The 72,089-nt window shown below is 43.5% G+C and overlaps 1 pseudogene; it reads right to left on the bottom strand.

Moving 5' to 3' along the window:
• Positions 1-9,888: 9,888 nt before the first annotated feature.
• On the bottom strand, positions 9,889-60,390 carry LOC146348187 (NFATC2-interacting protein-like; annotated as a pseudogene).
• Positions 60,391-72,089: the final 11,699 nt, after the last annotated feature.

The raw sequence follows: 72,089 nt of genomic DNA on the forward strand, positions 1-72,089 counted from the left end.
TATGCAATAAGCTCAATTTCTGGTATCAGTGGTCTAGCCAGCCAGGCAGAAAATCATGTCAAGGCGAACTCCAACACCCTAGCAACTTTGGTTTTGAACTTACATTATAAAAGAGTTGGGTAGTTCCAGCTAGCTGCAGTATTATGAAAGAGAGATTAACTCTGGATGTTTATTCCGAAACAAAAGACAGGAAATATGCTTACTAAAGGCTTCACAGTGGGGTTCAAAAAAAGCCAGACCTTCTGGCACTGTCAAGCTACCTCAGAATATAGGGGTTTGACACACCTACTTATATCAATGAGTTCAGTAATGTGATGGGAGTTCCAGAAAAGTATGTAATTCATTTTCACCATCGGACTCAATACTTGGCATAGGGCAGGGACAGTAATCAAATAATAAAGCTGAAGTATGCAAGTGTTTGAATAGACTGAGAGCCTTCTGTAATTTAAAAGCCTGTATGCTCTTTCTCCAGATTCACTATGAAGAGTTCTATGCCTGTTCACAACGTTCCATGATCTTTCATCCATATCATTTGATTCAAATAAAGGAATTATCATACCGATTTTGTCTCACGCATTTTTCAGAACCAACACAACAACCCTCCAGCTCAGAAATTTGGGCCTTCTGCTTTAGAACTCAAGTGAGATCTCATTATGAAATAATTAAAGGAATACACAGACACAAGGGGGTAAACTGATACCTTTTATTGGGCTAGCATCTGTCGGTGAGGGAATGTGCAAGCTTTTAAGTGCTATTCTTCATGCAGAGTTCACTGAGGTGAAAAGCTTGAACTCTCTCACTAACAGATGTTAGACTTATAAAAGCTATTTTCTTACCTTTTTGGTGTCTCTCATTCTCTGGGGTCAACATTTCAACAACATTCTATTTGAAGCTGTTAAGGAATTGCTCATATGGCCTAAAACAAAGTATTAGATTTTGAAAGTGTGCCTTTTCTTGCAACATAAATAAGAAGTCTGAATGTCAAGCTGGCTTCTGTGGAAGTAGATCCTATGCATAACTACTTGGAAGTAAGTCCCACTGAGTTCAATTGGATTTAGGACCAAATTACATATAACACTACATCTTTTTAGGTCTTTATTTTAAAGGAGTCATGAAAGGTGATCCTTAACAGGACCATGGCAGGGTTAGAGGGGGTTAACCTTTCCCTATGTGCTACAATTTCAATGGATCCCACCCCCCAAAGCTGCTATTTGTCCTGGGAGAAAAGCTGCTATTCCTGCCAATAGCAACTTTCTTCCAGAGCAGCAGGGGCGATGATTTTCACTGGGACCATGGCACAGTGGGAAAGAGGTAACCCCTCCTTAATTTCTGTACAATCCTAATCCAAATCAGTGTTCCCTTTTCCGGTTGCTGCCACATTTAACATACCATGTACTTGGCCATCACTCTTAGGTTCATGTGCATAAGTGTGCATCACAGCACACATGGTGATTTTAAGATTTTAAGAAATCCACAGTCAGGATTTCACTTCTACTGGATTTTTCTTAGCAGTTTTCACAAGCGATGCTTAACAAGCTGTTTGGTCTGGAATGTGTCAGTTGTGAATTCTTTACCTATGAGGCAGAAAGTGTGAATGTGAGCTATTTTAACAACTAATATACATTATATTTACTGTGACTTTTTTCACTAAATTTGGACGAATGTGTCAAGGGAAAAAAAGATTTAGAATCACTTGTGAAAATGGCCTTAGTAGTTATCTTAAATGAATGACATATCATACATCTACTTTTTAAGTGAATAAACATACCATTCCTGTTAAGGTAGTTCCATCTAAGAAAAGAAAAATCCCATAAATTATTTTCACCAGTGCAAAATGTTTACAAGTGCCATCTGTTTAACCAGTGTTCTCAGCAATCATCTAAAACCGTGATGTGATGGTTTCCTCCTTGCCCCTTTGCTTTGTGTAGTGCCAATGAATACTCCAAAAATCAAGTAATATTGATAAAGAGTGACAACTGAGAAGTGCTACTCACAGTGTTAACAAGTACAAAGGAAGACAATAAGCAGTAGTTAGCTTGCTTTAATTTTGGTAAAGTCATATTTGATTAGTGACTCCACAATATCAAAGTAAGACATACATGTCAGCACTGGTGGCTGGTGTCCTTTGCGACTGGTAAGGTGGAGGTCAGGATGAACATGGGTAGGTGGAGTCAAAGCCAACAGTAGGTGGAACCAACTAATTCTGGTTTAATCCCCATCCTCCTCCCTTGCGGTGAACACTTAAACACTGCAGTGTAATTCCTTAAGAGTTAACTGAACTTAAGAATAGTCTCTTACTTTGGTTTAGTTGTCTTCCATGCTATCATACTTGATTCTCTGCTGGGCGGTGGGGGTGGGGAGCATGGCCTCTACCATCCCTATCCTCCAGTTAAGCCATCTATCCAGGGTGAGAAAGGGCAAGCTTAGAGATAGAGGGGAGACAGATCACACAGCAGCATGCTCCATCACCATCCTACACATGAGCACACACAGAGAGAAAGATAGCACTGAAGTCATCTTCTATAACTGGACATGATGGACCTGTTCTCATCTCAGTCTTCTGGCATACAGTCTGATAATTTCCCCTGTGCTGGGCTTTAAAACAGAGATAAAATGGGTGTGTGGATGGCAGGTTGCTGTGCTGATCTTCCTCTCATCTCTGCTTGGAGAAGGAGGAACGCTCAAACAGCCTAAGGGAAAGGCCCTTTGCCAATGGCTACAGGGTCTGGAGAGCCAGGACCTGCACTACTGTAGGGATGGGAGAATCAGTGAGGCTGGAGCTCAATGAATTTCTCCACCCTGAAGCTCAGTCCACCTTGTTCCCATTCTGAAATGCAAGCTTTTGTTGTTGCTGTTCAGATTCTGCTCCATCTGTGGAGTGGCAAGATACAGAGGGTCACTCACCTGATTGCATCTCAGTGCCCAGTCTGGCACTGCAGAACCTATTCTGCTTCCTGGTATACTTGGGAGCTATGGACAATGAAACAGGCTGGATATAGGGATTTACGAAAGTATTACCTGGCTCCGCACTGGGCAATCCGTGGTGGGGAGGAGGCGCTCCGTCCCTCCCCCCAGAATCCTCCCCAGCTGGATCCGCTCCGCAGCAACTCCATGGAGCTGCCAACCAGGGCTGCCTGCAGCCGGACATCCGGCCACTGGGCTGCACAGGGACGCAAATGGCGGCTGCCCTAGCCGCCGCCGTTTGCGTCCATGTCTTTAGCCATGATAGGCTATGTATATATTTACATAGCCTATCCCGTCAAAAGACAGGGGCACAAATGGTGGCTGCTACGCCATTTGCGCTCCTGTCTTTTGCCATGATAGGCTACATAAATATATACGTAGCCTATCATGGCTAAAGACACGGATGCAAATGGTGGCGGCTACGCCATTTGCGTCCCTGCCCTGGGCCGTGATAGGCTACGCAGATACTTACGTAGCCTATCACGGCTTGCCAGGGACGCAAATGGTGGCTGGCATAGCGGCCGCCATTTGCGGCCACAGCCCAGCAGCAGTTAGAGCCGCCGGAGCTGCCGCTGCTGCCGGAGCTGCCTCCACCACCACCAGATAGGCTCCGTTTTGCGGGACTTTCACGGGGTGGTGGGGTGGGTTGCTCCGTTCTGCCACGGATTCCGGGGGGCCAAATTCACTGGAATTCGGCCTCCCTGGGATCCGTGGTGGAATTCTCTAACATCCCTACCTGGATATTGGCTAGAGCACAAATGGTGTAAAACTTGAAGTAAAGTTGACCAAGCACGCTCTAGAGCATATTATTGTGCCTATAGTGCTGCAGTGCAGGCAGCAAAGAAGGCTTAGTCTTTGGGAGGGATCAAAAAAAGGATAAGGTGTTCAACAAAGGGATATGCAACTGGGATATGGAGATTTAAGAAATAGCCCGTCTCACCCAAGATCATGCCGCTTATAATAGAAATGGCCATCTTAAAATCTGAATGTGTTGTACTGACGCCCACCCTCTGGGGTGCTGTAGACAACAGCCCTTCTCATAGTGACGGCTCTTTCAATATCTGCTCATTGGTGTATCCCTGCAGATCTTTGCTTATGGTGAGTGGTTATTTCCCAAAAGCAGAACCTGGAATTTCTGACATCATCCCACATTGGGTGTAGTCTTGTGGTGGTGTTCAGAATTCAAGTTCAAAATTGATCGGGAACAGACAAAGTGTCTTCCATTCACCATGTGCAAAGAGCTACAGGGAGTTATCAGTCATGCCCTGGCAGGAGTAAAAAGAAATGGCTCCCCCCACCCTGCCCCCCAGCAGTGATATTTAGTAGACCTCACATACATCACCTTCCAACCCAGAAATTCTCATCCCCAGGCTCATGCTGAAAGTAAAGCTCCTAAAACTCCATCAGTGAGGAGGAGGAGGATGATCTTGCATTAATTTAATTCACATTTCTATATTTATGTCAAATGCAAGAGCATTAAAAAAAATTTCACTCAAGAGGCTTAAAGCAGTTGTGCCTCAACCTCATGTTAGTGCACACGTAAAACTGACATTGTCCAGCATGCTCATTTGCACTACAAACGCCACTCTCCTGCCTTTGGTAAGTCAGTCCAAACTGCAGATGCTAGGTTAGCAACTCGGATTGACCAAAGGGATCACATCTTGCCAGTTCTTAAGCAACTACACAGACTGCTAGTCCATTTCAGGGCACAATTCAAGGTCATGGTGCTTACCTTTAACACCCTGAATGGCTTGGGACATGAGGATTTAAAGAATGGCCTTTGCCCACATGAACTTGCCTGAATACTAATGTCATGGTCAAAAAGGTCCTTTTCCAAGTCTGAAGTGACTGCAGAGGGGGACTTTTCGGTCATAGCATCCCTGTGTGGAATGCCCTGCCTAGGGAGGCTTGCATGGAGCCAAGCCTGTTGTCTTTCTCCACCTAGAAAATAGCTTTTTATTTATCCTGGCTTTCCAGTGGGTGACCAGGAGTTGGGCCACACAACAACTATACTGCGGAGAACCTGACTTAAGGAAAAGAATCGGACTTAAACTAGTCTCAGGAAATCCAGTTTTTCCACAAAAAGCTTCAGGTTGGCTGCAGAATGGCCATGATGTCATGTGCCCCGGATGACCTTGAAATGCTGCCAGCTTGCAGCAAATCCACTGTGGAGACACCCCCCAGATATGCCCTGTGGACTCCTGTTCAAGGTCAGCACCAAACAGCAAATGCATGGTGATGCTGAGGCAAAACCAGCATCGTCAATGCCCCACATGAACCAAGTGTGATCCTTGGCAAAGTGCAGGGCTTTCTCAGCAGATGAGGTGACCTGGAAAGGGATCCCAGACAGCAGAAAGATATTCATTTCAAATACCCAGGGCACCTTAAACATGATGATTTGTGAATACACCTCCAGTGACCTCGAGAAAGAAGCTGTTTTCTGTAAGTAACAGGAGAGCAACACAGGAAATCTACCAATATGCACAGCAAGCACCGCAGGCTCTAAAAAGGGCAAGCTTGTGACTGTCACTTTATAGACTTTGCCCCTTTAGGATAATGTGATGTAGCAAAGAAGGTGTGAATGAGGGAACTCCGAGGCCCAGGTAATTCAGCTCACGTTTGAAAGGAGGTTTTGCTTGTTGATTAGGTAATCCTTCTCAAGGAAATGTGCGGCACCAACTGCTTTTCATGCTAGATTAGTGCTCCCGTGGTCAATTTGCTTTTACTAATGTCAGGGCCCTACGGTGCAGGTTCATCTGTCGCATAGCAACTGCCTCAGCAGCAGTGGAGGTAGCCATGCATAAAAGATTACACATGATGGCAGGGCACAAGTGTGAAGATTTTCAAAATTAGATACAATCTCAGCATGAATATGAACTGCCGAATTGACATGGAAGGATTTTTTTTTTTCAAGTCATCAAGTTTTCCATATTTATCAGGTAAAAGTCGTTTAACTGCAGTGCACGTAAAACTGAGAAAATTCAAAGGGCAGTCATTTAGGTGGAGAAAAAACCAATAATGGAATACAAATACATGTAAACAGAAAGGCCCTATGCCTCTCCTGCTTTTGACAGCAAGGCCTACTTCAGGTGCCTTGCATTACAGATGTCCTTGGCAGAATTGCTGTTTGAAAACATTTTCCATTTCCCTCCAGAGAAGGCTGATCTCTTCAGTTTTTCCAGTAACTAGCAAAAGGGTAATGCAGATGACTGCAGTTACAAGGGATACTTAACTAATACTGACATTTCTTCAATCACACATTGAATTAGAATCCTAGAGTTGAAGGGGGCCTTGTAGCCCCCATCTAGCCCAACTCCCTGATCAATGAAGAAAATCCAGAGTGAGAGCATCTACAACAGATGGCTGCCCAGTCTCTGCTTGAAGACGTTCTGCGAAGGACAGCTCACTTACCCCCCAAGTAATTGGTTCCATCATCAAACTGCTCGTATTGTCAAGCAGTTTCTCCTAATGTTCCACTGTTCATATTTTGTGAACTTCCCAGAAAGCTTTATAGAAATGTAATAAATAATTAACTGAAAACTGCTCTCCTCTAACTTAAGCCGATTTCTTCTATCTAGTCCTGTGGACCGGAACAGTAGAGAACAGGTCTTTGCCCTCTTCTGTGTGACAGCCAGGGTGCCCACCTGTTATTCAACAAACAAGAGGACATGCACCACACAAAAAAGGAGACAAAAGAAGACACTGATCTGCATAAAATTTGCATGATAAATTATAATCATACATGCAAATGTAGAAATTATCATTATAATTTAAATAGAAGTACAGTGCATCTTACCATAGTTTGGAAGACTGTGACCAGGTGACCTGTGTGCCTGCTTGTTCAGCTTGCTCTCCAGGTGCTGTTGATGGGTGATTTCAAGGCCCAGCTCTTTCTTCTCATAATTCTTTATCTTTGGACCAGACTGCCCTTCAAATTGAGGATGCCTTCAAACAGAGGACTGTCCTCTGTAACAGAGGAGACATGGCCACCTTAGGCCCTTCAGGTATTTGAAGAGTTCAATCATGTCTGTTTTCAGTGTTCTGGGCTAAGAATAGCCAGTTTCTTCAGCCTTGCCACATAGGCCTTGTTTTCCATAATGCTGACCCATCTTTGATGGCCTCCTCTGAAACTTACTGAGTCTATATATTGCCTATATCCTTTAAGAAATGCAGCAACCAGAACTGGATGATAGCTCAGAAGACATCTCTAAGTAGAGCAGTATAAAGTGGAGTTATTATTTCCCATTACTTAGACACTGTGGGCCAAAACAGATATTACTTTAAAGATGCAGCTACGTCTTTCTTTCTTTCTTTCTTTCTTTCTTTCTTTCTCTTTCTTTCTTCTTTCTCATAGAGTAAGTGCAGGGGCCCAAGTCCAGATCAGGACCCTAGCAATATCCCTGCAATTTTCATCCAATTCTGCCAAGAAATATAAAAGGTATCAGCAGTTCCCTTAAAAAAATTCAAAATAAAGAAATGTGTAGCACAGAACCTCCTGCATCTATTTTTCTGACACTGGGCAGGTGTAATCCCAATTTAAGGGACTACTGTGCCTGCAACTTTCATCCAATTCTGACCAAGACGAAAAAAGTAAAAGCCATTGTTTTATTTCTCATGATAATCAATGGGAAGCATGACACCCTGGTTTTCTAAATCTCCACTTAGGTTTGGCACCAAGTTGAAGCGGACTGACTCCTATTTGGTACAAGCAGGGTCCAAGTCAAAGTGTGCATGTGGGGGGAAGGGGGGGTGCACACTTCTAGTTTGCATGCTCACTGTTGTCTTAGCAGGAATTGAGTATTACGTGGCATCACATCCAAGGTACAGAAGTGAGAGTCAGGATAAGCACAGGGTTCTTATGCTTTTTTTTTTTTTTTAACTTAGGACATGAAAAAATTAAAGATTATTGTAATACAGTTACGTCTATGAGTTTTGAGGTTTTGTGTTTCTATGGTAGCCTGCTCTGAGCCTTTGAGATAAAATGGATTTTAAAAAATCTAAATAATAACAAGGGGCTAAGTAGGGATGATGAACTATTTACTGTATGTCCTATCCTGGCAAACATGTCTGGTTTCTATATATTACCATATAATTTTCTCCATATTTTATGCAATTTGTTGTTCAGTCGTTCAGTCGTGTCCGACTCTTCGTGACCCCATGGACCATAGCACGCCAGGCCTTCCTGTCCTGCGCTCTCTCCCAGAGCGTGCTCAAGTTCATATTTTATGCAATAGATGTAGTTAAATTTTTGTTTCCTCAACAATGGTCTGTACCTCTCCCTATGTAATTATAGAAACCACATTTTAAGGGATACAGAAGTGAGGGTAGGTATCTGCTATTTTATGATAAAGCATGAGGTATTGAACTCCTGTGCTTTGGTTCTTTTCTACCCAATAGAAATGGGTTTTTAAATGAATGCCTCAGAATTCTAATAGAAATTGAATCTGAAAGATGTTTTCCCCTCATGCGTTGGACTCTTTTTTCCTCCAAAGTTGTGCTTTAATACTCTTATTTTTATTTTTGTGTTTTTGAGTTCCCAAAGACTGCACAAGCAAAAACAGTCCCTTACACTTTGATGGGGAGGACAAAAGACTCAGATAACTCTGCAGGGAGCTTGTGGCTGCTTCTCACACATGCAAGAGCAGCAGACTGCTGAAAAGAGGAACCTGGGAGGTAAATCAGACTAATGAAGCAGCTCAGGTGGTGCAACTTGCGTTACTTCATTGCCACAATTACTTGAAAGCCAAGTCGCATATGGCACTGAGAATTTGGAAGGCTAGAATATGTTGGGGGGAAGTCTAAGAGAAAGCTGTTCCATCAAGTCCTTTGAGCTTTTGTTTAACTAGTAGTAATTAACTCCCTTTCTCTTGAGTTAGGAAAGTAGCAGCCATTCCTGTCCCTGGACAAATGTGTATCCGGGCAAGAAATTATATTGTGACAGTTGCTGTCTTTTGATGCTAAAAAAGTACTTTTATTAGGACAATTAGAGCTTCTGTACTCTGGGGTAGCAGAGACACTGAGGCAATGATGCTTCCTCAAAGAAAGGACTTTGTTTAAAATGGCCTTTTGCTGCAAAGAGAGCAGGGCCTTCTAGATTAATCTTTGGATTTCAGAGATTTCCCAAGGATAAGAAGCTAAATTGTTCCCCATCTCAAAGGAGGACAAGACACAATCTGATTTGACTAATCTAAAACAACAGCTTCTCCTTGGAGGGCATCACCAATCCTCATGATTGGTGGATAAAATAATTGAAGTTCTCAGGGGTTACGTTTGAATACTAGAGACATTTCTCTTCCAGAACTGGTTGATTAAAGTGACAAAGTTACACTTCAGTGTAGGTCAGCTCAACCCTCTCACACAACTACAAACTTATAATGGGTTTGAGCATAGAGAGTTGTTTTTTGGGGAGGGCAGAATGAGGAATGTAAAAGCCACAATTCTAACAGCAGATAATAAAGAGAAATTGTATGAACTGATTTGAAGAAGAAAAAGAGGGAAGGCACTAATCCAGTGTCAAAAGGGAAGCAAACCTTAGATGCATAAAACCCTGCTTATTTGGCCCAGTGTGGGGGGAAAAAAAAATCTCCCTCAGGGGTACTGTAAAACACAAATGCTGTGCTCTGTACTTAACATTGTACCTGTGGGCTGTTGTTTTGGATTCACATTTCTTGGGATCACCTGCCCACCGTCAAACTGTCAGAGCTCTAAACCAATCACTTTTATTTTTTTCTCTGAGTGATCCACTGGCATCAACAGAGGCCTTTTTTCTTTTTGTTAAACCCCGCCCCCCCCCATGGAGAGGGGGAGTTCAGGAAGCAAAGGGTGTGTCTGTGTGTGGATGTGTGTGTGTGGGGGGGTAGGTTTAAGCATGGTGGCCCTGATCCAAACCAGGTGCTTACACTGGAGTAAATCAAAAGACAAGCCTCAGCTACATGACTGGTGAAACATGTAGTTCAGGTCTGAGTCATCACTCTCTCTGCTAGTTGCCTCCACTACATAACCAATTTTATCAGCCACCCCCAGGCCCAGCCCATCAGGAGTTCTAGATCCTGGAGCAGGAAAAGCATTCTGCTTGGGCATACCTTCTGCATCTGTCCATGTGTTAAACCACCCACTGAAGGTTGTTGTTTGTTCAAATTGGGACTCCCTAGAGGTCAATCCAAAATGGAATCTTTGGCACCAGCTCCTGGGTCTCAGAGGGCTCAGCTGCCACATCATCTCCATCAGCCTCTGTCCCTTCATCCTGCAAGCTGAGAGGGAGACGGTCAGATTCCTGGACCTCTGATCAAAGTTGTGGGTTCCATCGGGCTGCTTCCTTGGCTGTGGCAGCAGCGAAGACAATTGATTTCAACATCTTGTTCCTTGCCCCACTTGCTTTGTAGGAGCCTCTTCCACTTCCTCTGGCGCACTGAGGACCTGGGATGTGGAGGACAGCTCTGGGATTTGAACTGGCAGTTTCAGAGAGTCAGGGAAATGCTGGAAACTGCTCTGAACCTTCTTAAAGAAGATTGGGATTGCAGAGATGGCGCTGTCAGTGAAGAGGTGGCGGTGCTTAAAGGGGGACCTCTTGGGGGTTTCTCCCAGCTCTGAATTGCTGGTGGTGCAAACAGAGGTAAAGCATCATCCGGGCACCAAAATCCTCTTGCAAGACACTGTTTCTTGCCCCAAATCATTAATTTGGATTATAACATTTATAGCTGACCTTAACCACCTTTGCTTAGATGTAAGTCTTACATCTCACAGCATGCCCCAGCCAGTCCTGGTAGGGCATGCTGGCAGTTGTAGGACTTTTTTTTCTGTCTAAGCATGCATAGGGTTGTGCCCTTGGGATCTCAGGTGTAGCCTTATTGTCCATACCTTGCACATAACATTTAATTCTAACAATAACAACAAAGACTGTTAAGGGCTTGGCCTCCATGGTATCCTGCGGCAACAGGTCTTTGGGGTTTGTTATTATTTGAAAATGGCTTTCCTTGATCAATTTTGGATTTGACACATTTGATATGTTCTTTGAATGTGTTCTTATTCTTGTTTGAGACAAAATGAATAGATGTCCCTGATCTACTTTCTCCCCCAACCATTCACTAGTTAAGTTTGCTTTTCTTTCTTTTTTAAACCATATTGCCTCTTGTGAATTTTCTTCCTTAGAGTCACAGTCTGAATTCTTTCAGTCTTTCATTTTATGTATCATAATTGTGCTAATCATACCTGACTAATGTGAATGTGCAAAGTATATACAATATAGCAAAATATTTTTTTTAACTCAGAGAAAGTGCTGTATGGATGAAAATTATCCTCATTATTATTTACTTATCCTACTCTGTCAATTTCTTCCTTTAACATGTCCTTTCTTGACTGTCTTTTATCCTAAAGTAAAAATCCCTCAATACTTTAGCATTTCCTCCTAGAGAAGGTACTCCAACACCTAGACCATGTTGGTTACCCATTCTGCACTTTTTCCTAAATCTATTATATCTTTTTCAGGTTGGGGTGACCAAAACTGTGCACAATATTCCAAATATTGTCATGAAGTAGAGTTATGTAAGAACATTATGAAACTGGCTGCTTTCTTTTAAGTCATTTTCCTAATAATCTCTAACATGGAATTTGCCTTTCATCGTTGCTCCTGCTGAATGCCAAGCTGATGGTCTCATTGAGCTATCCACCACACCCTCATTATCTCTCTTTCCTGTAGAGTTACAGCTAGGAATGGGGGAAAAAGATGCATTTTCGAACAAATACCCATAGAACATAGAATAGCAGGGTTGGAAGGGTCAAATAAGATAATCAAGTCTACCCCCCTGCTCAATGTAGGAATTCAAGTCAAAGCATCCCTGACAGATGGCGGTGCAGCCCCATCTTGAACACCTCCAGTGTCAGAGAGCCCACCACCTCCCTAGGTCATTGGTTCCATTGTCGTATTGCTCTAACAGTCAGGAAGTTTTTCCTGATGTTCAGCCAGACTCTGGCTTCCTGTAACTTGAGCCCATTATTCCGTGTCCTGCACTCTGGGATGATTGAGAAGAGATCCTGGCCTTCTTCTCTGTGACAACCTTTCAAGTACTTGAAGAGCACTATCATATCTCCCCTCAGTCTTTTCTTCTCCAGGCTAAACATGCCCAGTTGTTTCAGTCTCTCCTCATAGGGCTTTGTTTCCAGTCCCCTGATCATCTTTGTTGCCCTCCTCTGAACCCTCTCCAGCTTGTCTGCATTCTACTTAAAGTGTGGTGCCAGAACTGGACACAGTACTCCAGATGAGGCCTAACCAGTGCTGAGTAGAGGAGAACTAGTACTTCCCGGGATTTGGAACTATACTTCTATTAATGCAGCCCAAAGGAGCATTTGCCTTTTTTGCAGCCACATCACATTGTTGGCTCATATTCAGCTTGTGATCGACAACAATTCCAAGATCCTTCTCACTTGTAGTATTGTTGAGCCAAGTATCCCCCATCTTGTAACTGGGCTTTTGGTTTCTTTTTCCTAGGTGCAGAACTTAGCATTTATCCCTATTCAATTTCATTCTGTTGTTTTCTGCCCAGCGCTCCAGCCTATCAAAATCACTTTGAATTTTGTTTCTGTCTTCCAGGATATTAGCTATCTGCCCAGTTGTGTGTCATCTGCAAATGTGATAAGCATTCCCTGCACCTCCTCCTTGAAGTCATTAATAAAAATGTTGAAGAGCACTGGGCCCAGGACTGAGCCCTGCGGTCATTACCTCGCCCCAGTTTGAGAAGATCCCATTGATAAGCACTCTTTGAGCCCAATTCTGTAGCCAACTGTGGATCCACCTGATAGTTGTTTCATCTAGCCCACTTTTAGCTAGTTTACTAATCAGAATATCATGGGGCACTTTGTTGTTCCAAAGTCAAGGTATATTCTGTCCACAGCATTCCCACAGTCCACAAGGGAGGTTACCTGATCAAAAAATGAGATCAGCTTCGTCTGGCAGGATTTGTTCTTGACAAATCCATGTTGGCTTCAAGTAAACATCGCACTGTTTTCAAGGTGCTTACAGATGGATTGCTTTATCATCTGCTCCAGGATTTTCCCAGGGACTGATGTCAGACTGACTGGTCTGTAGTTCCCAGGTTCCTCATTTTTGCCCTTTTTGAAGATAGGGACAACTTTAGCCCTCCCCCAGGCATCTGGCACTTCCCCCGTCCTCCATGATTTCTCAAAGAGAATAGACAGCGGTTCTGAGAGTTCTTCTGCCAGTTCCTTTATTACTCTAGGATGCAGTTCATCTGGCCCTGGGGATATGAACTCATTCAAAGTCATTAGGTATTTCTTGACCATATGCCTATCAATCTCAAGCTGCAATCCTGACCCTTCAGCCTGTACTTTGCCTTTGGCAAATTGAAACTCAATTATCCTTCAAAATTTGCACTTCTCCAAATCCTGCAGTGGAGTTCTCCAATCAAAAAATGGGTACAAAAATGCATATTTTAGGGGAAGGTGCACACACAAAAATGTGTGTACTAGTGAAAATAACATTTAAAATGCATTATAGAGAACCACTGTGGTATAGTAGTTAGAGTGTTGGACTGGGACTCGGGAGATCCAGTTCTAGTTCCCACTTGGTCATGAAGTTTACTGGGTGACTTTGGGCCAGTCACTGACTCTCAGCCTAACCTACCTTACAGGGTTGTTGTGAGGATAAATGGAGAGGAGGAGGGGGAGGACCATGTAAGCCACCTTGGGTTCCTTGAAAGAAGGGAAAAGGCAGGATATAAATGTAATAATGAATAAATATATTAGGAAAATTGCTTGCAAATGTGTGTATATGAGGCAAAATTACATATAAAAATCCAGGTATTAGGAGAAATTTAAACAATAAGCTATACAAATTGTCATGTGAAGTTTTTTAAAAGTCTGAAGTTTGGCACAAATTGGATTTAAGATTGGAAAAATGAGAAACCGAGACAAACAGAATTATTATTATTATTATTATTATTATTATTATTATTACATTTCTATACCGCCCCATAGCCAAAGCTCTCTGGGCAGTTTACAAAGATTAAAAACCATTAAAAGTACATTTTACAAAACGTAAAACCATTTAGATAAAAACATAAACAGACAGCACACACACAGGGAACATGTATCTAAAAACAATTTTAAACAATCAACCATAAGACAAATCCAGGACTTGATTAAAAACTCATCATATGCTATCAAATGCCTGAGAGAAAAGGAACGTCTTAATCTGGTGCCAAAAGATAACAATGTTGGCGCCAGGTGGGCCTCGTTGGAGAGAACACTGGGGGGCCACCACCAAGAAGGCCCTCTCTCTTGTTGCCGTCTTCTGAGCCTCCCTCAGAGGATGCAACCTGGAGGAGGGCCTTAGATGCTGAACATAAGTAGATTCATGTCAGGAGAGACGCTCCATCAGGTATTCTGGTCCCGAGCCATATTAGGCTTTATAGGTTAAAACCAGCACCTTGAATTGGGATCGGAAACTTACAGGCAGCCAGTGCAAGTGGGCCAGAGTTGGTCTTATATGTTCAGACCTTCTTGTCCCTGTAATCAATCTGACCACCGTGTTTTGCACAAGCTGCAGCTTCTGAAATTGACAGATTTGTCCATCCTTAGTCACAGCCAGTTCAGATCCAATTAGCATGTAGGTAAAATTGGATCATGCACTCCAGTGTGCATCATCTTACACTTACTCCAGTGATGTGTTGTGGAAAGATTCACCATACAATACACAAAGAAAATTATTAACCTGCATAATTGGGGGGCTGTGATTCTTATCAAAGTCTCTACATCTCTGCAAAGTTGCAGCTTACATGTGGGATTCAGCTCATAGCTAGCAGGATTTCATTATGGTTAGAGGGTTTTGTTTTTGGAGTGGAATTAATTTTAATTAAGTCCTCTGTGTCTTTTCCATCTTTTTACTGCATTTTTCATAACAAATAATATATTCTAGTCATGTAATAAGCAACAGTGGCATTGCAACTGTGATACTTCAAATCTAATGGTATGATTAGTGAATGCCAGTTACACAATTGAAACCAGCGCGTGTGCCTTTTAGGTAGTGAGATGGATGCTACAAATGTGTCCGACAGGTTTGTGCTGTGGCAGCTAAAGCTTGTGCCCTATGTCCCACTTACCATTACAAATTCCTTTGACTGATGAACAGAAAGATGCAATCTGGCTTCTGACTGGTGCTGCATACAGGCAATTATTATCCTACCTGCTTTCTGTCCTCCACCAAATTATGGCAGAGGGGCAGAACATAAATCCCTAACATACAAAAGCTGTGCCAGACAACATTCAGATGGAACACTGAAGCTAGCCTAAGTGTGAGGAACCAGCCACACTCTCTTGCTAGTAGCAGGATCCTTACTCAATAGGCCCATCAGAGCAGTTAGGCCAGCCTTCCCCAACCTGGTATCCTCCAGACATTTTGGACTTCAACTCCCATCAGCCCCAGCCAGCATGGACATTATGGGGATAGGGTTCAGCACCTTGGATAGTTCCTTTAGAGTTCTGGCTGGTTCCGACTAAGACTATGGAATCACAGCCCCACTGAAATCGGAGCCACCAGCCTCCACTGCACCGTGGTTTCCCACCAGGTTATTGCAAGGCTCAGACACTGTTCTGATGTGCTTGGGTAACTGCAGAAAGAGTGGAATACCCTCTTTCACTGGTGAGACCATAGAAGAGATTACATTCCTTTTACAAAAGTTAGAATTGGAATTCCTCCTTGGTAGCATGGGAACTTTTACTTCCTCTTTCTTCTGTTATTTGTGCTTCTTCTTTCACTTCCATCCTGTAGAATTTATCCATTCACAGTAAATTTTCCCTGGACCTCACTGAATTTCTTGATTCCACCCAGCCAAATTGTCCAAATTGTAATATATTTCTCTTTGAACTCATATGCAAACACAGTAGATGAAACAAGGGTGTAGTGCATATGCCTGGCATAGAATAGAAAGAAAAATAGCCTTCATTTATTTTTGTCAGGTAATAGCATTTTGCTGCTTGAAGGAACAATCATGCTTCCCATTTTATCACATTTTGTGTTTTTCTCTATTATACCTTTTCAGCATAATAGTATTTTGCTATCTTCTTTTTCCACATGATACTTTGTTCTTTTGCACTGAATGTTCCATTGTGCAATTAGCATTTGCTAATTAAAAACAATATAATATTTCAGTATTAATAGTTACTATATCTTCTTTTCTCAGCACTGATGCACCTAATTTCTCATTAACTATTTCCCTCTACATCAGTACAGATTCCATAGCCTCCATCCATCAGTTGTGAGAATTCTTCTTATTCTGCTCTCGTTCATGGAAAAAAAAACCCAAAATATATCCAGCTGTAATCTCTGACTGCTACTATAATAACAATAGTGTGCAATCTCATTTATCCAAATGGCCAGAACATCCCAAACATGAATGTAACATTTTAGATAGCAGTGCTTCGACAAGGACATCTAAGGATATATGGGTAATGTATAGAAGACCCAATCCTGCTTTAGATACACACAACAAAAGGGCCCTGAATAGGAATGTGCATCCCCTCCAGATGAACAGATGAGTCAATCAAGTTCAGATGAGCGTTGCAATATGGATTTACATTTGTATCAGCTGTGTATGGAAAAGAGACTTCTGAATCCCTCTCTGCTCAAATTGTAAGTGAATCTGCAATTCTGAGTTACATCTGTGAACATTAAAAATATATCATTTTTTTTCAAGAGTTCTAAATTGGCTTACAATTATTGCGCATGTATAATTCATTGCCAGGGTATATGCGCACTGCTGCTTGGGAATGATAGTGTGAAGGACAGGGGAAGGCAGTGTGTTGCCTAGGCAACTCTTTCTTTGCATGTATGTTGTGCACACTATTATTGCTGTACATATCTTGCACCATGATTCGTTGCTGTTACATTCTCTGTGTTTACAAACATGCGGTCCCATGTGGAGGAGCACCTCTGACAACAGGGGTGGCTGGGGCATCGGCAGCAGCAATAACTGCTGCACGTTCTGCCCTGCATTTTAGCTAGATGGGTGATTTTGCCAGTCTAGCGGAGGCTTCAGGAAGGGGAGGGAAGGAGGCAGAGGGTGGCTAGGGATAGCTTGTATCCCCATGGTCCCGGTCTCCTGCCCTCCCTGCCCACCAGCATGCCCCCTTTCACCCTTCTACGAGCTTGTGTTTGCGAGCTTGTAGGAATAGCCGGTGCGGGTCTTTCCACAGCAGCTGCAAGGGGGTGGGGCAGGGGAGGGGAGTGTGGTTTTCTGGCTCTGAGGGCAGAGCCCTGTCTTCAGCCTCAGAGCCAGGAAACCAAACCATCTTCTGTCCCCCAAACACTGTCAAGGGGCCATAGGATTCCTCTCTAACTATCTGTAGATGAGCCACTTGTTTTAATGCTGAGCTCTGACTAGTAATTTGACCCAAACAGAGACAGATGAGGAACAAGGGATAAGGGACAAGAAGTAGCTTTTGCTTTAAGCTCCCAGGTCCATAGCAGAGGAGAGCAGACTGCTCTCTGGACTAAGTGATTCCTCTTCAGTAGCATCAACATCTTTGCACTGAGCACTGGGGTTGGAAAAACATCAGTTTTAGTTAACGTGGTCAGCCAGACAAAACAAAGAGTCCAGTCCTTCATTCATAAAGCTAAAGCCAAAGACAGATGGCAGATTTGCATTACAAACTTACACATTGGTTTTCTACCACTTCAACTGTCATGATTTCCCCCCAGTGTGTTCTAGGTTTTGTATTTTGGTGAGGGTGCAGAGAATTCTTGGTTAGAGATCCCTAGCTTCCCTCGCAGAACTACAGTTCCCCGTGGAGACAAAATGGCTATAAAGGCTACAATCCTGAACACGCCGACTACAGAGTAATCCTCATTGAACACAGTGGGAATTGTTACCAAGTAAACATGCAATAGGAGTGTGTCCTGCACATCAGTTTAACTCTGTGGTGTAGATAGATGTGTCCTGAGTATACACATAAATGATGTATGATCCTTTTATTCATTTTGTCGACAGAATTGAGATGGGAGTTGTTTTCGTAGATCATTTTTCAAAATAGTATTTTAAGATTTGTGTTTTGAATGTATGAGCCATGAGGCACCTTAGAGACTAACTTCTTGTATTATAAGGGGGGGGGGAGCTTTCATGGAACATAAGTGCACAAGAACAGCTCTGCTGCATCAAAGCAAAGGCCCATCTAGTAAAGCATTCTGTTTCCCACTGTGACCAACCAGATGCTGATGGGAAGCCCACAAGTAGGCTGCAGCCTACATCATCCATTTACCGAAAATTGAGTGAATATTCTAAAAACAGCCTTGCTGCTAAAACTCCATGTTCTGACATCCAATGAACTAAACTGACATATATAAAATCTTACTGTCTTATAATACAACATTCTCTAAGGACCTACACAAGCAATACATTAAAAAATATATATACAAGCACTAACATGGCTTAATATGAATGTTTTGATTGTGTTCTTAATATTAACTGTCCTGAGCCTTCAGCGATAAGGCAGAACAAAATTTCATAAATACATACTACATTTTTATCTTCTTACAGTTCAATGATCATTGCTCTTTTTAAAGGAAAGGGTAAATACATGTTAAAATCAAGCTCTGTCCAATAGTAATTTCCCAATTATTGTCATTGGATCTGAAGGGATGCAGTTAAAAATTCCAATTAGAGTTCTTGGATATCTGTAATTAAAACAACAATATTTGTTGTTTAAACAATCCATTGAGTTGGTTTAGGGCAGACCTTCAAACTTTGTGAAATTGCACTGGGGGTTTCATGTAAAATATGAACAAGTACCCAGCTGTTTTTTCTCCTTTTCCAGAAAGTTAAAGGTAGCTCTTCACACTGTGAGATTGTACGGATAAATGTAGGTGCAGTGACCTCTACTGCGTTACAATAATTTTTAAGTCAAAAGACTGGCCCTTTTAAAACCTTATGCCCACTTATCCAAATTTAAATGCACTACATCAGCAAAGGACAAAAACACCATTTGAAATATAAATTAAGCCAAGCTAATGTTTCTATTGGATTTCTTTCTTGATGGGCCTGGTAAAGGCCAAGAAATGTGAAGTTTCACACAAGTGGGTTACGGTGGTCACAGCAAAATAACTCCAATTAGAGGTTTTGGCGATGGATTCCTCCTCACTGATTTGTGGGAGGAGTCCTTCAGGGATATACTAGAGACTAGAAAGGGTCATAGAATCATAGGATAGTAGGGTTTGAAGGGGCCTACAAGGCCATCAAGTCCAATCCCCTGCTCAATGCAGGAACCCAAGTCAGAGCATCCCTGACAGATGGCTGTCCAGCGTCATCGTGAATGACTCCAGTGTGGGAGAGCCCACTACCTCCCTCGGTAATTGGTTCCATTGTCGTATTGCTCTAACAGTCAGGAAGTTTTTCCTGATGTTCAGCCGGAATCTGGCTTCCTGTAACTTGAGCCCATTATTCCGTGTCCTGCATTCTGGGATGATGGAGAAGAGATCCTGGCCTTCCTCCCTGTGACAACCTTTCAAGTACTTGAAGAGTGCTATCATATCTCCTCTCAGTCTTCTCTTCTCAAGGCCAAACATGCCCAGTTCTTTCAGTCTCTCTTCATAGGGCTTTGTTTCCAGTCCCCTGATCATCCTCGTTGCCCTTCTCTGAACCCTCTCCAGTTTGCCTGCATCCTTCTTAAAATGTGGTGCCCAGAACTGGACACAGTACTCCAGATGAGGCCTAACCAGTGCTGAGTAGAGGAGAACTAGTACTTCCCGGGATTTGGAAGCTATGCTTCTATTAATGCAGCCCAAAAGAGCATTTGCCTTTTTTGCATCCACATCACATCGTTGGCTCATATTCAGCTTGTGATCGACACCAATTCCAAGATCCTTCTTGCTTGTAGTGTTGTTGACCCATGTATCCCTCATCTTGTAACTGTGCCTTCGGTTTCTTTTTCCTAGGTGCAGAACTTGGCATTTACCCCTATGAAATGTCATTCTGTTGTTTTCTGCCCAGCGCTCCAGTCTGTCAAGATCATTTTGAATTTTGTTTCTGTCCTCCAAAGTATTAGCTATCCCACCCAATTTTGTGTCATCTGCAAATTTGATCTGCATTCCCTGCACCTCCTCCTCCAAATCATTCATAAAAATGTTGACGAGCACTGGGCCCAGGACTGAGCCCTGCGGTACCCCGCTTGTTACTTCTCCCCAGTTTGAGAAGATCCCATTGATAAGCACTCTTTGAGTCCGATTCTGTAGCCAACTGTGGATCCACCTGATAGTTGTTTCATCTAGCCCATTTTGAGCTAGTTTGCTCATCAGGATATCATGGGATGGGGCACTTTGTCGAAAGCTTTGCTGAAGTCGAGGTATATTCTGTCCACAGCATTCCCACAGTCCACAAGGGAGGTTACTTGATCCAAAATTGAGATCAACTTAATCTGGCAAGATTTGTTCTTGACAAATCCATGTTGGCTTTGAGTAATCACTACATTGTTTTCGAGGTGCTTACAGATGGATTGCTTTATCATGTGCTCCAGAATTTTCCCAGGGATTGATGTCAGACTGACTGGTCTGTACTTCCCAGGGTCCTCCTTTTTACCCTTTTTGAAGATAGGGACAACATTAGCCCTCCTCCAGTCATCTGGCACTTCACCTGTCCTCCATGATTTCTCAAAGAGAATAGACAGTGGTTCTGAGAGTTCTTCTGCCAGTTCCTTCATTCCTCTAGGATGCAGTTCATCTGGCCCTGGAGATTTGAACTCATTCAAAGTCATTAGGTATTTCTTGACCTTATGCCTATCGATCTGAAGCTGCAATCCTGCTCCATTGGCCTGTACCACGCCTTTGCCAGGGGGGTCATAGACCCTCTTTTGGGAGAATACTGAGTCAAAGTAAGAACTGAACACTTCTGCCTTTTCTTTGTCATCTGTTATCATTTTGCAATCCTTATTTAATAGCTGAACCACCATTTCTTTCCTCTGTCTTTTACTATGCATGTAGCCTTTTTGTTGCTTTTAGCCTCCCTCGCTAACCTCAGCTCGTTCTCAGCTTTAGCCTTCATGACGCCATCCCTGCAATTCTGTGCTACCTGCCTGTACTCTTCCATTGTTGCTTGGCCTTCCTTCCACTTCCTATATGTATACTTTTTTGTTTTTAGGTCATCTTTAAGATTTTTGTGAAGCCACATTGGCTTCTTCTGTTGTCTTCCACCTTTTCTTCTTGTTGGAATTTTTTGTAATTGTGCCTTGAGAATTTCTCTTTTTAAAAGCTCCCACCCATCTTGGACTCCTCTTCTCATTCGAGTTGCTTGCCATGGGACCTTACTGATCATTGTTCTGAGTTTATTAAAATCAGCTTTCCTAAAATCCAGGGTACGTGTTTGGCTACACTCAGCTTTTGCTTCCTTTAGAACCAAGAACTGTAGTATAGCATGGTTGCTTTCCCCCAGAGTTCCTGTAACTCCTACTTTACCCACTAAGTCATCTCTGTTGGTTAGGATCAAGTCAAGGATATCCAGTCCTCTAGTTCCTTCCTCTACTTTCTGTAGGAGGAAGTTACCCACCACACAAGTCAGGAAGTTCCTGGAGGGGCCATATTTTGCAGAATTTATCTCCCAACAAATGTTGGGGAAATTGAAGTCCCCCATTACTACTACAACATGCTTCCTTGAAACATTGGCTATTTGCTTTTCAAAAGTTTCATCCTTATCTTCTCCTTGATTGGGTGGGCGGTAGTAGACTCTGACCACCATGTTCCTTTTATTCTTTGCTCCATTTATTTTAACCCTGATGCTCTTGATGGGGCTACCAATCTCCTCCTCCTGTATTTCTGTGCGGATATACGTATGTATTTTTAACATATAGTTCAACTCCACCTCCCTTTCTGTTCCTCCTGTTCTTTTTGAACAAGTTATATTTATTTATTTATTTATTGCATTTATACCCTGCCTTTTTTCCTCTTGCAAGGAACCCAAGGCGGCTTACATTATCCTCCTCCTCTCCATTTTATCCTCACAACAACAACCCTGTTGAAGTATCCTTCAACTGCTGTATTCCAGTCATGAGAGTCATCCCACCAAGTCTCAGTTAAACCTATCAAGTCATAATTTCCCTCCTGTATTAAGAGTTCAAGTTTGTTCTGTTTGTTTCCCATACTCTGGGCTAGGGATGTACGAATCCCCCTTACCTTTGTTTTGCGGGGGGGGGGGAGGCGATCCGTTCCTGCCCCTGGAATCCTCTACGGGGGGGAGGCAATCTGTTTCTCCCCCCCAGAATCCTCTTCAGCCGGCTCTGCTCCATGGCAGTTCCGCAGAGCCACTGGCCGGCTCCAAAGCCTCAGCGATACGGCCGCCATGGCTGTATCGCTGGGGTAGGTAGGATGAGTCTCCGGACACAAATGGCGTCCAGGATGCCATTTGCGGCTGCAAAGGCCTTAGTTTAAGTTAAATGCAGCCGTAAATGGCTGGATGCCATTTGTGTCCGTGGTTTTCATTAACATGATAGGCTACGCAAATATTTGCGTAGCCTATCTCGTAAAAGCAGGGACGTCTGCTCATGTTTCATTAACATGATAGGCTATGCAAATATTTGCGTAGCCTATCATGTTAATGAAAACCACAGATGCAAATGGCGTCCAGGATGCCATTTGCGGCCGTAAAGGCCTTAGTTTAAGGCAAATGCAGCCATTTACAGCTGCATTTACCTTAAACTAAGGCCTTTACGGCCACAAATGGCGCCCCCCATCCATTTGTGTCCTCAGTCAATCCACGCAGCCAGCGATACGGCCATGGGAGCCGTATCACTGGGGCTTCAGAGCCGGTGGCAGGAAAGATCCGCCATTGAGGACTTTGCCCTGCAGGAGAAGGTGGAGATCCGATCCTCCACGGACTTCGGCTGGCCGGATTCAATAGAATCTGGCCTCATTGGGGTCCGTCGAGGATTTCTCCAACATCCCTACTCTGGGCATTAGTATATAGACATCGAAGACCATGTGCTTCATGGTCTGGCTTTCTTCCTACATGTTTGTGGAGACTGTTATTGGGCACTGTTAGAGCTGTTCTCTTGGTTACGGTGCATGAGCCTTGGTCCATTGTTACCCCAAACTTTACATCTCCCTTCCCCGTAGGATTCAGTTTAAAGCCCTCCTGATAAAGTTCTTCATGCTGTGGCCAAACACATTCTTCCCAGGCTTTGTGAGGTGCAGCCTGTCCCTTGCCAACAGTCCATCTTCCAGGAAGTGTAGCCTGTGGTCCCAGAATCCAAATCTCTCTAGTTGGCACCACCTGTGTAGCCAGTCATTCACCCGGAGTATTTTTCTTTCCCTTTCTATCACTCTTCTAACTACTGGAAAGATGGATGAGAAAACTATCTGGGCCCCAAAGTTCTTGAGTTTCCTTCCCAAAGCTTCAAAGTCTGGCGTGATTTCTTTGTAGCTCCGTTTGGCGGTATCATTTGTTCCCACACGGATTAGAAGAAAGGGATACCTGTCGGTGGGCTTTATGAGTGCAGGCAACCCTTCAGTCACATCTCCAATCCGTCCTCCCGGGAGACAGCATACCTGGTGAGTCCAGGGGTCTTCGCGACATACTTGGGTTTTGATTAGGGATGTACGAAAGTCACTTACCTTTTCGCGGATCTGCTTCGCAGTGTGTGGGGGGAGGCGCTCCGTTCCTCCTCCCGGAATCCTTGATGGGGGGGGAGGCGCTCCATCCCTCCCCTCGGAGTCCTGCCCAACCGGCTCCACTCTGCGGGGATTCCACAGAGCCACCGGCCAGCTCCGCCAGCAGCCGGACATCCAGCCGCTGGGTAGCAGGGACGCAAATGGCGGCGGCTGTAGCTGCTGCTGTTTGCGTCCCTGTATTCAAATGTGATAGGCTACATAAAGACTTACGTAGCCTATGATGTCTGGGTTTAAAAAAAAAAACGCGTACGCAAATGGCGGCGGCTACAGCTGCCGCCATTTGCATTCCTTATTTTTCGCCGTCTTAGTCTACATAAATATTTTTTAACGGGGAATGCAAATAGCGTAGCGGGCGCTATATGTGTTCCTTTTTGATTCGCCATTTTAGCCTATGTAAATATTTTAGACTACGTAGACTAAGACGGGGAAAAATAAGGAACACAAATGGCAGCAGCTGTAGCCGCCGCCATTTGCGTACGTGCTTTTTTTAAAACCCAGACATGATAGGCTACGTAAGTCTTTATGTAGCCCATCATATCTATGTAAAACAACAACAACACACAAGCAACCAGACTACAAATGGCGGCGGCGGCAGCCGGTCGGAAGACCAGCCGCCGCCACCGCTGCCGAAGCAGCTGCCGGAGCCGCCGCCGTCCGGAACATCCGCCCCAGGTAAGTCTCGTCCCGGGGGGGATCCATGGGGGGGGGTGGCAGGCTGTTCTGCCACAGATTTCGGGGGGCTGAATGCACTGGCATTCGGCCTCACCGAGATCTGTGGCGGAATTCTCTGACATCCCTAGTTTTGATTCCACGCAGCAAGGAGTCTCCCACTACTACTACTCTTCTATTCCTGTTGTTGTAGGCCTGGGTTTCATCGCCTCTGTGTCAAGGGCTCCTTGGAGGCCTCTCTCAGTCTAATCCAGTAGCCAAGTCCAGACACAGACAAATGGATTCTTTTCAAAGCTTTATTCCTCTTTTACAACTTAACAACTCTACCGTTAGCAACTAGATATGAGCAGCAGAGTACCTATGCCCTAAGTTGGAACAGTTGGTCCCCGTTTGAAAGGGAATTACTGGCAGACCCCTGAACTTAAGGACTAGGGAGAGTCCCTCCCTTTTTCCCTTGGATCCTCTGGGCGCAGCCGTTGTTTGCACGCCAACCGGGCACTACGCCTCCTTTCTGCGCCCTCCATTTAGTGCCGCTCTCTGCTTTGGCGTCGCGCGTCCATCAAGTCTGCTTCCCGCGCTCTGTCACTCCCTGGACTGCTATCTAAGCTAGGAATGCTGGTGGGAGGAATCTCCGTCAGCTGTTGGCCCTGGGAAAGAGGAGCATGCTCCTCTCCCAGGAGCGACTGCTCTTCCTCAGAATCAGAACTACTCTGGGATTCTATGGGTTCAGTGTCCACCCTGACACTCTGCTTGGCTTAGGGATGTACGAAAGGCACTTACCTTTCACGGATTACGTTTATGGTTGGGGGGGAGGCGTTCCGTCCCTCCCCCCCGGAATCCTCACCGGGGGGGAAGGTGCTCCGTTCCTCCCCCCCCCCCGGAATCCTGGCCGGCCGGCTGTGCTCCGCAGGGATTCTGCAGAGCCGCCGGCCGGCTCTGCCAGCAGCCGGACATCCGGCCGCTGGCTAGCAGGGACGCAAATGGCGGCGGCCGTAGTTGCCGCTGTTTGCATCCCTGCAGTCAGCCGTGATAGGCTACGTAAATGTTTACGTAGCCTATCATGGCTGACTTAAAAAAAAACACAAAATAACGCGGGTACGCAAATGGTGGCGGCCACGGCCGCCGCCATTTGCATTCCTTATTTTGGCACGTCTTAGTCTACGTAAACATTTACGTAGACTAAGACGGCGAAAATAAGGGGAACGGAAATAGTGTAGCGGACCATAGTGTAGCCGCCATTTGCATACGTGCGTTGTTGTTTTTTTAAAGTCAGACATGATAGGCTACGTAAACATTTACGCAGCCTATCACGGTTTTTTTTTAAAACCTTTGCATACGCGCGTTGTTTTTTTTTTTTAAAGTCAGACATGATAGGCTACGTAAAGATTTACGTAGCCTATTACTTTTTTTTTTTTAACTGGAAATGGCAGCGGTGGCAGCCAGTCGGAAGACCCGCCGCCGCCGCCGCCGCCAAACTGCCGCCGCCGCCAGGAAGATCCGCCCAAGGTAAGTCTCGTCCTGGAGGGGGCGGGGGGGCAGGCCGTTCCGCCACCGATTTCGGGGGGCCGAATGCGCTGGCATTTGGCCTCCCCGAGATCCATGGCGGAATTTTCATACATCCCTAGCTTGGCTGACCTTCAGCTTCTTGCTCACTCTCATGCAGGTTCTTCCTCTGCAGGCTGTCCTCCAGTCTCATTCTCCAGTACCTGGAAACGGTTCCCTAGTTCCACTGCCTCCACTGGTACCGAGTGTCTTCTAGTTCTTCTGCTCCTAACTGTCACCCTTTTCTGAGGAGTATCCTCTACTTCATTTCTTCTCACCTCAGTATTTTCCTCTTCTGCCTCAGTTTGCTGCTGCTCTTTTAACTCCTGTACTTTGCTTTGCTGCTGTATTCCTACCATTCTGTCCAAGAACTCTTCATGTTCTCTTATTCCTTGGAGGGTCAACAGTCGCCGCTCCAGTCCTCCTACTTTTTCTTCCAGCAGCGTGATCAACTTGCACTTGTTGCACATTTAGGCCATGATGTTCTCAGGCAAGAAAACAAACATGGCACACACCTTGCAGGTCACCACCACTGGAGAGTCTTGTCTTTCCATAGTCTCTTTTACCTTTTTGTGTCTAGCTCTCTGGTTGTACTAGAGTAGCTTGTGCCTGGTCCTCGACTCACTGCAGGTTAAAAACAGAGTCCCAATGTTACAAAATATATAAAATAAAATAACTCTCTCTCTCTCTCTCTCTCTCTCTCTCTATATATATATATATATATATATATATATATAATGTTATCCCCCTTGACCTCCCCTGCCAGACTCCCCTGGCCAACTCCTGTTTGCTCTGCCTGTTCACTCGCTCTGATCGCTTGCTCTCTGGGAGCTTGCTTGCTTCTGTAGTCCCTCGACCAGCTGGAGCAGCTTCCTCTGCTCTGCTTAGCTGGGAGGCGGGAAACAGACTGATGCTTCCTGCCCAACAGCTGCTGGGAGTACTCAGGCCACACACCCCTGATTCAGTTGGAGAAGGAGAAGGTCAAAAGGTACTAGGCTGCTCTCCTTCCATGTTAAGGTGCACTAGGTCTGGGTTGTGGCTGAAAAAACAAAACAGACACAAAATCCCAGAAATGCCTGCTTATTTTTGTGCCAGCCCACCCAGCGTTTCAGAGATAAACTCATTCCTCAGGGACTACCTGCACTAGTCAAAAATTCCTTGTCACTGACATACCCCTCAGGAAGAAGTTTATCTCTGAAATGCTGGGTGGTCAGGCACAAAAACAAACAGGCACTTCTGGGATTTTCTGTGCGGGGGGGGTGGGTGGCCTTGCCTCTCTGAGCTGAGTCTTGGCTTCATATGCCATTAGGGTTGCCACTTGTGAATCACCAAAAGAGGAGTCACATCACCAAACAAGAAGACAAATAGAACACCTATTTCCATAACATTTGCATATGCTCATCTATATGTAGATTCTAATTTAGAAATAATTACTATAATTTAACCAGAAATACAGTACCTCTCACGACAATGTGGAAGACCGTGACCTGTGTGTCTTGCTCAGTCTGCTGTCGATGGGAAATTTCAAGGCCCAGTTCCTCCATCTGATGGTTCTTTATTTTTACACCGGACTTGAACCGGACAGCCCTCCAAACAGAGGACACCTTCCAAACAGAGGGCAGCCCTCTGGCTGCCCTTCCAATAGAGGACTGTCCTCTGTAAAAGGGGACACATGGCCAGCCTACAATATCATTGCTGCCTGCTCCACAGAGAAGGGATTGTGGTGGTTTGGGTTTGCTAGACCAGGCTGAGGCTTAGCACATCAGCATACCAAGACTGGACAATTGTTGCTGCCACCCCTGTTGAGGAAAGAGCATGTTGCCCTTTTAACAGGAATAATGGCAGTGTGCTGGGCATGGACCTAACAAGAGAGCCCTTAGGTCACAAATTATTTAAACCACCAGAGAACATCCAGAAAAATAATCCAGTAAACCTAAACTATTTTCAGACTGGGATTAAGTAGGTTCGCCCATCCCCAGTAAAACTGAATTGTGCCATGTTAAGTGGGTTAGTTATTCCACTCTGAAATTCTGAAGGCCATTTTTGTTTGCTTCAGTCGTCGTTTGATGAAGCATAGCATGCAACAGGAAACCAGTTAGTCTCCCAGGTGCACTTTTGGTCTCCTGGCTGTGACAGATGGTAATCTAACTTGTGTGACCCTCAACAGCTTCTGCCAGTAGCGACACACTGAATAACTGTACAGTTTGCACCCATGATGAAATGCATTGATGGTTACATTGCCAGTGGGCACTTCAGTCAGCCCAGAAAGAAAATAAGTGACCGGTCCTAAGGCTCATGCAACTTAGCCTTGTATTGCACCTGGACTGATGGCAAAACTGGGGTCTGTCCAGAATGTGAATTGGGGACATTATGCTCCAGCTACTCCACTATTCCACGGACGTTCATGAACTTCATTTCCAGAAGGCCTATTAGCTGGAGGACTATTGCTCCGCCCCATGGTCCTTATGCTATGGTCTGCCTTATGCTGCATGAAATGGCTGAATGAGGTCATCTGGAGATTAAGGTTGAAGGGCAATTAAACTGATGACGCCCAATTAGGGATGGCAGGGAAATCTGCAACAAATTCAGATCAGTTCGGATTTCTGTGAATTTGACCTGAGGATTCTGCAGCAGACCACCAGCTTTTTCTGAGTCACACCAATTCTGCCAACTTGCAGACCATTTTTTCACTGGGGGTGGGGGGGATTTGCACTAATTCACGTTAGTTAATCCTCATTAACTAATGTGCATTAGTGCATTTGCCCAAATGTGAATTAGCGCTAATGCAAATTAGTGGAGGTAGAAAGGAATTGTGAGAAAGAAAATTCCAGTTCTGTCAATGAGTGGATGATGGAACGAAGGACGCCAGACATTCCATGAAACACAGATGGAACGGATTTAACAAAATCCATACATCCTACACCCAACTCCATTTCTGGATTGTGTTACTATTTTAATTCTTTCGAAGCTTTGTCAGCTGCTCTGGAGATCTTTTTGGCTTAAGGGTGGGATACAAAATATTGTAATAAATCAAGATAAAGGAAAGGAAAGCAAAGGAAAGGAAAGGAAAGGAAAAAGAAGAGAAAGCAGTCCATCAATTTGCCGTTTGTTGGGATAGTTTCAGCATTCACCCAGCTTTCTGTTTGACACTTGATAAAAGAAGTTTAAAACGGCATGTTTGCAAGTTTAATTAACTCTTTGGTTCACATCCAGACTATCGCTTAGTCAAGTGGAGTTCTGCTCATGTTGGGAAAAGGGAGCAGGGAAATGATCTCCACAGGCCCCTTTGCACCTTGCAGCCCCCTGGCTCTCCCCAGAAAACTCCTCTGCAGAGCTAGGAACCCTCTGGAGCAGCCTGAAAGGTGGTGTGGGAGGCTGCGGGGTCAGGGGGAACTGGCAAACCTCCCTGCCCCCTTCCTCCAGCAGGGAGGTTCTGCTGGATACTGGTGCCTTCTGTGAATGGAAGAAACCCTACCATCTACAGAACAGCCAATCTGGATCCAACCCATAATTCATTGAACAGGAATCACTCCGTCATTTTTTTTTTTTTTACATATGTAGCTACCTGAAATACACCTTCACTCAATCTTCATGTCAGCTATTATGGAACTTGAGCTAAAATCCTTGAAATGTTGGTTTTTTTATGATTTTGTACATTATGCTGAGCATCCCTTCTACTGTAAAGGTCACCAAGAAGTGGTATAAATAAATAAAATTAAAAGGCTAGCTCAAGGAGAAGTTTATTAGTTAATGTTAGCAGGTGCAATGCACTGTACTTACATTTTTCTAGGAGAAATAGTCCTGATAAGTAAGGCATTTTGATTGTTCATTCATGCCTTGTTTAAATGGTACAGGTCATTTTTTTTGGTGGATCCTTCCGTTTTCTGCATCTCTACCTTTTAAAGAGAAAAAAGTGAGAGAAAAATATCAGAAATAGTTTTAAATATAAGGATTTACTCAATGTAGCCATCATTCATCTTCTTTTGTACTACATGCTATAAGCAGGATATTGCACTCATGTCCTACTTGTGAGCTTCCCATAGGCACCTGGGATGCTGGACCCAGTAGGCCTTTGGTCTGATCCAGCGCAGGTCTTCTTATTTGGCCTGCACAGTACACACTTATCTGGCATATGTGGTCATGTAGTCTCTTTGCAACCAGACCTGGGCAGACAAGAACTATCTCAGTACAGAGATGACCTGCTTGGGAAGAGAAGTGAGTTGTCCAAAAGTCAAGGACATTACTTACCAATATGAAGAGCCTCTTGTTTATTGTTACTAACCCTGGAAAACTGAGTTCAGGAATAAATAACAGGAAACAGAACTAAATGGAGCTTGTTCATGTCTGTATGCATGCATGCAAAATTTGAAAGGGCTGCACTCCTAGCAGTGGCCGTCATCCATGAGCAGTGGCAAGCACTCTGGCTGGGTGCCTGGATTGTTTGCTCACTGAGCAAGGCAGCACACCTGTGCCCTGCAAGTAATGTTAGTGCTGAGAGGTCCTGCTGTGGAAGTTTTGTGCAGTGTGGGGAGGGTGGATGAGCCGCACCGGCTCGGATCTTCACACTGAGCTTACAAGGCAAAGGAACAGAGGGTAAGTGGTGGGTTGTCCACAGTGGTGTACTGGTAAAATGTGAAGTGCAGGCACTTCTCATGACAGTCCCCATAGCCACGCTGCCAAGGAGAGTCCAAAATTGCAGGCAGTTGATCCACAGCAACATACCAGTTCTAGGAGATTTCATCGGCTACAGGTTGTTTGGAAAGCTAACGGCTCTTGACTGCCCATTTGAGACCAAGCTACCCCAAAATACTTTTTTTTAAAGGAACAATGTATTGTTGCTGGGAAACTTCATCCCCCCCCCCCCAACTACGGTGAGAATTGGAGCTGAGCTCCAAGGGAACACGGAATTTGGAGGGGGGTGGGGAGGGGGTGGCAGCTGGCATCACCATTCCTGCTGAAAAACAAGTGCCAGCGCAATATCCCTGCAAGCCCTGGCTCCGTTTCATCACTGGCTGTCCAGCACCGGAGGAAGCTCTGTGCAACTCTGCCCCAGCCATCATCCCCAAACTCTGCATGCATGACCACGTGTGAGAAGGTGTCGGTTTCTTGTTTTCTGTCTGTTTCTGTGTGAGAGTGTTCGTGTGTCTCTGTGTATACAGGGATGTGGGAACAGAGTTTCTGCAGATGTATGTGGAAGGTAGTGGGAAACTGTTTTCTACATGCTTAATTCCTTGACTCAGTAATGCAGACAGTGATTTGTCTGTCACTTCGTTCACTTTCTTAAGTGATCTACTCTGCATGTGTTTTGTATTTGCATTTTCTCCCATGGATTCACTGACTGTCTCAGCCTTAGTGTTACCCATCAGTGAAATAAATACATGTTTTCTAGAATATCCTCTAAATTCCTTACTAATATGCTTCATATTATTACTAGTTATGTGACTTGACATGTTGCCTGCAGGTGGGCTCGCCCACTGAAGTTGCCCTGCTCAAACTGGAAGCTTTCAAGAAATGGAGCACTCACTGCAGTAAGTGCAACAGGCACTGTGGATGGGACTGCAGTAATGACTGCTGGCAGCAGCCAGTCCAGAACCTGCACCTGCAGCCTCCCCCCTGAATGCTTCCCTAAGTCTTGCATCGCTGCTAGGTTTTACGCTGGTTTTATTCTGGTTGTATTGTTATATTGTGGTTTTAATGTTTTTATATTTTATATTCCTTTACTACTGCTTGTTGGTTTTAATTTCTGTGAACCGCCCAGAGAGCTTCTGCTATTGGGTGGTATAGAAATGAAATAAATACATAACTACACCATCACCAGCAGCCAGGTGAGATGTGTGTATATGTGTGTGTGTGTGTGTGTGTGTGAGAGAGAGAGAGAGAGAGAGAGACAGACAGACAGACAGAAGAAATGAAAGCAGGAGAAAACAAGATGTTTGCATGGGATTTCAATTCTCTCCATGGATTCACTTGGTGGGGGGGGGGGATCTTCATAACAACGGAATGAGAAGCGCATTGGAGTATTACCCAATACTGGATTTTCATAGAAGTGGTTTTGGTCCGTCAGGGACACACAAAGCAAGAAAAGCTGAGTGTACTGTACCTTAAAAATCCAGTTTTCGAGGGTCACACGGCGCTTGAAAGGAACATACTTCCGGGTGGGGTGGGGAGAGTATAACTGAACGTCACCAGCCTGGCAGGGGCTGTTCAACCAAAGAGAGAAGCTTGTTTACCACCCTTGTCCAGGCTCCCCTATGCTACTATTTTATTATGAATGGACAGTAACTAATTCACAATTCTAAAGGCTAGAAACAGCTCTAAAAAGGCAGGCTAGATATTCGCTCCCCATGAGAGCCCCCCACCAGTGCAAATAAACCCAATTCCAGCAAACAGGGAGTTCTAGCTCCAATCCCCCTTTCTCCTTCTCTGCTTGCAGTGACAGGCTTCTCCGCTTCCTTGGATCCCTACTGTGATTAAAGCCTTATGTGGATTTATTTAATGCCAAAGGGAAGAGGAGAATAGGGGAAAATGGGGGGTTAGGGTGAAAAATGCTCACTCTTTCCTGAAGAAGCTAAAATCCCCAATTATCCAGTGCAGCATCTGAAGGCTTCCCCTGAGAGCACCCCACCAGCCCAATTTTGCCTTATTCCAGCAAACTGTCACAGAGTTTTAGCTTCAATCCCTTTTATACTGCTCTGGGCACTTTCTCCCTTCCTGCAATGACAGGCTCCCATGATCCTGGGACCTTGACAAATCGCTACTGGAATAAAGCTCTTATGCATCAGAGAAGTGACTTTACACAACATCAGCAAAGCGATTTAACACAGCATCAGAGAAGTGAAGTAATGCAGACATCACAGAAGTGCATAATTACCGAGGCTAACTACTCCTAATGGTGAAAAGGAAGTACAGGGTGATTCTGAAGGCTCAAAATAATGCTCTAGGGCTTTGATATGTTGGAAAGGCAGGTGAGTTACTTTAGTTACCTAGGTTATCAAGGGCACAGCCAAGTGAAAGACACCCCCCCCCCCAGGAATGCCCTGATCATACCAAATTTAAAGTGGAGGGTTGGGCACACAGCAGCTGAACTGCAGGGGAGCAAAATTAAAGAAAAACAATGGAGTAAAAGTACTCTGCAAAAATGTGGCTTCCCCACAGATAAACTCTGGAGTGGCTGCAGACTGGCCACGACATCATCTGCTGCAAAGGACCTCCAAATGCAGCAAATCACCCATGAAGACAGGCCCTTGATCTGAAACCTGTGGCTTGGTTCATTTCCTTGAGTAATCTGCTTTACATGGGTTTTGTGTGTCTGCCATTCAGGGACATCCTCCATACTAGAAACTCACAGCCTCAGTGTCTATCTGTATCATGAATAAATTGTTTTCCAGAATGTCTTTTGAATGCTGAACTATAACATATATTTGCATTAAACATGTAACTTTGGTCAACTGTAGTTGCGCTTGCTTACTTAAACTACGAACGTTTAGGTTTTGATTTGTACTTGTGACTTAGTTAGAGTCTGGACTGTATTAGGTTGAATGAAACTGAGCTGGAATCATTATATGGATGTATTGCTTGGTGCCAGAGGATTTGTAAGCACTCAGAATAGCTGTACATGTTAACATAGCATTTCCTGTGGGATTCATCACTTTAGTACTGGGTTTTGTCCCCAGTTGTACACGCTCCCATGAAAGTGAGTCCCATGTTGCAGGTGGGACATGCTGAATAGCTGTACAGGCTCTGTGAACCACACAGAGAGCTTCAGCTATTGGGCGGTATAGAAATAAATAAATAAATAAAGTTGAAGACCACTCTGTGAAAACACAGTGTGTACATGGAAGCAATCAGTCAGAACTGGTTGGGAATACATAAGCAAGAAGAGAAGCACTGGGAAAACAGACACCGTAATTGTTTAATTGTTCTTTGCAGGAAGCCAGTAGCAGTACAAAGTAGTAGGCCCTTGAAGATTCCTCAGGGTTATCAGCAGCAAATCCAGATAGGGGTGTTACAGAAGCTCTAAACATACTTGAACAACTCACTGCTCTCTCTCTCTCTCTCTCTCTCTCCTTTGCCAAGTCTTTTTGCAGCTTATCTCTGGCAAGAAGGACATACTAAGCAAGATTTGAAACACACACACACACACTTTATTATGTCCTTTCCTACAATCCCTGCCCTTCTTCTTCCCCCATCTTCCTCTTGTCCTTTATGCTTGAGCATAGTGGAAAGCTGAATCTTGAAGTCCAGTATAAGGAAACCCTAGAAATATAGACCCCCAAACCCAAGCAGTGGAGTATGCGGCAGCTATAAGGATACAAAACCTTCCTTTCTGGCACCCACAGTCCTTTCCAATACACATGAACGAGAATGTTTATGACTTTCAGTTTCAGCGTATACCCACTGATGACAGCAGGCACTTGACCTGGACGCCCACACTGTGCCACGAAATGGTTGTCAATGCACTGGTGCAGGATGTCGACAAAAAGTTTGAACTCTGCCTCTGTTTTAGATTTTGAATTATTTCCCCACCGCTACCATCACGTCAGCTAATGCCATTATTTTAAAATTCATTTAAGTTTCTAATCTCCTTGAGAACTGTACCATTAATTTGGAGCCACCTTTTTTTTGCTTTGTTACCTACCTGCTGAAGATGCAAAGATGCCCACTTCTATGATCTAGTACACATGTATGTTTATCTTTGGTAAAAAGGTAAGTGTGACTAAGAGTGCAATCCTATGCATGTTTAGACAGAAAAAAAAGTCCTACAACTCCCAGCATTCCCCAGCCAAATTGAAACATTAGCTACCTGGCAAGGCAAAACCCTTCCAGAATACAAAGGTCTTCCCTAACTAGTAGAAAACAGCACAAGAGGAGGCCAGTGGAACCTCATGGGACAAGGTGTTCTCCAACTTGGGTGCTGCCACACAGAAGGTGCTCTCTCTAGTCATCACCAACCGTGCTTTCACCGTAGGTGTGTCAGGGAAAAACTGGAGGCTAAAATTTCAGGGTTCCTGGCAGTAAATACCCAGGCACACCTACTTTAAAAAGCTCCAGTTTGGCCCAGATGTTGTAGGTGAGGTTTCTTTGGGAACTAAGACCAGGGTGTTCACATTCACCCAGATATACTTAAATTCTACAAATAAGGACTAAAACAACGACATAAGCTAAATGAAGACTGCTTTTATCTCTCATGCCTGCCTCTGTTGTATTTTACTGATTTTATTATATCATACTTTTAATTGATGTAGGCTGGCTTGAGCAATGGCATCAGAAAGGTGTGGTGAAATATTTGTGCTGCAGCAATTGAGGTCTTTTCCACTCATAATTTCATTGTCATCCATTTTGGCCAACTGCTTCATGGAGTCATGTGATTTGATCAAATCCTTGTATTGGCCAATTAAGTTTTGCATTTCCTTGGATATGCTCTGTCATTTCATTTACTTGCTCAGCCATTTAGTTTGATTTATTCAGTGATCATCCATGAGAACCTGAGAATGTCACCATCTGAATCAGTGGTATTTGATGAGTACCAATGTCAATTCAATTGTCATTCAATGTCAATGTCAATTGAAGAACGTAGGGAAAACCACTAAACCATTCAGGTATGACCTAAATCATGTCCCTTATGAATATACAGTGGAGGCGAGGAATAAATTTAAGGGATTAGACCTGATAGATAGAGTGCCTGAGGAACTATGGACAGAGGTCCATAACATTGTTCAGGAAGCAGCAACTCAATCCATCCCAAAGAAAAAGAAATGCAAGAAAGCAAAGTGGCTGTCTGATGAGGCTTTACAAGTCGCTGAGGAAAGAAGGGAAGCAAAAAGCAAGGGAGAAAGGGGAAGATATATCCAACTGAATGCAGAGTTCCAGAGAACAGCAAGGAGAGACAAGAAGGCCTTCTTAAATGAACAATGCAAAGAAATCGAGGAAAACAACAGAATGGGAAAGACTAGAGATCTGTTCAAGAAAATCGGAGATCTCAAGGGAATGTTTTGTGCAAAGATGGGCCTGATAAAGGACAAAGAAGGCAGGGACCTAACAGAAGCAGATGAGATTAAGAAGAGGTGGAAAGAATACACAGAAGAACTATACAGGAAAGATCTGAATGTCCCTGATAGCCATGATAGTGCGGTCACTGAACTTGAGCCGGACATCCTAGAGAGTGAAGTCAAGTGGGCCTTAGGAAGCATTACTAACAACAAAGCTAGCAGAGATGACAGTCTTCCAGCTGAGCTATTTAAAATCCTAAAAGATGATGCTGTTAAAGCGGTGCACTCAATATGCCAACAAATTTGGAACATTCAACAGTGGCCACAAGACTGGAAAAGGTCAGTTTCCATTCCAATTCCAAAGAAGGGCAACGCCAAAGAGTGTTCAAACTACCATACAATTGTGCTAATTTCACATGCCAGCAAGGTTATGCTCAAAATCCTACAAGCTAGGCTTCAGCAGTATGCGAACCGAGAACTACCGGAAGTACAAGTTGGGTTTCGAAGAGGCAGAGGAACTAGAGATCAAATCGCCAACATTTGCTGGATCATGGAGAAAGCAAGAGAATTCCAGAAAAACGTCTATTTCTGCTTCATTGACTATGCTAAAGCCTTTGATTGTGTGGATCACAACAAACTCTGGCAAATTCTGAAAGAGATAGGGGTACCAGACCACCTTACCTGACTCCTGAGAAACCTGTACAAGGGTCAAGAAGCAACAGTAAGAACCAGACATGGAACAACTGATTGGTTCAAAATTGGGAAAGGAGTACGACAAGGCTGCATATTGTCGCCCTGCTTATTTAACTTATATGCAGAGTACATCATGAGAAACGCCAGGTTGGATGAATCACAGGTCGGAATTAAGATTGCCGGGAGAATTATCAACAACCTCAGATATGCAGATGATACCACCCTAATGGCAGAAAGTGAAGAGGATCTAAAGAGCCTCTTGTTGAGGGTGAAAGAGAAGAGTGCAAAAGCTGGTTTGAAACTCAACATTAAAAAAACGAAGATCATGGCATCTGGCCCCATCACTTCCTGGCATATAGAAGGGGAAGAAATGGAAGCACTGACAGATTTTATTTTCTTGGGCTCCGAGATCACTGCAGATGGTGATTGTAGCCATGAAATTAAAAGATTCTTGCTCCTTGGGAGGAAAGCTATGGCAAACCTAGACAGCATAGTGAGAAGCAGAGATATCACCTTGCCGACAAAGGTCTGCATAATCAAAGCTATGGTTTTCCCAGTAGTAATGTATGGCTGTGAGAGCTGGACTATAAGGAAGGCTGAGCGTCGAAGAATTGATGCTTTCGAACTGTGGTGCTGGAGAAGACTCTTACGAGTCCCCTGGACTGCAAGGAGGTCAAATCAGTCCATCCTAAAGGAAATCAACCCTGAGTGCTCATTGGAAGGACAGATACTGAAGCTGAAGCTCAAATATTTTGGCCACCTAATGCAAAGAGAAAACTCTCTGGAAAAGACCCTGATGCTGGGAAAGACTGAAGGCAAAAGGAGAAGGGGACGGCAGAGGATGAGATGGCTAGATAGCATCACTGATGCAATGAATATGGACTTGAGCACACTCCAGGAGACAGCGCAGGACAGGAAGGCCTGGCGTGCTATGGTCCATGGGGTCGCGAAGAGTCGAACACGACTGAACGACTGAACAACAACAATGTCAATTCAAATATTTTCTGAAATATTGTGACGTTAGTAGGATGAATGCCTACTAATAAACTACTAGCCAAGAATTGAGTTGCCCAGACAATGAAGGTTTAGTCAATCCGGTGTAGCAGAAACTCATTCTTTAAGCATTAACTAAGGGGTTTTGGAACCAGTTGCAAGGTTCTTTTAGCTTACACCAAAAAAGCATTGTGTGGTAATGCTTTATATTTGGAAGTCAAACTCACAGCATGAGCTCAGCTATTGCTATGAGAGATATATGTGATTATCCAGCGTTAGATTAGAAAAGCTGATTTAGGGATTCATAGAAAAGAAGCATGTACCTTCTCTAAAGGTTAACTTTGAGTTATACAAAATGCATTAAAGATGAAATGCTCCCTGCCAGTATTAAGACTCTTCAGAATTTCACAATGAATGAGCAACATGGCATCAATTATTTACGGAGGGCTCCATAGCATTGCAGTTCCAAAGTAATATTGAGATCTATGTATCCTGAAGGTTGCTGGAATGGAAAAAAATGTTGCCAGTGATATTTGGTGGAATAAGTACAGTAGAAAGGTCATCATGAGAGGAGGTATAAAATTTCAGGATATCTTGGTCATGAAATTCAGCTGAAACAAGATCAGAAATTATTCATCAGCCCTCAGAGTGAAACGGTGCATCGACAACTCTATAGTGAACTAAATTTCACTTAGGTTTTTGTTTTAAGGGGAAAACTGAAGGCAAGTGTGGAATCATCAGCACAAAGTTTTCAGATTTTCCCCACAGTATAATGTTGTTTTGACAGGGTTTTAAGTTTCAGCTGGCAGCATCTCCCAAAAGAGTTTTCCCCACCCACTTTTTCTTATACAAAACAGAGTTTAGTTCTCTCTCTCTCTCTCTCTGTGTGTGTGTGTTTGCCTGAAGCAATCAGGAATACTAAGTTTTCCTAATAGCTATTCACATTTGATTTTCATATTATTGCTCTTCAAGGTTTGCAATGGTATTTTAGTTTTAATTTGACAGAAATTAATAAGTAGATGGGGAAGAAATTGTACATCAGGCCTGCATGGCAGTAACTGTCACACTTCCTAATTTGTTAGACAATAGGAATAATCTACCACTTCCAATTTAGGCTCAGCAAAATAAACACATGTATATTAATGATCTTCAAATATTTCTGTGCAGCCAAGCATGTCGCCTTTATATAGAACAGCATCAGATCAATAATTAGTGGCCATACATTTTAATAACCTGAGTTTTCATTAGTATTGGTAGTTTGTTTTTTTGTTTTTGCATTTTGCATTGTAATGTTTCACAAGTTTAGGAAATTTGTTTTATCTGAAGGATAAAATATTAATAAATAAAATTCACTTCACGTTGAAATACATGAAAATCACTTCACATTGAATTAACACCTTCCAAATGAAATATGCAAATATTCGGTAGAACCTATGTTTATAATAATAGGATGACGTTCATAGAAAGCTTGCAGAAGAAGTCCCATTTAGTACTACTTTGCTCAGCACGTTAGTATTCTCCATGGTACTTAATTATTCACTGTTCTAGATTTTAAATTAAAAACAAATACCATGCATGAATGATAATTTGTGTGTAAGGATGGCAATACACTCTCAAGTCCAACATACAGTACATTCCCTTTAGGTGTGTGTTTTGTCTGTGGTGCCTTCTCTTGAAATATATATGGATTGCTACGGATTAAAACAAATTTCTTAAGGGGTTAAAATAAAAGCGATGGAAAGGAACAAGCTGAAATTGCTATACACTGAAGGTTATTATTATTTATTATTATTATTATTATTATTATTTACAATCAATATTTACATATAGCTCCATATCAGAAGATTTCAGAGCACTGAACAACAAAGACAAAAGAATAAAACACCAGGTTAAAACAGTTAAAACATTTTTTTTAAGGCAAATTCCAATAAGGTTGAATTTAATAAACTGCGGCTGGTCATGCAAGGAAGGCCTCTCAAAATAACAACGTCTTCAGGAGGCACCGGAAGGAACACAACGTTGGTGCCTGCCTGACCTCCAGGAAGGGAGCCACCCCGCTGAAGGCTCTCTTCCTGGTGGACTCCAACCGGGCCATAGGTCCATGTGGAACCACCAGGAATATGTTCTCTGATGACAGTGACTGGGCAGGTCAGTAATGAAGAAGGCGCTCTCTCGGGTATCCTGGTCCCAAGTTGTTTAGGGCTTTGTACATTAGTACTAATGCCTTAAATCTGGCCCAGTAGCGAACAGGCAGCCAGTGCCATTCCCTCAGTACAGGAGTTACAAGCTGAAAAAGGGCAGCTCCCAACGACAGCTGAGCTGCTGCATTCTACACTAGCTCCAGCTTCCAGACCAGCCTCAAGGGCAGCCCCACATAGAGTGTATTGTAGTAATCCAGTCTTGAGGTTACTAATGCCTGTACCACTGTGGCCAAGCTATCCCTGTCCAGGAGAGGCCGTAGCTGGCAAACCACTCCAAGCCGCCGCAGCCACTTGGGCCTCCAGCGACAATGATGGATCTAGGAGTACCCTCAGGATACAAACCTGATCTTTCAGAGGGAGTGCAACCCCATCCAGAACAGGCAATGAGCCTATCTCCCAGACTCGGGAACCACTCACCCACAGGGCTTCCGTCTTGCCAGGATGCAGCTTCAGTTTATTGGCCCTGCCTCTCTGAGCCCATTACTGAGTCTAGGCACTGATTCAGGACTTGCAGAGCCTCTCCTGGTTCAAATGTCACAGGGAGATAGAGCTGCATGTCATCAGCATACTGATGGCATTTAGCTCCAGATCCCCTAATGACTGCTCCCAGCGGCTTCATATAGATGTTAAACACTGGGGACAAGATGGTACCTTGCGGGACCCCATAGCTCAATTGCCAAGGGGCCAAGGAAAAGTACCCAATGTTCCTCTCTGAAATTGGCCCTGTAAGTAGGACCGGAAGCACTGTAGCACAGTGTCTCCAATACCCATCCCATGGAGTTGATCCAAGAGGATACTATAGTCAATGGTATCAAAAGCCAATGAGAGACTGAGCAGAATTAACAAGAGTGCACTCCCCCTGTCCCTTTCTTGATAAAGGTCATCCATCAGGGCGACCAAGGCTGATTCAGTTCCATAACCAGATCGAAACCCAGACTGGAATGGGTCTAGATAATCAGTATCCTCCAAGAGCACCTGCAGTTGCTCCGCCACAACCCTCTCAAGTACGTTCCCTAGAAAAGGGGTATTTGCAATTGGGCGGTAGTTGTCTAATACCATTGGGTCCAGAGTGGGCTTCTTCAGGAGTTGTCACACTACTGCCTCCTTAAGGACAGCAGGGACCACCCCTTCCTGTAGGGAAGCATTTATCACTCCCTGGACCCACCCACGCATCCTCCCTCAGCTAGCTTTTATTAGCCAGGAAGGGCAGGGATTGAGAGGGCATGTGGTTGGTCGCATTGCTGCAAGCACCTTGTCTACATCATCAGGCTGCAATAACTGGAGCTGATACCACAAAGTCAGGCAGATGGTGGCATCAGACACCTCAACTAGAACTGCACTAACAACAGTGTCCAGTTTGCTGTGGAGACAAGCGATCTTGTCCTCAAAGTGCAATGCAAAGAGGTCACAGTGGGTCCTCAATGGGGCCAGGGCCCCATTTACTGGGGAAGGTGTTAACAGCCCCCGGACCACCTGGAAGAGCACCGCTGGACAGCTACTTGAGGACACAGTGGAGGCAGCAAAATAAGCCTTCTTTAAAATAATAAAGTTTATTATTAACTTTAAAATAAGCCCGCACTGCCACACAGTTTCAAACATTTTATTACTAAGCACATGTGGAAAAAAAATGCAAGAGATACTACCTTTGTAAGTGGAGAGTCAGCTGTTCAAAGTTTTCATGCTGCATTGTCTTATTTTTAAAAGGTTGACCAAAGAGGTATTCCCTAAAAGTCTTAATGAGATAGAAGACACATAGTCCATGGCAAACCCCTGATACTGCTAGCAAAATATTTCAACAAAGCTGTAACCCTATGCGAACTTACCTGGGAGTAAGTCCCACTGAATTCTATGTAACTTGCTTCTGAGTAGACATGTATAGAATTGCACTGTAAGTTCTTGATCAAAGCATCACCAAAATAATCACGCTAAAGACAAATGTCTTTGTAACAGTGACGGCCATTCACATAACCGTTTAAGTAGTACTTGAGTATGGAAAATGCTACTCAAAATGGAACAGTAGACAACTGCATTACTGCCTCACCATTCAGTCTGGGTACACACACACACACACACACACACACACACTTTATGTATATCTATCTATCTACACACACACACACACACACAAAATCAGCATCTAGGACCATGGAGGGGTATTCAAACAATTCCTTCACCACCTCCACATGACTTAAGTCTCAGACGTAATGGTATGAATCAGCCCTTTCCCCCTTTTTAATAGCTAGTTCTGGCATTAGTGCCCCTTGAGCTACTTTGCATGGTTTGTCACCAATGGATTTTCCCAAGAAAGGGCTGCTACAAAGTAAATTTAGTATTTGTTTATTACCAATACTACAAACATTCCCCCAACTGGCAGTGGGTGGTGGGTGATTGTTTCAGTTCACTTCATAGCAATTTGAAATAGTTGCCGAAACCCAATAAGGTTACCAGTTTGCCACTGAACTTTGGAGAAGTCCCTATTCTATGTGTCCCATTGCTTTCTAAGTAAAACCTAGAGTGCTTTCCTTTCAATACCACCTGTATGCCATATCAGTACACCAAGGTAGCATTCTGAACTGTCTCTATATTTGTGCAAAAGCATGGAAGCATGCATTTGAAAATATTCTGTTGCAGTGCTTTCGGGCAGAGGGCTACTAGGCTACCAATGAGAAGGCACTGTGCAGCTATTCATCTTTTCTTTCTTAATGGATTTTCTGCAACAAGAAAAAAGATGGAAGAAGCCATGATAAAATGTGGGAAGGTTGCAAGTTGAAAATGATGTTGTCTGGGCTCCCTGTAAGATTCCATGAATTTCATGGTGCCATAAAAGCCTCATATGGAAGCGCCCTTGCTATAACAGTACTTTTGCACAAGAACACTGCTGAAAATAATAATTATTTGAAAAAGTAAGCAATACAAATAGAGACCATGAGATGATGCTTGTAAGAAGATTGGTGAAAATGATCATAGATGGGAAAGAAACAAAGCCTGAAGGCAATGGTGTAACCACGTCCTTAGTTTGCCAAAGAGGATTTTGCTAGAGTGTTAAGGTGTGGGACTAGATTACCTTTGAGATCATCTTCAGTCACACAATTCTAGGACTCCATCATTCTTATATGTGTTGCTATCTACTGTAAAGTTTGTAACATGTACCCTAGGGGCCACATAGGTAACAAAGGATGCAGTCTAACAAGCAAGTAATGTCCCGTAGCATACACACACGTATACCCCAACATGGTTTTGGTACAGATTACTTTGGAGCAGAATTCCGTGGACTGCACCCAAGGTAATAATTTATTACAATGGCAATGAGGAACGGATCTCACAGAAAATTATATGCAGGAACTGTGGTATGATTGTTTTGTCATCTCTCTAATGAGAGAATGGTGTTCTTCTGGTTAGGCTTACTCCCATTGTTTCACATTCAGAGAGCTTTAATAAAAAAAATTAAAAGGAAGGAAAAGGAAGGATAAAAATAAGGCAGTATTATCTCAGTAACATATTCCTGTTAACTGGGGAAGCAAATCTAGTGATCTGGTCTTAAATTAATACCAAGGGACCAAAATGTGGGACATTAATAATCTTCTCTACATATATTAGGACCAACTGATAGCTTCTTCTCAGTGGCTCAAAAGTTTTATGCAAAGCAGTGAAAAAAACTGACCTCTGGTTTTTGAGCTTGCTCCACTTGAATTTTAAATATTTAGATGGTTAATAATTATATGAAAAGGTATGAACTATAGCAGAGATAGATGGACAATAAAGCCCTACATGTGAAGATGTGCTCACACTCTTTTTTTGCCCATTGGCTATTGCTCCTGTAATGCATAGAATCTCATACCTATTTCCCTGAGAGTTTAACAATGTTGTGTGTATGTGTGTGTGTAGGAATGTTATATATTTTCATGCAAGTCGAGTGCTACCTAGATTTTTAAGAGTAGTAAAGAGTTTAAGAGTGAATGTAACTGAATAAAGTGCAATTCACTGCACATGACCTGGCTGCCGCAAATTGTCCTTTGTTACCACTTTCTCCCCATGTTATTGAACTTGGCTGTTCAGTCATTGGTTTTCCCTGGAGCATGAAACCATATCCGTGTGCCGTTGTCTTTCTGACACAAGCTCAGCAGGTGTCACAATATTCCCGCGAGGTAAAGGCTAGACCTGGCAGTTCACAAGGTGTCCTTGGAGAGGTATTACCTGTTGACTGAGATGCTAATAACAGCTAGGAGTTATTGCACTGCACCTAGTTATTTGCACCTGCACCTAGTTATTTGAATATAAGTTATATTCCTTAGAAAGACTAGCAAACTATATTTGATAATGTGAGGTACGATATACTCTTGAGTATTGTCTATGTGGAGGGGCAGCACACGTTCAAGGTCTAAGGCAGAGCTCCCCCTCCACCACCTCTTGCTACTTGAGATCATGATTTAAACGAGATAGGAGGAACTGGACTTGAGATGTTATGCATGCAACATATGTGCTCTACCACTGAGCTGTGGGTCTTCCCCTAGTGACCTCTGAACCCCCGCCTTATAGGAACAAGGTATGAAAAAAATGCCTATGCTGAATCAAGGGAGTTGCTGACTGAAAAGAGTGGATCTAACGTTATGAAGAAACTTAAAAACAATTCAAGCATCAATACCCAGGTTCTAAGTGTTAGGACTTCCGTAACATTTTGTGTCACCTCCCCCTTTACCTGAAATGTCAAATGTAAACTGAACTAGTGTTGAGGCATTGAAACAGGTGGCCTGGATGTTCAGTCCTTATTAAATAACATCTATTTTATTGTGTATTGACAATCAGGTAGATGGGGGGGGGGATTCAGATCAGAGAGATGGAGGGCAATAATGGGGAGAAAGTCCCCTTAGGCCACTTGACTGATATTTCTAAGATCAGAACATCTTCCTTAAATATGACATAGCTTCATATTCTCAGGTCACCAAGGCTTATCACAGGAGCAATTCATATGTGCATTCAAGGGTTTTAATGTTCTATATATTTTAAATTGTTTTATTATGTGTTGTTTGGTTTTAATTTTTGTGAACCGCCCAGAGAGCTTCGGCTATTGGGCGGTATAGAAATGAAATTAAATAAATAAATAAATAAGGGGGCAGACTTTGCATGAGATGGGCTGAAGGTCCCACCTAAGGTGTATGGTGCAATCTGGTGGCAGCATTTGCTTATTATAATAATTTATATCCCACCTCCTTATACTTCATGCCCAAGGCAGCAAACAACCATAAAAACACAGTAACATCACAAATCATAATAACAAAAAAAGATAACATATTTTGGGCCTTAACTCACTGATGGCTAGTGAGGGAGTTCACAAGCAGTTCACCAGCAGCACCCACTGCATGTCAACTGATAAGCAAGAAGTATTTACAGCCTTAATTTCTGGTGTCAGAAGGCAACGGTGGAGCCAGGTGACACAGCCTGCACTGTGCAAGGACACAGTTACTGACTAGAGAGTTCCTGCTGATAGCAGCCCATGCTGGGCAACTGTCCAATGAACAAACATGTGCTTCACTCTCAATTGCCACACAATGTCCATCAGTGGTCTCGTCTAGCAAAACTCCTAACCAGAGACTGCTGTCTTAACCTCACCAGCTCCAGCTGCTTGCAGCAATATTGGGTACATGCATTGCACAGAGATTTCCTCAACAACTGCTTGCTCTAGCCTGCAGAAGGCTTCAAGCCTAGCCTTCTTGCTGTGGGCCATCAAATGAGTGCTGCCCTGTGTGCGTTCTGGAGATAAGAGAACTGTGCAGTGTGTATGGTTGCAAGTCTGAACATCTTACAAACCTGCTTTCCAGACAATTACTAGTTCCTTAAGCTCTCTGCTTACATCTTCAGAAGCAACGCACAATTCCAACAAGGATCATTTTAAAATGTTTTAAAGTATCAAAAACAATAGAACTATAGGCCACTTGTTTCAAAATGATATGTTTATGAAATTCATAACACTACAAATGAGCTAACAGGGAAAACTAACTTTTAAAAATTACTTGCAGTTAAATTATATTAGAAATATTTCTAATAATATTTATTACCCAAGATCACCAACAAAAAATGGGCTTTAATTACAGTCGAGGTTATTTAAGGAGCTATGGAAGGTAACACAGACATTTTTTATTAAAAAAAATAGGTGAGGATTCCCAAGGATCTCTCTAGAAGAATGGAAAACCCCATATGTTATGCTTGGGCCATAGGTGAACTTGCATAAGCTAGAGAGGCTTGAAGAATTTGATCTTTGCGAATTCTGATGAGAACAGACTAAAGCTGCACCCCCAGGACTAATGTGCAGGTTGGAATGTAATTATCCTTCAGATTATGCACTTCTCCAAATTTTACAGTGTAATTCTTGGTTCCAAAAAATACCAAAATAATATGTTAGAAATGCATACATGTATATAAAATATGCTTATAAATGCATATTTTGTGAGAAAATGTGTTCAAAAATATGTATTAATATACACATTTATCTACGGAGGTTTTTGGCAATTGCATGTTAATGCAGAAACAGGATGAAACAGATTTAGGAATAGAACACATGCGAAATTGGCATGAACCAGAAACGGATGCCTCCATCCTGCCCATAAGCTAACATAATCAACTCTGAAGCAGGAGTTCTGACAGAATTTGGTCCCAAACAGATCAGGAGACAAAATGGAAAGATTCAAGGAAAGCCAGGCTGTAAAGCTAGTATTTGGCAGCTAAGGTTAATATTGGTGTTTTGTTTTGTTTTTTCCTGACAGAGGGTCTCTGCTGTTAAAAGCTGTGTAACAGGCAGAAATAAAAGAGTTGCAGATTTCCCATTTAATATGGCAGGAAAGGCAATACATGATGAATGTCTGCCTTTTCATGTAGCTGTTAAAGTTGTAGAGCCTCTGTAAAGGAAAAGTGGAAACCTAAGGCAGCCTTCCCCAACTTGGCTCCTTCCAGATGTGTTGGACTACAACTCCCAGCATCCCTAGCCAACCAAGCTGGGAGCTGTAGTCCAACACATCTGGAGGGCACCAGGTTGAGGAAGCCTGCCTTAGTGGCATTTATTCTTCAGAGGGGGCGATTGCTGCTGCAAAAGAAACACTCATTAATCACAGTGTAGTTGAGAATAGGGTGCTGCTCTTGAATATTCATTTGCATATCTTAATTTACTTACATACACATTTTAAATAGCACTAAGGACTATTTATTTATTTATATTTATTTATTGCATTTATACCCCGCCTTTTTTCCTCTTGCAAGGAATCCAAGGCGGCTTACATTATCCTCCTCCTCCTCTCCATTTTATCCTCACAACAACAACCCTGTGAGGTGGGTTGGGCTGAGAGTCTGTGACTGGCCCAAAGTCACCCAGTGAGTTTCCATGGCCGAGCGGGGACTAGAACCCGGATCTCCCAGCTCCCAGTCCAACACTCTTGCCACTACACCACACTGGCTGGTTTTTTAAAGCTCCAGTGTAAACAAAAATCCCAGCTCAAGGTGGTTTGTAACCGGACAGGTGGCTCCTAACAATATCGTAATATCATACAATTTGTTCCTGTAACAAGTAGCCCAATGTTATATTTATAGTATCAAACACCCCACTCAAAAAGTCTTCTCTGTTCTCAAAACTGAAGTATACTGTGTGTAAAGAATAGGAGCAGTAAAATGGGATATTTTCCCCCCTTATGGGAAAGTGTTCTCTTGTAATCTTTGCCGATCTGAGAAATGTAACAAGTACATGAAAATTACAAGCTGCTATAAAAATTACTGAGACTAAAACTGCCATTTTATCCTGCATTAGACCCATTTTACCATTGTTAGAGGAATACATCTCTGCAATTTTAAAATTATGTGAGTAATGACAGAAAGACTCATAACTGCAATATTTATCTTTCAATTTCAGATTAGGACGTTCCTTAAGACTTGGAAAGATGACACATGATGGTGCTTTTTGTGGGCATTGCAGAAAAGTTTCACTGGCAAGAAATGCATCTAGATTAAAGCTACTGATGATGTAGGATTTAATTTTATCTGTTTTGCATTCATAGTATAATAAATAAAAAAGGACTTTAGCTGCCACCAAAGAGCTGCGCCAGCTACTAACAGAAATTCAATTTATAGTTGCATATTTTTTAACAGTGAGCTTTAGAATGCATTTGATTAAATTCTGCTTTCCTATGGACTTAATGAGAATTTTAATTCTCAAGAGATTTTCTGCAGGCCCAATGGTAAAATGAGACTACCGAGTCTCAGCGAGTGCAAGAAGCTGACTCCTTTGAACATAAATAAAATCCATAAGTGTGCCTGCATATATTTTAATATTGCCGTGATACATATTGGCAGAACAATAAATAGCACAAGGATTTACAAGCCATTCACTCTCCGTTTCCCACTATAGAAAAAAAGATCTCTATTGTGTCTGTTCTCCAGAGAGACAACACAGCTTTTTTTTCCAGAAATCCATTATTAACAGTGGATTAGGTAATTTAGGCTGCTTTAAAAATAAACCCTCAAAAATCATAGAAGTCCCTGATGATGGTTTAGCAAGCTAGCTATCTTATACTAGCAGTCCTATACTCACAATCTTATACAGGTCAAAGGGGCTTAATTCTGAGAAGATCTGTACAGAATTGCACTGTAGAATTGCATGGCATATTATTATTAATTATATTTCTATACCGCCCAATAGCCGAAGCTCTCTGAGTGGTTTACAAAGATTAAAAACATTAAAAATACAATATGCAGAGACGAAAAACCATTTACCTAAAAAAACACATGAACAGACAATATACACAAAAGAAACATATATCTAAAACAACTTCAAACAAACAATCTCAAAAGCAAACAACCATGACCATAAGACATTCCAGGATTGATTAAAACTTATCATATTCTGCCGAATGCCCTGGAGAAGAGAAAGGTCTTAACCCGGCGCTGAAAAGATAACAATGTTGGCGCCAGGCAGGCCTCGTCAGGGAGATCATTCCATAATTTGGGAGCCACCACTGAAAAAGCCCTCCCCCTTGTCGCCGTCTTCCGAGCTTCCCTCGATGTAGGCAGCTTGAGGCTCTTGAGATTGCTGAACATGGATTAGTAAACACTTAAATATGATTTAATCATTATTAGCCACTGTTTGCACACAGCCTCAGCAACTACAATAAGCTATGAGGGATGATATTTTTCCTTCCAATTATTTTCAGGTATGTCATTTAAAGCATTTCCATACTCCTAGGTTAATTCTGGTATCTTACCAACATTATAACACTGATTTATGATATTTTGGCATTCATCCAATTTAATATTTTAATGCATACTTGAATTCAGGAAACATTTGGTGCACCTAGTCTGGATTTCATCTAAATCAGCCTTCCTAAACTTGGTGCCCTCCAGATGGGTTGGACTACAGCTTGCATCATCTCCAGCCAGCCAACGGCCCTTCTAAACTGAGCTGATCTAGATTAATTATCCCTGGCACCCTCACCTGTACGCTGCTTTGATTTCTCTCTGGCAAGGTAGGACAAGTTGGTGACTGATTGCCTTGTGACTGCATGGGGTAATTAAGGATTCTGACTCTTCTCCACCCCACCCCCCTCCATAAGCTTTCCTTATAACTCCATTCTCATGCTGGTAAAGACTAGACCTGTTCTGCAAGTGTTAAAGGTACAGAGACCCATGCAAGAAAAGGGTGGCAGCCATGTACAGTTTAGGAATGCCAACTCTGCAAGGAAGAAATACTGGCCAGAAACAAATGAACAAAAACAGAAGAGTTTGAGTTGTGGGAGGATGATATCTGATACATGCTGGTCTGTGATCTGAGCACTCACTTAGCAGTGGATGGTGAACTACCAGGAAACATCAGAATGTGATCAAATAAAGCCCAGTAGACAGCATTCTAGCCCCTTAGCTTACTGCTTGTGACAGAGCTGGAGATTACTCAAGCTCCTTTATGTAGTCACACACCCTTTCAGGGCCCAGATCAAATGTCTTGGTAGTGTTTTTTAGTGGTTAGGTCACATGGGGAGAAAAAGGCCCTCTCCCTTGATTAGAAACCTCAATCATACACTTCTCATCCAAATCAGAAGACAAAATAATGTATTATATTAAAAAGCTTTTACAGAGACAGAAGAACAGAGGATGTACTTATACAGAAAACAACCCTAAGCCATTGACAATTTGATCTACACAGACTCAGACTTACTCCCACTAGTCACCAGGGAATGCCTCACAAACCACCACTGCCTTCTCCTTCTCCTTCTCCTCCTCCTCCTCCTCCTCCTCAGGAGGGCACTCAGGGTCCAGAACAATAACACAGCCAGCTACCAACAAACCTCCTCGAGTCTCAAAGAAGGAGCAAAAATACCACATCCTATTATCAGGGCTAGCCATAAGAGGAGGGCAAAAGAGTGATGCTCCTGATTAGGCTGGAGTGAGAAAGGGGCCAGATGTTAATTAAGAGAAAGATACTTGGCCCAGTTCCAGCAAGCCGGCTGTCTTAAAGAGACTTGATAGAAGAAACCAGGTGTGGTAAGGCAGCCCCACACCACATTGCTAAACACAAGCGTCACGAGCATCAGTATCATAAGCAAAGCAGCATTCACTGCGTGCTTCTAGGTGAAGTTTTATTGTGCAATCACCCTCCCTCATTCATGGAATTTAATATGGTCCAGACATTGCCTTCCATTTGGAACCCTCCGTGTTTCCTCAATGATTTTGTCCTTCTATTTTCTTATCACACACACATCAAAATCTATTAAAAAGGAAAAGGTGGAATAGCTGCACAGTGCCTTTTGATCCTGTCTGGAATGTATGGGCTACGCAGCTCTGTTTCGTCTGGGTCTTGAATCAGCATTCTTGACCCTGGTAAACCTTCCAGGTTTTGGCCAGTATCCAATCGGGTGCTTAGACCACTGCCAATTCTCCGGTGCCCTGCTGATTCTGTTGCACAAGTGGCCCCCACCACCTGCTCGACGGCAATTTAGTACTTCCAGGAGCAACCCAAAATGAGTGGAAATGCTCACATCAGGGAGCCCCACTGACCTGCCTCCCCGAAACAAGCATTTCTGCTTGTTTTGGGCTTCCCCTAGGAAGTTCTAAATCTCCTTTGCATAACTTGTGGGGTCCCACTTGTACAACAGACTTGGCAGGACCCACCACTTGTGGACAAAAATCAGTGAGGTGGAAGGGAATCAGAAGGGCATAAGTGCCCCATTGGATACTGCTCTTTGAAAAGAAATGGGAAGCTGTTGTAGTTTTCCAAAGATTGTGATTCCTTTAGAAATTTCAGTGTATGCCCTTGTCACAGATTTTTTTTTAAAGCCAGAGCATTACCTCCACATAACACAATAAGCCCTTCTTGTTTAATCTCATCTTGAACAAGGTGTAAAAATACCTTTAACACCACCTTTTTCTAGATTGTTCAGGGCTAATTCAAAGAAAGCCACCACCTATCCCTGGCAGCTACATTTCCTCAGAAAGGTTCACTGTACTCTCTAGTCTATCTTTGAAAGGTGGTGTGCTCTGGACACACACAACCATGCTGCCGCAGTTTTAAATCTATCTATTTTCTTTTGTGCCTCTTCCTTTGTGCATCTGCTCTCTGGAACAAAAGGATTGTTTGTCATTTGATGCATCATTTTGGTGGATAATTAAAAATTATTTGCCATCTCATACATATATTTATGAAACTATGTTGTTGTTTATTTGGTCAGTCGCTTCCGACTCTTCGTGACTTCATGGACCAGCCCACGCCAGAGCTTCCTGTCGGCCGTTGCCACCCCCAGCTCCCCCAAGGTCGAGTCCGTCACCTCCAGAATATCATCCATCCATCCATCTTGCCCTTGGTCGGCCCATCTTCCTTTTGCCTTCTACTTTCCCTAGCAACAGTATCTTCTCCAGGGTATCCTGTCTTCTCATTATGTGGCCAAAGTACTTCAGTTTTGCCTTTAACATCATTCCCTCAAGTGAGCAGTCTGGCTTTCTTTCCTGGAGTATGGACTGGTTTGATCTTCTTGAAATGGTGGTGCAGCTAGGACTGGAGCTCGGGACTAAAGTCCAGGGACACACAGCCTGGAGGGGTGACCACCCAGAAGGTGGCAGGTGATCGAGGCAGTGGCAAACAGGGCCAGTGTCAGCACCTGGGCCAGCATGGGTATTTATAAAAAAGCATGTAGTCAGGGGGCAGCTGGCCAGGCATGTACGTGGTAATAGATGCTCATTTTATTATTTTTTCTTAAAAATATATGTTATCCTTTTCTACAACAAAGTGGTGCTTCTTCCAAAGTAAATGTGTTTAGCATCAGGGCAGCTGAAGCAAATGCCATTTTATTCCTCTAGTCATGCGAGTGCTTTGATTTAAGGGAATTTCAAGTGCAAAACTACACACGCTGAGAGCATTTCATTTTTATTAGGGTTAACAAACAGGGTGTTTGTTGTTGCTCTAACATTTCAGGAATGTAGAAGCAGTTGTAAAGCATGAAATGGTGGTGGTGGGCAGTGAAGAGAAATGCTGTGTGTTTCACAACTGAAGTAATACACATAGACATCTGAAGCTGCCCCTACCCCCATAAGACCATTAAGTCCAGGGTCTAAAATTACCTAGGTGCGCCACTGTTGACAAAACTTCTCAGAATTTGAAGAGACATTATACCTGAAGCAAAAATCTTTTAAAAACCTAAAGTAGTAGATGAAGGGGCCCCAATCTTGAGTGGAACCATGGCACATGGGCAAAGTGGGTTACACCTTCACTACCACATCATGATCCACCAGAATTATGATTTAGCATGAGAGAGAAGCTCTCTCTGGGGAGATGTTTATACATGGGAGGAAAGGTTAAAAAAAAAACCCTCTCCCCATGCACTGTGACTCCAGTCCCAGGCCCATCCCACCTGCTATTTAATGTTTTAAAAGATTCGAGCACCTGCAAGTGATGCTTTTAGCAGAATGTGTCATTTGACCCTCAGTTCTTTATCTAGAAACTTAGAGAACAATCCTGTGTCCCCTAGACAGTGTCTGGGGGAGATAGGATTTTTTGGTTTCCCAGCTCCAAGCTCGTAGACAGAGCTAGGAGCACATAGCTGGGAAACCACGCTCCCTGCCCCTCCCCCTTGTAGCGGGGGTGGAAAGAACCACCGCGGCTGCCACTCGGTGCCTGTCTGTGCTCATAACACGGAGGACAGGCAGGGTGAAAAGGGGTTTTTCCAGGGGTGGGGAGGGGAGGAGACCACAGAAGCTGTTTTAGGCAGCTTTCTATGCTGTCTCCAGCCCCATTCCCACCCCTTCCCCAAAGCTGCACTTAGACCCCCACAGTCGGGTGTCTAAGGCAAACTGCAGAGCATCCAGAGCATGGAAGGAATCCTTTCCTCTGTGCTTCAGCCACCCTACATTAGAGGAAGTCGGAGATGACCATCTATCTCAATAGGACTGTGTCCTTATTGTCTCATGGCACCATTTCAGACATTATCAAATTCTTGCCTAGAAGGTTCTTCTGTGTAGAATTACTCTGCAAGCCTGTATTGTGTGTGATGAACTTACACATGAGTTTGCCATCCTGTGATGTAGATGCATTGGAAAATCATGACTGCTTGTGGTTTCTCAGTGCACATACATGGAGACAGAAGAGTCCTCTTTAAGAGAAACAGTTGTGGAATGATAACGTCATTGTTTCTCATGGTTACACAGCTTTTATTTTTGTCCCACTGTCCTCACTAGTTAAATAGTTGTTTTGAAGTATTACAAAAAAATCTATGTATCATTAGGGGTGGAAGAATCAGTCAATTTCGGTTTCTCTCAATCTCTAATTTTTCCAGTCTTAAATCTGGTTCATCATGAACTTAGAGATTTTTTTAAACATTTCCATGAAAATTCAGAAGCATTTTTGTGCATATTTCTCCTAATACATGCATTTTTGTATGGATTTTACCTAATATACACATTTGTGGCAAGCATGTTTCCTAATATAATAAATTTTTGTATATTATTTTCTCCAGTATATGCATTTTTGTACACATTTTTTGACTGAAAAACTCTATTGCAAAATTTGGGGAAGTGCAAATTTTGACGGACAACTAAATGTCCATTTGCATAGTAGTTCAAAAATGCAAAACTAGGTATGCTTGCATTAAATGAGGTAAGTTTGCATCCCTATATATCATATGAACAGACACAACAATAGAATGAGCATGCATCCCACAACTAATGAGGCCTCTACCACATCACCTTTAATTCTCTGAAAAATACAACGACCTATTGCCCATCTCTGTGAACATACAGTAGTAAACTCACATGTAGAATTATCACACATAGCAATCCACACAGGTGTTCATATCAATGGGAATCAGCTACAGGGTGATTTAGGGGGAAGAGAATTCCTACTGTTACTGGTAACTGTCAGGACATGGCAGCTGAGGCACGGGTGCCCCAGTTAGTACCATAAAACTATGTTTACAGGCAGCAAAATCACAGCTAGCCAGTCTGTAATCATGCACTTGTAGAGTGCTGACAAAGACACTGTGTACCTCATTGTCACCTGCCAGTAGTTATTGGTAAGAGCAGGAATTCTCCTCCACCTCCGTTACCCTGTAGAAACAGCCCATGGTTCCCAGTGCAATCCACCTCACCAGCTCTCACTGATGCTTACACGTAAAATATCCGTCAGTTCACTAAAGAAGCCCTAAGAATAAGGGAGCCTTAGACTTCTTACAAGACAATACCCTGTTACTAATCCTTCTGGGCCTGGTTAAAAGAGGGCTACTACTATGGTAACCATCTCAGCAAGTTCCCTCAAGCAGGCTCACTTAGAACTGGGATTAGGGATCACTGTGGAAACTTTCCCACCCCCTGCCCATGTCATCTATTAGAACTCGCTGTGTGAGTCAAGCAATAGTGTAGTGGCAAATTCAGAAGTGCAGGATCCCTTCACAGCCACACCCCTCACAGCCACGCCCCTTTCTAAGATTATACAACCTTGTACAATTATACAATAAAAATGAGCTTTCAGTCACTTTATCTGTAAGCCATAATTTCTCCCAATTATGTTTGCTCAATACAAATCAGCGCTACATCTGTTTACTCAGAAGTCCCATTAAGTTCAATGGCTTTACTCCCATGTAAGTGTGTGTAGGATTGTAGTCTTCATCTTACTTCTCATTCATGCTATGTGTAAAGTAATAATGAAGAACCATGTATCCAGCAGTGCCAACTACATGCCTCTGGGAAACTCACAAACAGGGCAAGATGGAGAAAGCCATCGCCTCCTGCTGGACACCAGGATCTGGTGGTAATCAGCTACCCTGCCTCTGATGATCGGGGGTAGTACCCTGCCTCCCAATAGCACTGCTTGCACTGAGGATAGTTAGCAGGAAAAACCAAATCTCACCCGCTCCTCCATACAACATATTCTTATCACACGAGTGCAAGTGATTTGCAAAAGAAAACAACAGCAGTGCACAATTAACATACAGAATTCCCTGACACAAAGAAGTGATGATGGCCACTTTCATTGGCAGCTTTTATTCATGTAGGATGGTTCCATAAGCAGCTATTGGCCATGATGGCAGTGTTGAACCTCCATGTGCAGAGGCAGTATACCTCTGGGGACCAGACGGTGCAGTCAAACCACAGGGAAAGTTAGACTTTTTTTCTGTCTAAGCATGCATTAGATTGTACCTTAAATAGAAGGACTGGAGGCTGGGTCACAAATTCAGGCAGAAAAATCCCCTTTCAATTGAGCCCTTTCAATTGACTTGTTCACAGATTGTTAAAGTGGAAAACACCTGGATATTTCCTCCCCGCTGTTTATTTATTGTTTATTTATTATTTAATTTATATTCCACTTTTCCACCAAGAAATGGCACTCAGTACATCTGATAATAAAATACAGATTAAAAACAAAAACACAGAACATAAAAACAAATACATTAAAAACAATAAAAACACTGTAAAAATAATTAACCAGCATTTTAAAAAATAAACATAAAATTCTGCATTTTAAAGGAGCTAGCAAACAATGGCATTTCAGCTGCAATCTTATACACACTTACGTAGGAGTAAGTCCCATTGACTCATTGGGGCCTACTTCTGAATAGATATGTAAAGCACAGCTTAGAAGCCAAGCAAAACCATCTCCTCTCAGTCCACCGCTTCATTCTGCCCAATAGCTCTACACAGTAAGGAGTTTTAAAAATTATTATTATTCAGTTGAGGTGGTGCTGCGCAGCCCATACAAAAACAGCTATACCACACACTCCACACACAGACATGCACAGTCCTCCTCCCAAACGTGATCTTGCCCACTGATCTGAGAAATTCAGGCCCCTTCCCACCTCCTAGGTCACTTTTACCTTACCTTCTCCTCCTCCTCCACCTGCCACTGAGCGGGTTCTCCCTGGCTGGACTGCAGCTGCTACCCCTAAAACTCTACTGCCTCCCTCAGAAGCTGGCTGTGGAGGCCACGGTCTTCGCTCAGGCAGGAAGTCATTCTCGGAACGCTTACGCTGCCGCTGCCCAGCGTGTCGTGAACAAGCTGAGCTGAACACAGTCAGGTGGCAGCATCAGCACCACCTCTGCCTCCCCTCCTCATGCCCCTGCTTCCCTCTCCGTCTTGAGAGGCCACAGCCAAGGGGGGAGAACAAAAGCAGGGCCAACGGCCTGGCACGCACGGTCACTCCCTCCCTTGCTGGCTCACTGCTGGGGAAGGGGAGGGGAGCGGCTGGGACCCGTCTGCAAAAATAGTACCAGGTTGAAGACCTGGTGCAACCCATCATGACTACAAGCCTGGAGTCAAGATCATCATGAAGTGAGGCTCAGTTGTAGCTGAAAATGACAGTATAATTTTGTTCCAATAAACACAGCTGTAGGATCCATCTTCACATGGGCTTCAATCAGAAATGTAGCAAGTCAGTTCCAAATGGGCGGGTTTTCCTAACTGTGCATTTTTGGTTCCTGCAAGAGATTAAAAATAACCTTCTCAAGCAATACATTGGTCAAGAGAGCCAGTGTGGTGTAGTGGCAAGAGTGTTGGATTGGAAGTTGGGAGATCTGGGTTCTAGTCCCCACTCAGCCGTGGAAGCTCACTGGGTGACTTTGGGCCAGTCACACACTCTCAGCCCAACCTACCTCACAGGGTTGTTGTTGTGAGGATAAAATGGAGAAGAGGAGGATAATGTAAGCTGCCTTGGGTTCCTTGCAAGAGGAAAAAAGGCGGGATATAAATGCAATAATAAAATAAAATAATAAATAAAATAAGATAGTAACAAGACTAAAATCAAAGTGAATTCTAGGCAATGAAATATTAATGCTACAATATTAAGCTGGGGGGAAATCATAAAAATTCATTTTGCAGAGCTCTATAGATCAGACTAACTAACATCCTAAACTAGTTAGCTACATTTTAATGGACAGTGTTTTCACCCACTGTCCTGCTCATGTGTATATTCCTTATTAGGAGCAAGGGAAAGCAGATTTTCCACCCAGACATATAACTGCCTCAGCAGCTGAGAACGAGCTGAGGTTAGTGAGGGATGCTAAAAACAACAAAAAGGCTTTCTTCAGCTACGTGCATACTAAAAGGCAGAGGAAAGAAATGGTTGTTCAGCTATTAAATAAGGATGGCAAAATGATAACAGATGACAAAGAAAAGGCAGAGGTGCTCAATTCCTACTTTGGCTCAGTCTTCTCCCAAAAGAGGGCCTATGACCCCCCTGGCAAAGGCGAAGTACAGGCTGAAGGGGCAGGATTGCAGCTGGAGATCGACAGGCATATGGTCAAGGAACACCTAATTACTTTGAATGAGTTCAAATCTCCAGGGCCAGATGAACTGCATCCTAGAGTAATAAAGGAACTGGCAGAAGAACTCTCAGAACCACTGTCTATTCTGTTTGAGAAATCATGGAGGATGGGGGAAGTGCCAGATGACTGGAGGAGGGCTAATGTTGTCCCTATCTTCAAAAAGGGTAAAAAGGAGGACCCTGGGAAGTACAGACCAGTCAGTCTGACATCAATCCCAGGGAAAATTCTGGAGCAGATGATAAAGCAATCCATCTGGAAGCACCTTGACAACAATGCCGTGATTACTCGAAGCCAACATGGATTTGTCAAAAACAAGTCCTGCCAGACAAATCTGATCTCATTTTTTGATCAAGTAACCTCCCTTGTAGACCGTGGGAATGCTGTAGACATCATATACCTTGACTTCAGCAAAGCTTTCGACAAAGTGCCCTATGATATCCTGATGAGCAAACTAGCTCAAAGTGGACTAGATGAAACAACGATCCAGTGGATCCACAGTTGGCTACAGAATCGGACTCAAAGAGTGCTTATCAATGGGACCTTCTCAAACTGGGGAGAGGTAACGAGTGGGGTACCGCAGGGCTCAGTCCTGGGCCCAGTGCTCTTCAACATTTTTATTAATGACTTGGAGGAGGAGGTGCAGGGAATACAGATAAAATTTGCAGATGACACAAAATTGGGCGGGATAGCTAATACTTTGGAAGACAGAAACAAAATTCAAAGTGATCTGGATAGACTGGAGCGCTGGGCAGAAAACAACAGAATGACATTTAATAGGGATAAATGCCAAGTTCTGCACCTAGGAAAAAGAAACCCAATGCACAGTTACAAGATGGGGGATACGTGGCTCAACAACACTACAAGCAAGAAAGATCTTGGAATTGTTGTTGATCACAAGCTGAATATGAGCCAACAATGTGATGTGGCTGCAAAAAAGGCCAATGCTCTTTTGGGCTGCATTAATAGAAGCATCGCTTCCAAATCCCGGGAAGTACTAGTTCCCCTCTACTCAGCACTGGTTAGGCCTCATCTGGAGTACTGTGTCCAGTTCTGGGCACCACACTTTAAGAAGGATGCAGACAAACTGGAGAGGGTTCAGAGGAGGGCAACAAAGATGATCAGAGGACTGGAAACAAAGCCCTATGAAGAGAGACTGAAAGAACTGGGCATGTTTAGCCTTGAGAAGAGAAGACTGAGGGGAGATATGATAGCACTCTTCAAGTACTTGAAAGGTTGTCACAGAGAAGAAAGCCAGGATCTCTTCTTGATCATCCCAGAGTGCGGGACATGGAATAATGGGCTCAAGTTACAGGAAGCCAGATTCCGGCTGAACATCAGGAAAAACTTCCTGACTGTTAGAGCAATACGACAATGGAACCAATGACCTAGGGAGGTGGTGGGCTCTCCCACACTGTAGGCATTCAAGACGAGGCTGGACAGCCATCTGTCAGGGATGGTCTGACTTGGATTCCTGCACTGAGCAGGGGGTTGGACTCGATGGCCTTGTAGGCCCCTTCCAACCCTTCTCTTCTCTTCTCTTCTCTTCTCTTCTCTTCTCTTCTCTTCTCTTCAGGAATTGGAAAAACTGGGAGTGCATGGTTATAGTTTAATGAAACTAGGAGTCATGTGGAGAACAATCCAAAGAAAGCTGCTTCACTAACATTGGTATTGTGGCATTGTTGCAGAAACGGAGACAGAAATATTTCTAGAGCAACCACATTTTTGAGTGAAATAGTGAAATTATATAAAAATAAAGGGGTATGTTTGAATTTCACTTACTGCTTCATCTTTGTATACAACAAGGGTCTACAGTGTCCAACAGAAGGCTTTACTTCAGGCAAAGAAACCCACAGAACTCAGAGGTGAGGGCCAAATTAAACTGTGTACATTTTGCTGCTTTACATAGTCTATTTGAATTCTTTAGAAAGTCTGCTTGGTAAATGGGAAATATATGTACTTATTTATTACGTTTTTATCTTGCTTGCCCTCCAAGGAGTTCATCGTTCCATCTGTCTATTTTCACAACATCCCAGTGAGGCTGAGATACGATGCACTGGTTGCCAGTCAGTTTCCAGCCACAATTCAAAGTGCTGGTACTGACCTTTGAAGCCTTACATGGCTTGGGTCCAGATTACCTAAAGTTCTGCCTCCTCCCATACCAGCCCACTGTCGAAGATCTGATGGAAAGGCTGTTCTCTGTGTCCTGCTTATGGTGGACGTACAGTTGGTTGGAAGGAGCAAGAGAGCCTTTTCAGTGGCTGCACTCCAGCAGTGAAACATCTTGCCCCAAAAGGCTGGCCTGGCCTCCTCTTTAACCACTTTCAGCCAGTTAGTAAAGTCTTTTTTGATCTGTCACTTTTGTTATTTATATTGCTTTATTTTTTAAATTAAATTGATTTGTTGCCTGGTAACAAAATGTTCTATGTGTTATGTACAAATTAAATAAGGTTTACGCAGAATATGCTGGGCAGGTAATGGGTTAAATTCAACATCACACAAGCAGACTTCCACTTGTGCAAAGGGACTTCCCCTTGCTTTCCTCACCCCACGCAGCCCCCACATGCCCCCCAAACTGTTCCAGCAAGTTTGAGGGGCACATGGGGACTACAGGGAGGAGGGGAAATCACTGAAGGCTATCAATGGCTACTAGTCCTGATAGCCATATGCTACCCCCAGTATCAGAGGCAAAAGGCCTATGTACACCAGTTGCTGGTAGGGATGTCAGAGGATTCTGCCACGGATCTTAGTGAGGCTGAATGCCAGTGCATTTGGCCCCCCGAAATCCATGGTGGAACGAAGCCCCCCTGCCCCACCACCCTGCGAAAGGCGCATGAAACGGAGCACTTACCTGGTGCTGCTCACGCTGTTTTGCAAATGGGTGCATTCGAGGGTGCATTTGCTTCCCCATTTTTGCTGTGATAGGCTATGTAAATACTTACGTAGCCTATCATGGCTAACGCAGGGACGCCATTTGCATCCCTGAGGAGGCCGTGATAGGCTACATAAATATTTACGTAGCCTATCGCGGCAAAAATGGTAACGCAAATGGCAGCCACTGTAGCTGCTGCCGTTTGCACCCCTGTTTTTTTTCTGTGAGAGGCTACATAAATATGTAGCCTATCACGGCAAAAGACAGGGGCGCAAATGGCGGCCGCTATGCCATTTGCGCCCCTGTCTTTTTGCCGTGATAGGCTATGTAAATATTTACGTAGCCTATCATGGCAAAAAAACAGGAAAGCATAGCCGCCGCCATTTGCGTCCACAGGCTCCGCACGCCTGCGAATGCACCCAGCCGGCGGCTCTGCGGAGTTGCCGTGGAGCGGAGCCGGCCAGGTTAGGATTTCGGGGGGAGGTGCGGAGCGCCTCCCCCCCACCGCGAATCACCCCTTCGAAAAGGTGACTTTCGCACATCCCTAGTTGCTGGGGAACATGGGTAGGAGGGTGCTGTTGTGCTCAGGCCCTGCTTGTGGGTTTTCTGTGGACAGATGGTTGGCCACTGTGTGAACAGAGTGGTGGACTAGATGGACCTTGGTCTCATCCAGCATCGCTCTTATGTTCTAAATCCAATCTGCCAGTAGTTTCTATTCCACCGGTGGATGGCCAGTATTGGATACAGTCCAGTGTTTTTATCTAAAATGTTTTTTTAATCTCTACTCTATTTTGTTGACACTGCTGTTTTATAATGATATTCCGATTTTAGTTTGTGTAAGCCACCCCAAGTGATGTGTATACAATAGGGAGGTAAGGGTAAACATTCTTATATATAAAGAAACATAGCAACTGGTCCTAGTTCACCCAGAGTGTTTTATGGCTGAACAGGGATTTGAACCCAGATCTCCAGGTCAAAATCTAAAATGTCTACATATCTCATATTTGAAGTATATCTTCAGTTCAAATATTAACTGGACAAACCATGGGAAAACTAAAATAAGAAACAGAAATCTTAGCATTCCTACTGGAAAATATGCCGCAAAAATAAAGTTTGACTTTTTAACCCAGCCTTTCCAGTCTGATTGGTAGTCCATGTAGAAGTATTACAGATGAATATACGATTGATAATTCAATGCACAAAACATACGGAATGTTCATTTGGTGCAGCTTCATAATTTGTAATGGGGCAGCACTGGAAAATCAAAGAAACCACATGGTTCTTGTTGTTGTTGCCTTAGATTAACTACTAGAGCTGTAGAAATCCTGGTGAACATCAGCATGAGAGAAGGATCTAAGAGAAACATGGTTCATTGCAACAGAGGTGCAGTATTTTCTGTGGAAAATACCTGTGTGAGAGTGAGCAAGAGCCAAGAGGCTGAAGTTCAGTCAAGCAGAGGCGATGAAACCCAGGCCTACAACAACAAGAAGAGAAGAGTGGTAGTAGTGGGAGACTCCTTGCTGCATGGGATCGAGACCCAAGTACGTCGCAAAGACCCGTGGACTCGCCAGGTATGTTGTCTCCTGGGAGGACAGATTAGAGACATGACTGAAAGGTTGCCTGCACTCATAAAGCCCACTGACAGTTATCCCTTTCTTCTCATCCATGTGGGAACAAATGATACTGCCAAGCGGAGCTACGAAGAAATCACGTCAGACTTTGAAGCTTTGGGAAGGAAACTCAAGAACTTTGGGGCCCAGATAGTTTTCTCATCCATCCTTCCAGTAGTTAGAAGAGGGATAGAAAGGAAAAGGAAAATACTCCGGGTGAATGACTGGCTACGAAGGTGGTGCCGGCGCGAGAGATTTGGATTCTGGGACCACGGGCTATACTTCCTGGAAGATGGGCTGTTGGCACGGGACGGGTTGCACTTCACAAAGGATGGGAAGAATGTGTTTGGCCACAGCATGAAGAACTTCATCAGGAGGGCTTTAAACTGAATCCTACAGGGAAGAGAGATGTAAAGTTGGGGGTAACAATAGACGAAGGCTTATGCACCGCAATGGAGCGAACAGCTCTAATAGTGTCCAGTAATAGTCTTCAGACACATGTAGGAAGAAAGCCAGACCATGAAGCACATGGTCTTCTATGTCTATATACTAATGCCCAGAGTATGGGAAACAAACAGAACGAACTTGAACTTTTAATACAAGAGGGAAATATGACTTGATAGGTATAACTGAGACTTGGTGGGATGACTCTCATGACTGGAATACAGCAATTGAGGGATATAACTTGTTCAAAAAGAACAGGAGAAACAGTAAGGGAGGTGGGGTTGCACTGTATGTGAAAAATACATATCTCTTCACAGAAATACAGGAGGATTAGCTTGGTAGCCCCATCAAGAGCATCTGGATAGGGATGTACGAAAGTCAGTTAGCTTTTCGAAGGACATTCACGGGGGGGGGGGAGGAGCACCGTACCTCCCCCCGAAATCCTACCCTGGCCGGCTCCGTTCTGCGGCGACTCTGTGGAGCCACCGTCCGGGGCATCTGCATGGCAGGTCTGCGGACGCAAATGGTGGCTGGCGTAGCAGCCGCTATTTGCGTCCCTTCGCTGAGCTGTGATAGGCTACGTAAATATTTATGTAGCCTATCATGGCTCAGCGAAGGGATGCAAATGCCGTAGCGGCTGCCATTTGCATCTCCGCTTTTGCCGTGATAGGCTACATAAATATTTACGTAGCCTATCATGGCAAAAGCGGGGACGCAAATGGTGGCTGCTGCACCATTTGTGTCCCTGCCCTGAGCCGTGATAGGCTACGTAAATACTACTATTCTATGATTCTATGAAAAAATTGTTGAAAAGATGAACAATTGGATTTAATGATGTGTTAGATGAGTGAGGAACCATGTAAACTTAAAAGAGTGGATAAAACAGTTTTTGTTGTTTCTCCAAAATTGTTGTTTCTCCACTGGCATAACTAATGACAGCCTTGATCCACCATTTCTGACTTACACATCCCCTTTGTGTTCAGAAAGACTGGACTAATATATTTTTTTTCTACTTCTGATCCCAGTTTGTAACATGACATATGTATCCTGAAATTCCTGAAGTTTCCAGAAAGTCTTCAAAGTTAGCCCAGTGTATGAAGTATGTAGATATTTATAAGATATGTAAAATATGTTTATGATTGGGATGAAAGCCTGGTGGAATTGCAGACACATGAGGTCCTCATATCTCTGAATTCCTAATTCTGGTAAGGAGCACTCTTGAGTGATGTTATTATATGCTAGCACAACTTTCCGCACTTGACACCCTCCAGATGTGTTGGACTGCAACTCCCATAATTCCCATTGGTTGTGCTAGCTCGAAATTATGGGAATTGCAGTCCAACATATCTGGAGGGTGCCATACAATACACTATGGTTATTGTGGTTGATTAGGAAGGGTAGGGTTGATCTAAGCTAGGTTGTCTTTTGGTCCCTTCCAAATCTATGATTCCATAAAAAAAATTCCTTTAATTCAGTAGCTGTCTAATGCTTCCTCTGAAAGGACTTGTGCAGGTTTTGATGGAGCAATTTTAGCATAATCAGTCTTAATGGGCATGAGCTACATCCAGAAATATATTATAATAGGAAAGTGTCATATCTCTTCACAAGTTATAAAACTTCCTCGTGCAGTTTCAATTACCCATGATCCTGCTCTGCTCATACTTAGTTAAACGTGACACTAATAGAAGCAGTGTGTAAATTAATCCAGTTGGGAAATCCGAGTTTGAATTACAGAAGTGCTGTGCTGTAGATAAATCGTTGCCATTGTATTCAACATTCTGTATAACTGGGGGGAATTTGGGGTTTTGGAAACTGAAGTTAGAACACATCTCAGTTGCAGATATCATCTTTCAGGTAACCACTAGTTGGCAGTACTTTCAATGTCATTTGGAAAACACTTCTTAGGAATACCTAGGGAAGAGTGGACAAATTATGACCCTGCCAAGCTAAATGCATCCCAACGGGGACTCAGTAAACATCCTTGCCACCTATCTGGGACAGCAAAAACACGTGATTTGTCAAGCACCTGGAAAGCCACAATACCTGGCTGGTGAGGGTCACAAGATGTGAAGGCCTTGCCTAGGATGTCTTCATTAGAGAGAAAAGGACATTCCAGTATTTTATAGGCTAGAGCCGACTTCCCCAACCTGGCACCCTCCAGATATCTTGGACCGCAACTCCTATAATTCCCAGCCAGGTTGGGGAACGCTGGACCAGAGACCGGATGGGCAGACTTCAGGCTTGCAGGATCTACTTTGATTTTTAGTAAGAACCCCAAGGTCCACTAACTGGAAGCAGTGCAAAAGACATACACTTAGGATGTGGGCCAAAACAGACATTACTTTAAATCTCTATCAGTCACGTCTTGTTTTCATTTTTAGTTTAGAGTAGGTGCAGATGGACCGATCTGGATCACAAAAGCCAACCTAACTCCCATGCTAGGGTCCCAATCTGGATTGGGGCCCCTGCACCTACTCTAGAGTAAAAATGAAGGGGGAAAAAGATGTGTCTGCTAGACACAGATTTAAAGTAATTTCTGTTTGGCCCTGACAGAATTCAGGAACTTGTTTTGAGTACCAGAATGGAATGCAGCTAACAGTCCTTCCACAGAAAAATCCACTTCTGGTTACTCACCCTGCCCCAGTCTTTCTTCATTTCAGCAATATATTTGTGTGTGTGTGTTGTGCGTGCGTGTGTGTGCGTGTGTGGGTATTTTGTTGTGCCATTGTTCAACTATTAGGAATCAAAAGTCCATGTCTATCTACTGCAAATACCCCAGAGATCTACCAGTAGATCCCAACCTACCTTCTGCTCCTTCCTGGACTAGAGCATATTCATACTTTCTATCCATGGAAATGTTCCATTAGCAAGTAATATCCATCAGCATTTAGTGGACATTATGACACAAACATAGTGAGAGGTGACAGACAAGTGACGAGGCATTGGAGTGGGTGGCTGGTGCCATTTTGTAAACTCCAATGGCTCATGCCATTTTGCAAACCTTTTGGTTTTGCATTGTTCTGGGTTTTTAAAAATACTTTTGAGACTGTGTGTTGTCCTGCTATCCAATTCATGCATGAGAGGAGATACAGATGCAGATTTCTAAAACTACTAGTGAACAAAAGCAAGACAATTTGATGGAGTCAACCATCCTACACAAATTGTCCCATCCCACCCTGAATAGTGGCCAGAACTGTTAAAAGGGACATGACTCCTATGTCTCTCCTATGGAGAGCCAGTGTGGTGTAGTGGCAAGAGTGTTGGACTAGGAGCTGGGAGATCCGGGTTCTAGTCCCCACTTGGCCATGGAAGCTCACTGGGTGACTTTGGGCCAGTCACAGACTCTCAGCCCAACCCACCTCACAGGGTTGTGGTTGTGAGGATAAAATGGAGAGGAGGAGGATAATGTAAGCCGCCTTGGGTTCCTTGCAAGAGGAAAAAAGGCGGGGTATAAATGAAATATATAAATAAATAATTGTGCACATCATCTTCTAAGCTAGTCTTGCGCTGACTCCCCAAATGCCAGTTTGAATCCAGGAGAGTTTAGGGCAGGAGTGGGCAGATGTTTTGGACTTCAACTCTCAGAACCCCTACTAGCATGGCCAATGGTCAGGAATGATGGGATTTGAAATCAAAAACATCTGGAGATCTACTTTCTACCCACCACCTGGTTTAGGGAGTTGTGCATTTCCAAAAGAGCAGTTCAGGGAAAACATGGAAATTCTCATGTAAAGCATGTGAGCGCACCGCTCTGGTTGGAATTAGAATCAGATTACATGTTATGGGAAGATATGTGACCACTGCCAACTCACAACTGCAAGCCCCGCTTAACTCCACTAAGGCGTAGTTTTAAAAAGGATACATAGTAATCAATTTTGTTTTCCCACATCACACTCTAATTAATTAGCTACCACTTGCAGGGATGGGGGAACTCTAATGTAATGTCACAGGTTTTTTTCTAGCTACACATTACCAGGGAGATGCCTGTCGGCATGGCCCATATACACCTCCCCCGCCCACACACACACACACACACACACACACTTTAACAGGTAGCTTGGGCATTACTCTTTATTTAGTTACTAGATTTCTATCCCTCAAGGAGGTGTACTTGGGTTTCCCTTCCCATTCCCATTTTTATCCTCACAACAACCCTGTGAAAGTAAGCCAAGACACAATGACTGGCCCTAGCTCAGCCAGGAAGCTGTGTGGTCAAGTGAGAGTTTGAATCCGGATCTCCCCAGTCACTTTCTGACACACTACACCAGACTGGCACTCTTGGTACCCACAACACAGCATTTGCAGCATTTTATATTCATGGAAATTATATTAGAATTGATTTAACATTGGTTCACAAAGGGAGCATGCAGCATCTATGTTGGATTCCACCACAACCTGCCTGAACGAAGCCTAAAGTGTGGGAATAACTTGGAAGAAACCTGTTTCAATCACCTGTTGTTCTGTAAGCTGTGTGGGTAGGCTAACCTATGCCATGACAATACAGCAGTGGGAGAAAAAAAGACCCCAAGGGAGATCCTGGTTGGGATGGCCAGCACAAGCTAGTCTCTTACAGAACATGAATTTCTGAAAGGAGGTTGAGGAATAAGAAGCTTGGTGCTATTCAAAGGAAAAAAGAAAAAAAGGTCAGAAATCCAAGTGGCTGGTGCACCTAAAAGGTAGCTCTTTGTAGCTTATCTCAGGGATGTGTAAATCTGAAATACCTACAAGAAAAAACAGTGGTCTCTCAAAACGTTTGTGAAAAAGGCCTGTTAAGATTAAGAAAGCACCACTCCAGATGCATTTCAAGAGCAAAGAGTTCCCTGAAATTGTACGTAATAAATAAACCAAACGTCTGAAGGACACACTGTGTGCTTTCTTGCTCCCACTCCAGAGTGCTTGGCACTTTCAGAAAACGCTTGCTCAGTGTTTGCCTTTGAATAATGAAACAAAAACCTGATGGTCAGCAAAGTGAAGTCATTAAGAATAAATCAGCTCTGTTTCCATCCAGAAACAGCTTAATGTTACACTTTGCAGTACGCCATTGCAGCCATACTTGGCTCTTATATTGATTCCCTTCCCCTCCCCACTCCACAGCAGTGAACATACAGAATCAGCAAGCTCCCTCCTGCACTCAGCCGCATGAAAAAGACAGAAAGCAAGTGTATCTTCAGGCTTACAGGATGTGTACATGCAACTATGACACCTGGCCCTGACCAATGCATAAACATGCACGAGCAAGGCAAAAGCTTGCTGATTCTGCATGTTCACTGAGGAGGAGGTAAAATCAGCAGGGAGCACTGACCTGCATCCTTTCTGCAATGCACAGTTGTACAGAATCCCAGTAGAGATAAAAGTCCTGATTTTTGCCAAACACACATTGGAACAGGGAGGTCTGAATCCATCTCTGAAATGAAAAAAACACCTCTCCACATTTTTAAATTAGCTGAAGTAGGATAAAAGCATCTGTTTCCCTGCAAAATGCTGCTTTAGCTTTTTAGATTGATGTATTTTCTGGCTTTTCTGAGAAAAATTCCTATGTAAATTCTACAGTGCTTAATTTTCATTCAGTCTAATTTTGTTTGCCATGACTGAAGACTGGTGGTAATTCCATTTGCATTTGAGATTTCTGATAGACATAATCCATTAGCGTTTCAAATGTTTGAAAAGAGCCTTTACTTTGCACCTCTCAACCAGCAGTGTTTTAACAGCACATGGCAATTCCTCCATCACTCCTTTAATTAGACACTCCAAAAAGTGAGGAATGACACTAATGAATGTGAAAGTCCCACACTATTAATAACTCAGCAACTCACTGTATATTTAGACACTTCAAAATCCTGCTCCGTTCAAGATTACTAACAAGTGCTTTTCATGGCCATAGGTTTCTTCAAACTCCAAAATTACTAAATAAGTTTGCAGTCCAGCTTATAGATGTGGTATGAGCTAAGACAAATGTCTTTCAAAACCTGTATAATATATACCAGATTATGGAAGGATTTCAAATATGTAGAGCTCATTTCTGCAATACATTGAAAATATTGCCCTTTTAAGAGTAAAGCACTACCTAAAAAGCGTATATACTGGAAATCTGCAACCAAATATTGGGCTAGTAGTTTCTAATCAAGGAATGAAACTCAACCCTAACCAACATCCTTGCCCCCTCTGCTTCTTAAAATTCTAGGCTTACTATTTTCATAGCTCCATATTTTATCTATCCTGCTTTCATTGAAACCAGCCCTGTTGTGAGCTGTTTCTCCTGCAAAGCATTCTCAGCAGCCTGTTCTTCCTTCAAGTCCCTGTCTTGTCCTACTTTCTCTCTTCTGCCTTTGTTGATCCTTTCCTCTGGTTCCTGATTCAAAAGTCAGATCTGTCCTATTTTCTTTAGCCACCCTGCCACCTGGGCCCATCTCCCCACCCCAATGTGCGCGTGTGTGCGCACGCGCACGCATGTACACACACAGAATCTGCATTATTTGCTGATGTTCCATGATGGAAACTTGCCCCTCAGCATAAGTGTTTCAGAACATTCTAGGATGTCAGAAGATGAGCCAATGGCTAGATAGTCTTGCAGATTTTAGCTTTTACTATAAAAGATTATTAGTATACCATAAAGAAAAATGATATGGCTGATCTGATGCGGGATCCTCCCACCAGCCTCAGTAGCTTTATAGTGTTCCCCATACAGTAAAGAAGCTTTACCATGTTAGAGGGCAAAATATAAATTTAGCAAGGAAAAAACCTCCCAGAAGGGTCAAACAAACGAACCATGTCCTCAAATTAATTCTCAGAGCCAGGGAAACATAATAGGTCTCCAAAATATCATGCATTTCCGTTATATTTCATTATTCTTTCAAGGTCTACCCATCAGGCACTGCAGTATCAGTATGAATTTTCTTGGCTTAAGGCTGAAAACATTTGTTACATAAAAAGGAAACTAAGAGTGCTCCAAACACACTGTGAGCTCTCTTTTAAACATTAATATCTGTCTGTAGTCTACCAGTGATTCAAATGCTATGTCATTCTTGCACCTCCCCACTGACTCTCCTGCCCGGTTACTCCTACTGCTATTTCCTTCTCCTCCAGCTAGAAAACAAAGCACCCTGCAGCTGGGTACCTAAGACTGGAAGAGGTTATTGCTGCTTCCATCTTAGTCACCATGGAGGAGAAGGAGGAAGGTAGCAACTGTACAGGACAGAGAGTGAGGCAAGACTGACATAGCATTCGATTTGTTGATTTGCTAGACAGTACCGGTCCAGTTTTTTTTGGGGGGGGGGGGGTCTTCGGGCATGATGTCCTTAGTGGGACCCCTTCCCTGAGTGGGTTCTCCTCCTTGCCATGGTCACAAATGTCCATTTACTTGCCCTCTCCCTTAGGGACTGATGGCCTGGAGAGGGCAAGGCAAATTAGGCTGCTGCTTCTTGTTGCTTTTTTTTGCTCTTTGTGCGCTCAGAGAATGTAGGTGAACAGGCAGCATCTGCAAGGAAAAGCAGCAGCAGGGACAGCACACCAAGGGGTTGGCAATGGGCCCCCTGCAGTGGATTGGGCCTCACTAGGTGCCCAGCAATGCCAGCCTCTGACACCGGCCCTGATGCTTTAGAGGCAGATGTTAATGTAAAAAGAGATCTGACAGTGTATTCACAGACCAGCGAGCTCCTTTGTATAGTAGTTCACCGGTTATTTGGTTACCGCAAAGAGCACTAGGTAACTGTTTGAAGGACCTGGTGCTCTTCCAGTTTACTTTGAGGACAACTTTCTTGATTTGATTTTGATTGTCGGTAGACAGTATCAGATACTTACTTACCAACATATTCTTAGATCCTTTTCAGACTTAGGTATTTAAAGTATTTCAGCCTTTGTCACAGTAGCACACGCTGGCAGTTGTTGTGATCATACTTTTAGAAGCAGTCATTAGGTTGCTTTCTCATGTCCTCTGACTATATATTGAATCTCTCTAACCTGCAAACTGATGACACTCACCTGACACACTTGCTACTTCAGTATCAGTGCTTATACCAGACCATTGCCATTAAGCCAACAGAAGGATGTCATAAGGTTTTGATGCTAAGGGTAGGATCTGATTGACTTACTCAAGTATAAATGGGTGAAGTTTTCCAGCACTAAGCTTTTAGCCATTGGATAGAATGAGAACTCTGTTCATAATTCCTGATCTCTGCAATCCTACTTTTACTCCAGGATAGTTCAACCAGGGATAAGGCAACTACTCGTAGATAGTGCTGGGATGGAGTCAGTGGTTGTGGTCCATGTTGGTACCAACAACGTCAGGAAATGTAGTTGTGAGGTTCTGGAAGCCAAATTTAGATTGCTAGGTAGGAGGTTGAAATCCAGGACCACCAAAGTGGCTTCCTCTGAAATGCTACCTGTTCCACACGCAGGGCCAGCTAGACAGGTGAAGCCAAGGAGTCTCAGTGAGTGGATGAGGCGGTGGAGCAAGGAGGAAGGGTTCAGATTTGTTAGGCACTGGGGAACGTTTTGGGACAAGCTTGGCCTGTACAAAAAGGATGGACTTGACTTGAACCAGACTGCTGGTGCTAAACACAGAAAGGGTGGCAGAGCAGCTAAACTAAACTCTGGGGGAAAGCCGACAGGAGCTGGGAAGCATCCGGTTTGAGTTAAATCATCCCAAAGGGATGAAGTTGAAAATGTTTTTGATTTCCCAGATGTAGAAGGGGAGGAAATAAGCCAGAAGTACATGGTAGAACATAACAGCCAACCAAAGGGCCCAATAGGTGTTTTTATGCAAATACTAGAAGCCTTCGAGCAAAATGGGGAGAGTTGGAGTGCTTGATTTTAAAGGAAACCCTGGATATAGTGGGCATTGCAGGAACATGGTGAATCAGAGAGAACCAGTGGGATACGGTCATCTCTGGATATAAACTCTGTAGGAAGGACAGGGAAGGGTGTACTGGGGGAGGCATTGCCCTGTATGTCAAAGAGGGCATAATGTCAAGCGGACTAGAACACCTAAAAGGGGTAGGCTCTTCCACAGAAGCGATGTGGGTGACAATACGAGGCTCTAAAACTAATTTGGTGCTAGGAACGTGCTATCATCCCCCAGACCACAATGCTCAGAGGGACCTTGAGATGAAAAATGAAATCAGGGAGGCCTCCAAACAAGGAACTGTTGTAATAATGGCCAACTTCAATTACCCCCACATCTATTGGATAAATCCATGTTCCAGCCACAACAAAGAGGTTAAATATCTCGAAGCCCTAAAAGATTGTGCCCTAGAACAGTTGGTCAAGGAACCAACCAGAGGGGAGGAGACCTTGAATTGAATCCTAAATGGGGTTGCTCGGGGCCTAATACGAGATATAAATGTTGTTGAACCAATTGGAAACAGTGATCACAGTGCTATCAGATTTGATATATGTTTAAGTAGAAAATTGCCAAGGAAGTCCAACACAATCACATTTGACTTCAAAAGAGGAAACTTCTCTAAAATGAGGGAACTGGTAAAAAGGAAGTTAAAAGGGGGAGTCAAGAGGATTAAATCCCTTCAGAATGCGTGGAGATTACTCAAAACCACAATAATGGAAGCCCAGCTAAAATGTATACCACAGGTTAGGAAAGGTAGCACCAAGTCCAAGAGGTCCCCGGCATGGTTAATGAGCCATGTTAAGGGAACTATTAAAGAGAGCTTCCTTCAGAAAATGGGAGTCTTG

This window comes from Heloderma suspectum, chromosome 4, assembly GCF_057233095.1.
Source record: "Heloderma suspectum isolate Gila_16-S chromosome 4, 16-S_ref, whole genome shotgun sequence".
NCBI lineage: Eukaryota > Metazoa > Chordata > Lepidosauria > Squamata > Helodermatidae > Heloderma > Heloderma suspectum.